This window comes from Nerophis ophidion, linkage group LG03 (genome assembly GCF_033978795.1).
Source record: "Nerophis ophidion isolate RoL-2023_Sa linkage group LG03, RoL_Noph_v1.0, whole genome shotgun sequence".
Lineage (NCBI taxonomy): Eukaryota > Metazoa > Chordata > Actinopteri > Syngnathiformes > Syngnathidae > Nerophis > Nerophis ophidion.
Window position 1 is genome coordinate 31,063,162 of NC_084613.1, and position 59,818 is coordinate 31,122,979.

At 39.9% G+C, this 59,818-nt stretch overlaps 3 protein-coding genes across 3 annotated transcripts in view; 2 read left to right on the forward strand and 1 right to left on the reverse strand.

Moving 5' to 3' along the window:
* The first annotated feature begins 3,462 nt into the window (after window positions 1–3,462).
* Window positions 3,463–18,492, forward strand: LOC133549482 (NADH-cytochrome b5 reductase 2). Its single transcript, XM_061894937.1, has 9 exons — window positions 3,463–3,581; window positions 3,658–3,789; window positions 3,858–3,930; window positions 3,997–4,103; window positions 9,512–9,641; window positions 9,722–9,805; window positions 9,899–9,984; window positions 10,067–10,166; window positions 18,240–18,492. The coding sequence occupies exons 1-9, from the start codon at window positions 3,567–3,569 to the stop codon at window positions 18,410–18,412; spliced, it is 900 nt and encodes a 299-aa protein (XP_061750921.1). The 5' UTR covers window positions 3,463–3,566; the 3' UTR covers window positions 18,413–18,492.
* A 7,055-nt stretch (window positions 18,493–25,547) lies between these two features.
* rep15 (RAB15 effector protein) lies at window positions 25,548–33,992 on the reverse strand. The gene is made up of 3 exons (XM_061894941.1): window positions 33,855–33,992; window positions 28,711–29,026; window positions 25,548–28,631 (listed from the first exon to the last, which is right to left on the reverse strand). Exons 2-3 carry the CDS (start codon window positions 28,981–28,983, stop codon window positions 28,086–28,088), a joined length of 819 nt encoding a protein of 272 aa, XP_061750925.1. The 5' UTR covers window positions 28,984–29,026; window positions 33,855–33,992; the 3' UTR covers window positions 25,548–28,085.
* A 24,176-nt stretch (window positions 33,993–58,168) lies between these two features.
* Window positions 58,169–59,818, forward strand: part of LOC133549474 (neutral cholesterol ester hydrolase 1-like) — a 12,173-nt gene continuing 10,523 nt past the window's right edge. The window contains exon 1 of the mRNA XM_061894921.1: window positions 58,169–58,323. Coding sequence (XP_061750905.1) covers window positions 58,174–58,323 — 150 coding nt within the window. The 5' untranslated portion in view covers window positions 58,169–58,173. The remainder of the gene's footprint in view (window positions 58,324–59,818) is intronic.

The window sequence follows — 59,818 nt, forward strand, 5'->3', positions numbered from 1 at the left end:
TCGCCACACGCCCGACCACGCCACCCACCCCACGCCACTCTTCCAAAAGCGCATTGGTGAGTTCAAACACTCATGTTGGTTGAGAAGGCTTGGCTCTCAGTCTCCTTTCTAATTCATCCCAAATGTGTTCTATGGGGTTCAGGTCAGGACTCTGTGCAGGCCAGTCAAGTTCATCCACACCAGACTCTGTCATCCATGTCTTTATGGACCTTGCTTTGTGCAGTGGTGCACAGTCATGTTGGAAGAGGAAGGGGTCCGCTCCAAACTGTTCACACAAAGTTGGGAGCATGGAATTGTCCAAAATGTTTTGGTATCCTGGAGCATTCAAAGTTTCTTTCACTGGAACTAAGCCCAAAGCCCAACTCCTGAAAAACAACCCCACACCATAATCCTTCCTCCACCAAATTTTCACACAATGCAGTTCGAAATGTAGCGTTCTCCTGGCAACCTCCAAACCCAGACTCATCCATTAGATTGCCAGATGGAAAAGCGTGATTCATCACTCCAGAGAACGCGTCTCCACTGCTCGAGAGTCCAGTGGCGACGTGCTTTACACCACTGCATCCGACGCTTTGCATCGGACTTGGTGATGTATGGCTTAGATAAACTGCTCGGCCATGGAAACCAATTCTATGAAGCTCTCTGCGTACTGTACGTGGGCTAATTGTAAGGTCACATGAAGTTAGGAGCTCTGTAGCAACTGACTGTGCAGAAAGTCTGCACTATGCGCTTCAGCATCCGCTGACCTCTCTCTGTCAGTTTACGTGGTTTTCCGCTTCGTGGCTGAGTTGCTGTTGTTCCCAAACTCTTCCATTTTCTTATAATAAAGCCAACGCTTGACTTTAGAATATTTAGGAGTGAGGACATTTCACGACTGGATTTGTTGCACAGGTGGCATCCTTTGACAGTTCATCGCTGGAAATCACTGAGCTCATTCTTTTACAAACGCTTGTAGAACATTTCTCCATGCCTAAGTCCTTTATTTTATACACCTGTGGCCAAGTGATTAGGACACCTGATTCTGATCATTTGGATGGGTGGTCAAACACTTTTGACAGTATAGTGTATGCTGCAGCTGTATTTTTAGATTTTAAAAAAGCTTTCGACACCGTAAATCCGCTGCCCGGATCATGTCGTGTTTGTTTTTTGGATTCCCTCAGTTCCTGTTTTTGTGCACTCCTGGGTTTGTTTTCTGTTTCCATGGGTGCTTATTGTTTCCACCTGTCTCCGATTGGTGTTCGGGACACTCACCTGTTTCCTGAGCACTAATCTGAGCACTATTTATTCAAGCCTTTTCTGGTCAGTCAGTCTGGCTTCCTAATTTGCTACCCGCAACAGTTGCCGACTTTTGATTCCTGTTTGCGTATGGTTCCTCCCACGCTAGCCTCCTTAGCTTTCCCTCCGGTGCTATGAGCCCACCTTTATTTTTTTCCTTGTGTGATTTATCCTAATAAATCATTTCCTACCTGCACCGCTGTGTCCGGAGTCCGTCTCCATCCTGGGAGACGGGTCAATCAAAAATCCAAAAATCACCCTTAAGAGTGTATTTGGTGGGTTTGTAGGACCCAGTTTGGTGGGTCCCCGAGTTTTAAAGGGGAACATTATCACCAGACCTATGTAATCGTCAATATATACCTTGATGTTGCAAAAAAAGACCATATATTTTTTTAACCGATTTCCGAAATCTAAATGGGTGAATTTTGGCGAATTAAACACCTTTCTCTTTATCGCTCTCGGAGCGATGACGTCAGAAGGTGACGTCACCTAGGTAATAAAGCCGCCATTTTCTCAAACACATTACAAACACCGCGTCTCAGCTCTGTTATTTTCCATTTTTTCGACTATTTTCTGGAACCTTGGAGACATCATGCCTCGTCGGTGTGTTGTCGGAGGGTGTAACAACACTAACAGGGAGGGATTCAAGTTGCACCAATGGCTCAAAGATGAGAAAGTGGCAAGAAATTGGACGAAATGTGTTCAAAATACGAGGGTGTGAGGAAAGTTGACGAAATGGTCAGTCGTTTGTTCCACACACTTTACCGACGAAAGCTATGCTACTACAGAGATGGCAAGATTGTGTGGATATCCTGCGACACTCAAAGCAGATGCATTTCCAACGATAAAGTCAAAGAAATCTGCCGCCAGACCCACATCGAATGTGCCGGAGTGTCTGCACATTTTAGGCAGACATGGCACAGAGAAGTATGGATAACCTGCAGATGCATTTCCAACGATAAAATCAACTAAATCACAAAGGTGAGTTTTGTTGATGTTTTTGACTTAAGTGCTAATCAGACATATTTGGTCGGGGCATGACTGCCAGCTAATCGATGCTAACATGCCATTTAGGTTAGCTGTATGTACACTTGAAATTATATTTACATCCAGCGTTTCCCTCCACCCACATTTAATGCCAAACAAACACTTACCAATTGATGGATTTAAGTTGATCCAGTGTCACAAGATGCGAAACTTCCGATCGTTGGTCTGCACATTTTACCGGCGATGCTAAAGCAAACATGGCCGCTATTCGGCTCAATAGCTTCAGTTTCTGCTTCAATTTAATTTTCGCTATCTGCCTCCATACTCCAACCATCCGTTTCAATACATGCGTAATCTGTTGAATCGCTCAAGCCGCTGAAATCCGAGTCTGAATCCGAGCTAGTGTCGCTATATCTTGCTGTGCTATCCGTATTGGCATCACTGGATGACGTCACAGGAAAATGGACGATGGCTTCACAGATAGCGAAAATCAGGCACTTTAAAGCTTTTTTTAAGGGATATTCCGGGATGGGTAAAATTTGGAAAAAAAAATTCAAAAAATAAAATAAGCCACTGGGAACTGATTTTTATTGGTTTTAACCCTTCTGAAATTGTGATAATGTTCCCCTTTAATGACAAAGTTAAGACAATCTAATGTATCAAAACAAACTATAAATTGGTTTAAATCATATCTTTAATTGCGATCACAATGTCTTCAAATAAATGGTGTAAAATCAGACATAATAAATTGTTATTTGGGTGTGCCTCAAGGATTTATTTTGGGCCCGCTGCTTTTCGGTACATATATAAATGACCTCATCACTGCCATATTACCTGAAAATATAACATGATGAGTTTTGGTAATTTCATACATTTCTCATTTTTAAAAGTTATTTTTAAGTGTCCTAATGGATTAGCCCCTGATGTGATTTGTCAAGAAATGCAAAAATACAGTAGTGGTGAAGGGATACCAGATTTAGTACATGAAATATTGTGTTGTACCAATTCTGTTTTATAAGCCACGCCCTTTCTCTTGCTGAGGTGCCATGTCCTAATATGTCACGCTGTCTTGCTATTGGTGCTCTCAACAGGATCATGACATTACGTATCAGGGTCTGTGCGTGTGTGTGCGTGCGTGTGTGCGTGTGTGCGTGTGTGTGTGTGTGTGTGTGTGTGTGTGTGTGTGTGTGTGCGTGTGTGTGTGTGTGTGTGTGTGTGTGTGTGTGTGTGTGTGGACTCTGATCTTCCGGACTGTATGAAGAGCAGGACAAAGTGTGCTGTGCTGAATAGTACTTGTCAGAAGTATGGAACCAAGTGTGGTGAGAATGAGCTTTTTGTAGTGTGTGTACTGTGAAATGAATATGAATTCTACAGCATTTGAACTTGATGTTGCAGCTCGTTTCTGTGCTGGTCGCCATGTGCGTGGTGATTGGCAGTGTAGTCTACTTCCTCTTGTCTCCAAAGAAAAAACAAGTGACCTTGAAGGACCCGATGGTCAAGTACGCTCTGAAACTAGTGTCCAAACAGGTTGGTTGAATGCAAGAAAATAAATCATTTCTTTTCTACGTCATTTATTGTCCTCGCATTGTGCTCAGGAAACCAGTCATGACACCAAAATATTTCGCTTTGGTCTTCCATCATCGGATCATATCCTTGGACTGCCGGTTGGTACGGAGACGATTTCCCTTTGACTGCGTCTTACGTTTTCTAGTCTTTAATGAGGTGTTTCTGCAGGCCAGCACGTGTACCTGTCAGCCAAGATTGATGGCAAGCTGGTGGTTAGAGCTTACACGCCCGTCTCCAGCGAAAACCAACAACGATTTGTGGATCTTCTTGTCAAGGTAGTGTTGCATGCTTCAAAAGAAGGATTATATCATAATGTTGTTGCGTTGACAGAAGTGTCAGACCACAATAGCGTTGTCCCTTGTTTATCACAGCCATTTAGTTCCAGGCCTGACTGCAATAAATTAATTTCCTCAAAAGTAGAATTATTGTTGATAGAGCAAATATTTTCAGTTTTGTTGACTGATTGATTGAGAAGTATATTGACATCTTAAATAATTGAATGCATGTAATGCTTTAAAAAGGCAAATGGATGGCACAAAAAGCCAAAAGTATTGTTTGCATTGTGATCCATTAAATATTCATCACATTTGATACATTCAATAATAAAAGATATTTAACCTGTAACATGTATATAAAAAATTATGTTAAAAATTTGATAAATTATGTACATATACACAGTATACATATCAGGTGATTTAAAAAACAAGGTATACAACAAAATGTGTGGGGGGGGCAGGTATATACACTATGTACATAACACTACATACCGTATTTTTCTGACTATAAGTCGCAGTTTTTTTTCATAGTTTGGCCAGGGGTGCGACTTATACTCAGGAGCGATTTATGTGTGAAATTATTAACACATTACCGTAAAATATCAAATAATATTATTTAGTTCATTCACGTAAGAGACTAGACGTATAAGATTTCATGGGATTTAGCGATTAGGAGTGACAGATTGTTTGGTAAACGTATAGCATGTTCTATATGTTATAGCAGGGGTCACCAACTTTTTAGAAAACAAGAGCTACTTCTTGGGTATTGATTAATGCGAAGGGCTACCAGTTTGATACAGACTTAAATAAATGGCCAGAAACAGACAATTTGCTCAATTTACCTTTAACTCTATGTTATTATTAATAATTAATGATATTTATCTTTGTGGAAACACTGATCATCTTAATGATTTCTCACAATAAATATATATAGAAAAAGATAAATATACAAAAAAAAAAAAAAGGGTATTTCTGTCCGTCATTCCGTCGTATATTTTTTTCCTTCTACGGAAGGTTTTTTTGTAGAGAATAAATGATGAAAAAATACTTAATTGAACAGTTTAAAAGAGGAGAAAACATGAAAAAAATGAAAATTAAATTTTGAAACATAGTTTATATTCAATTTTGACTCTTTAAAATTCAAAATTCAACCGAAAAAAAGAAGAGAAAAACTAGCTAATTCGAATCTTTTTGAAATTTTTTTAAAAATAATTCATGGAACATCATTAGTCATTTTTCCTGATTAAGATCAATTTTAGAATTTTGATGACAAGTTTTAAATAGGTTAAAATCCAATCTGCACTTTGTTAGAATATATAACAAATTGGACCAAGCTATATTTCTAACAAAGACTAATCATTATTTATTTTAGATTTTCTGGAACAAAAACTTTAAAAGAAATTTAAAAGACTTTGAAATAAGATTTAAATTTGATTCTACAGATTTTCTAGATTGGCCAGAATATTTTTTCCATTTATTTTAATCACAATAAGTTTCACAAATATTCTTCGTCGAAAAAACAGAAGCTAAAATGAAGAATTTAATTAAAATTGATTTATTATTCTTTACAATAAAAAAAACGAATTTACTTGAACATTGATTTAAATTGTCAGTAAAGAAGAGGAAGGAATTTAAAAGGTAAAAAGGTATATGTTTTTAAAAATCCTAAAATCATTTTTAAGGTTGTATTTTTTCTCTAAAATTGTCTTTCTGAATATTATAAGAAGCAAAGTAAAATAATTAATGATTTCATTTAAACAAGTGAAGACCAAGTCTTTAAAATATTTTCTTGGATTTTCAAATTCTCTTTGAGTATTGTCTCTCCTACAATTAAAAAGGTTGAGCAAAGCGAGACCAGCTTGCTAGTAAATAAATAATATTTTAAATAATAGAGGCAGCTCACTGGTAAGTGCTGCTATTTGAGCTATTTTTAGAACAGGCCAGCGGGCGACTCATCTGTTCCTTACGGGCGACCTGGTGCCCGCGAGCACCGCGTTGGTGACCCCTGTGTTATAGTTATTTGAATGACTCTTACCGTAATATCTTACGTTAACATACAAGGCACCTTCTCAGTTGGTTATTTATACTTATACTTATTCAGCCTGTTGTTCGCTATTCTTTATTTCTTTTAAATTGCCTTTCAACTGTCTATTCTAGGTGTTGGGTTTTATCAAATAAATTTCCCCCAAAAATGCGACTTATACTCCATTGCGAATTATTTATGTTTTTTTTTCCTTTTTTATTATGCATTTTTGGCAGGTGCGACTTATACTCCGGAGCGACTTATACTCCGAAAACTACGGTATATGACTATGCACATGTTGACTCCAAGATTGGGCAAAACAAAATGAGAAAATATATATACACTACAACCACACACCAACCTGTTTGATGCTTCGAAGAGTTGCTGGGGATCAATTTTGGTTCAGGTCAGAATTGATCCCCAGCAACTCTTCGAAGCATCATATCATTAAAAAAAACTGTTAATATTTATGCCTATTTGCCGACCCTCCCGATTTTTCCGGGAGACTCCTGAATTTCAGAGCCCCTCCCAAAAATCTCCCGGGGCAACCATTCTCCCGAATTTCTCCTGATTTCCGGCCAGACGACAATAATGGGGGCCTTAAAGGCACTGCCTTTAGCGTCCTCTACAACCTGTCGTTGCATCCACTTTTCCTCCATACAAACAGCACGTCGGCACAGACACACATTATATGCAGCTTCAACATACACAAATGAGTGAATGCAAGGCATACTTGGTCAACAGCCATACAGGTCACACTGAGGGTGGCCGTATAAACAACTTTAACACTGTTAGAAATAGGCACCACACTGTGAACCCCCACCAAACAAGAATGACAAACACATTTCGGGAGAACATCCGCACCGTAACACAAAATAAACACAACAGAACTAATACCCTGAACCCCTTGCAACACTAACTCTTCCGGGACGCTACAATATACACCCCCGCGACCACCAAACCCAGCCCCCCAAAACCCGCCAACCTCAACCCCGCCCGAGGTGGTGTCCTTTTTTTTTTTTTTTCTTTTCTTCTTTGTCATGAAAAAGGGACGTTTTTGTCATGAGAAAGGGAGGTGTTTGTGGTTGGTGCACTAATTGTAAGTGTATATTGTGTTTTTTATGTTGATTTTAAAAAAAAAACAACTTTTTTTTTTTTTTTTTTTTTTTAATAAAAAATTATTCCGCGGCCCGTTGGTTGGGGACCACTGTTGAAGAAGACACATTTTATTTTGGATGCTATATGATGCCATCAACAGGCAAGCCATCGATCTGGACATCTGCAGACTATAAATTGAAGCTGTGTGTATTTGCTGCTTCGGGTGTTTTGTCGAAATGTATTCCTGTTCAATCAGTGATGAAAACAAATATGTTGGCTACTATTATTTGCGTCAATGTGAACGTCCTCATGCGGCAAGTGTTAACATGCTCGCTGCTCAAGAACACAATGAAATGAATAGAACTTAAAGGCCTACTGAAATGAGATTTTCTTATTTAAACGGGTATAGCAGGTCCATTCTATATGTCATACTTGATCATTTCGCGATATTGCCATATTTTTGCTGAACAATTTAGTAGAGAACATCGACGATAAAGTTCGCAACCTTTGGTCGCTAACAGAAAAGCCTTGCCTTTACCGGAAGTCGCAGACGATGACGTCACAAGGGTGAGGGCTCCTCACATCCTCACATTGTTTTTAATGGGAGCCTCCAACAAAAAGAGCTACTTGGACCGAGAAAACGACAATTTGCCCATTAATTTGAGCGAGGATGAAAGATTCGTGTTTGAGGACAAGAAAAAATAAATAAAAAAAAAATAAAGTTAAAAAAAAAAAGGTGATTGCATTGTGAGCGATTCAGATGTTTTTAAACACATTTACTAGGATAATTCGGGGAAATCCCTTATCTTTCTATTGTGTTGCAAAGTGTTTTAGTGAGTTTAATAGTACATGATAGTCGGAAGGGTGTATCCATGGGTGTCTTGAGCCCAGTGTCTGATGGAAGTTGACGGGAGCTGTCTGGACGGCACAAGCTCAGCTGATCTCCAGTAAGTGGCGACTTTTTACCACAATTTTCTCACCGAAAACTGCTGGTTGACAAGTGGTCGGGATCCATGTTCGCTTGACCGCTCTGATCCATAGTAAAGCTTCACCTCCGGGAATTTTAAACAACGAATCACCGTGTGTTTGTGTGGCTAAAGGCTAAAGCTTCCTAACTCCATCTTTCTACTTTGACTTCTGCATTATTAATTGAACAAATTGCAAAAGATTCAGCAACACAGATGTCCAAAATACTGTGTAATTATGCCGTTAAGCAGACGACTTTTAGCTGTGTGTGTGCGCAGCGCTAATATTTCCTCACAGTCCATGAAGTCACGCGTACACGTCATCATTACGCGACGTTTTCAACAGGACATTTCGCGGGAAATTTAAAATTGCAATTTAGTAAACTAAAAAGGCCGTATTGGCATGTGTTGCAATGTTAATATTTCATCATTGATATATAAACTATCAGACTGCGTGGTCGGTAGTAGTGGGTTTCAGTTGGCCTTTAAAGGAACAGGAGGAACTTTTGACTCCTGTTTAGTTGGTACTAGGGTTGTACGGTATACCGGCATTAGTATAGTAACACGACACTAATGAATCATATTGGGTACTGTACCGCCTCTAAACAGTACTGGTCCATATTTACACCTAACATCAACTGTAATAATACCAAGTACAGTAGCGTTACGACGATCTTGTTTAGTTTTTTTTTGTTTTTTTTTAAATTATGTTTTTAAACTCAGGAAATAGGTCCCTGGACAAATGAATACTTTGAATATGACTGTGGAGAGGCGGAGCCGGCGGTCCGACAGGGAAGCAGGGCACACTGAGTTCCGCTTTAAGATGGCGGCGAGGAGGCGTGGCCAGCGGGCAAGCAGCGAGGCGGGGCGTGCCGGGATCGACGCCATAAGCAAGATCAGGGGTGTGGATCGCGCACCTGGGCACGATCGTCTAATCTCCTCGCAAAGGGTAAAAGGGAAGCAGCAGAGGACGACGGGGCAGAAGGAAACCAGCACATGCGGAGCGAGAGTGAACGAGAGACAGACGAAGACGACGTGGTGCTTAAATGCAGACGGCAGAGCGAGGCGGAGCTGAAAAGCGACCCGACACCAGACGAAGCCTTATTGAAATAATAAAGCCAAGTCACAATCTGCTCACCGTCATGTCAATCTTTGGTGGTCAGTGGCTCCCGGACAGAGGAAGTCTGTCACATTGATCAATGTATGATCCTGTAATGACTTGGTATCGGTTTGATACCCACATCCAAAACTAATGTAAAGTATAAAACAACAGAAGAATAAGTGATTATTACAAGGTATGATTATGTGTTGTACTTTGTCAGGTGTACTATAAGAACACACACCCAACCTTCCCAGAAGGAGGAAAGATGTCTCAGTACTTGGACAACATGGCCATTGGAGACACCATGGACTTCAGAGGACCCAATGGCCTGCTGGTGTATCATGGCAGAGGTGCTGTGTGGAAACAAGAAGAGCATTCTGCTCAATGTAGTCCTCGTGCTGCAAAGTATTTACTACGATCTTCTGATCAGGTCGGTTTTCCATCCAAGCGGACAAGAAGTCGGCCGCCAGCAGGTTGACGTTCAAGCACGTCGGCATGATCTGTGGAGGAACAGGTGACATTTATGCTAATCATTTGATAGTCTACGCCACGGACGCCAATAAATTGATCAGCATGCACCAATATGAAACATATTTTATCGTCAAAGGTATCACTCCAATGTTGCAGCTGATTCGAAGGATTACAGCGGATCGCAGTGACGACACAAAGTGTTATCTCATTTTTGCCAACCAGGTGTATTTCTAGCTTATTTGTTTATTATCTGCTGCTTGCAAATAATTCCACAGAATAGACGTGTTTGTGTCCCCTCACTCAGTCTGAGAAAGATATTCTAGTGAGGGAGGAGCTCATGGAGGCACAGAAGAATTATCCCGACAAGCTGAGGCTCTGGTTTACACTGGACAAACCTTCCCCAGGTAAGACAGTATCTTTGTAAATACAAACCCCGTTTCCATATGAGTTGGGAAATTGTGTTAGATGTAAATATAAACGGAATACAATGATTTGCAAATCATTTTCAACCCATATTCAGTTGAATATGCTACAAATACAACATATTTGATGTTCAAACTGATAAACATTTTTTTGTGTGCAAATAATCATTAACTTTAGAATTTGATGCAAGCAACACGTGACAAAGAAGTTGGGAAAGGTGGCTATAAATACTGATAAAGTTGAGGAATGCTCATCAAACACTTATTTGGTGTGCAGGCTAATTGGGAACAGGTGGGTGCCATGATTGGGTATAGAAACAGCTTCCCAAAAAAATGCTCAGTCTTTTACAAGAAAGGATGGAGCGAAGTACACCCCTTCGTCAAACAGTTTAAGAACAACGTTCCTCAAAGTGCAATTGTAAGAAATTTAGGGATTTCAACATCTAAGGTCCATAATATCATCAGAAGGTTCAGAGAATCAGGAGAAATCACTACACGAAAGCGGCATGGCCGGAAACCAACATTGAATGACCGTGACCTCCGATCCCTCAGACGGCACTGTATCAAAAACCGACATCAGTCTCTAAAGCAGGGGTAGAGAACCTCTGGCTCTAGAGCCAGATGTGGCTCTTTTGAAGTCTGCATCTGGCTCTCAGATAAATATTAGCCGACATTGCTTAACACAATAAGTAATGAATAATTCCGTTGGTAATCACAGTGTTAAAAATAATGTTCAGAATATAAAACATTCTTATGCATCTTAATCCAGCAATCCGTTTTCTTCCGCACCTGTTCATTAATGGTAAGAATTATTTTATGTATTATTAGTTAACTTCAGAATAACAATGTTATTAATAATAAAATGAGACTTATTATACTCTAAAAATGTTGGTCTTACTTAAAAGTGCACACATATAGTTGAATTCAGTGTTAAAAAAAATTGTACGGCTCTCACGGAAATACATTTTAAAATATTTGGCTTTCATGGCTCTCTCAGCCGAAAAGGTTCCTGACCCCTGCTCTAAAGGATATCACCACATGGGCTCAGGAACACTTCAGAAAACCACTGTTGCTAAATACAGACCGTCGCTACATTTTTAAGTGCAAGGTAAAGCTCTACTATGCAAAGCGAAAGCCATTTATCAACAACATCCAGAAACGCCGCCGGCTTCTCTGGGCCCGAGATCATCTAGGATGGACTGGCGCAAAGTGGAAAAGTGTTCCGTGGTCTGACGAGTCCACATTTCATATTATTTTTGAAAATATTTGACATTGTGTCATCCGGACCAAAGGGGAAGCAAACCATCCAGACTGTTATCGACGCAAAGTTCAAAAGCCAGCATCTGTGATGGTATGGGGGTGTATTAGTGCCCAAGGCATGGGTAACTTACACATCTGTGAAGGCACCATTAATGCTAAAAGGTACATACGGGTTTTGGAACAACATATGCTATGGACGCCCCTACTTATTTCGGCAAGACAATGCCAAGGCACATTCAGCACGTGTTACAACAGCGTGGCTTTGTAAAAAAAAGAGTGCGGGTACTTTCCTGGCCCGCCTGCGGTCCAGACCTGTCTCCCATCGAAAATGTGTGGCGCATTATGAAGCGGAAAATACAACAGCGGAGACCCCAGACTGTTGAACGACTGAAGTTTTACATAAAACAAGAATGGGAAAGAATTCCACTTTGAAAGCTTCAACAATTAGTTTCCTCAGTTCCCAAACGTTTATTGAGTGTTGTTAAAAGAAAAGGTGATGTAACACAGTGGTGAACGTGCCCTTTCCCAACTACTTTGGCACGTGTTGCAGCCATGAAATTCTAAGTTAATTATTATTTGCAAAAAATGAGTTTGAACATCAAATATCTGGTCTTTGTAGTACATTCAATTGAATATGGGTTGAAAAGGATTTGCAAATCATTGTATTCCGTTTATATTCACATCTAACACAATTTCCCAACTCATATGAAAACGGGGTTTATATATCATAAATATGCTACACTTTCCATTTTTTCAAACGATACGACACATTGTTAATGTCCCCATTCATGAAATTTTAATCAACATTACAATGACAGTAGCATTTTAACTTGGAGTCGCCCGATAGATCTGTTTCACTTCCAATACCGAGATTGAAACCTTGAGTATTGGCTGTTAATCGGTATTAAAGGGGAACTGCACTTTTTTTTAAAAATTCAACTATTGTTAACAATCAATATGAGAAACCCATCCATCCATCCATTTTCTACTACTTGTCCCTATCGGGGTCGCGGGGTTGGCTTGAGCCCACCTCAGCTGCATTTGGGTGGAAGGCAGCGTACACCCTGGACAAGTCGCCCAATCATCGCAAAGCCATTACGAAAAACAAGAAAACAATATCATACATTTAAAAATCGGCTCATTCTAGGTCGCTAGCAACACAGCTAATGGGAGAAATCTATTCTATTTCTAAATCAATTCAAAAATGCATTCAAAAATGGTCATGGCTGTGGTATCTAGTAGTGGATGAGGCTAAAATGAACAACAAACGATCCTGTCTCATTGTGAAATGAAGTGAATTATATTTACATACCGCGTTTCTCTAGTGACTCAAAGCGCTTTACATAGTGAAACCCAATATCTAAGTTATATTTAAACCAATGTGGGTGGCACTGGGAGCAGGTGGGTAAAGTGTCTTGCCCAAGGACACAGCGGCAGTGACTAGGATGGCAGAAGCGGGGATCGAACCGGGAACTCTCAAGTTGCTGGCACGGCCACTCTACCAATTGAGCTATACCGCCCCATTTTTTTGTGGAGAAATTCGAAGAAACTCTTTATAGCAGTGGCCTCAAACTCAATTTACCTGGGGGCGACTGGATGCAGAAACTGGGTGAGGCTGGGCCGCGAGAAAAGATTCTTAAAAAATCTAATATGCACTTTTTAATGAATTCACCTTCTATGAATGGCTTTCCCGCCTTAGCAACATACTTGCCAATCCTCACCATTTTCCCGGGGGACTCCTGAATTTCAGTGCACCTCCCGAGAATCTACCGGTGCAACCATTCTCCCGAATTTTTCCCAATTTTCACCCGGCCGACATTATTAAGGGCTGCCGTGACTGCACTGCCTTTAACGTCCTCTACAACAGTGGTTCTCAACCTTTTTTCAGTCATGTACCCCCTGTGAATTGTTTTTTAATTCAAGTACCCCCTAATCAAAGCAAAGCATTTTTGGTTAAAAAAAAGAGATAAAGAAGTAAAATACAGCACTATGTCATCAGTTTCTGATTTATTAAATTGTATAACAGAGCAAAATATTGCTCATTTGTAGTGGTCTTTCTTGAACTATTTGGAAAAAAAGATATAAAAATAAATAAAAAACTTGTTGAAAAATAAACAAGTGATTCAATTATAAATAAAGATTTCTACACATAGAAGTCATCATCAACTTAAAGTGCCCTCTTTGGGGATTTTAGTAGAGATCCATCTGGATTCATGAACTTAATTCTAAACATTTCTTCACAAAAAAAGAAATCTTTAACATCAATATTTATGGAACATGTCCACAAAAAGTCTAGCTGTCAACACTGAATGTTGGATTGTTGTATTATTTTGTAGTGTGGAATATTGGAAAATTTAATTACAGATCAGAGAACAGAACAATGGTAAAAAAAAACAACACTTAACCTAATAACTAATGTGGAATGGACTTCTGCTTTCTTTAACCCTCCTGTTATGTTCATTTGTCAAAAAAGACTATGGTGTTCCTGGGTCAGTTTGACCCACTGCATGTTTAGTTATCCAAAAGATGTCCCAAACCAAAGACATCCAAACAACCATTGTTAATATTTTATTACTAGCTCCGTTATGAACAGCAACCTAGGAATGCCACCAGCCTTTCATCCAATCTGATATTAGGGCCTGGGTTAAAGAGTGGAGGAAGATGCCCTTCCCACTTGTCCTACACTGTCCGTCTCAATTAGTCTGGAGGAAATGCGAAAAGTCTCCAGTGGCTCGAAATAAAGCTTTGCATACCAGATTGGCTGTCGATTAACACTTCCACTTAGAGACCCCAGCCAGAATGAGGTGCCCCAAATACGCACATAAATGTGTTTTGTCCAGCTCCTTCCACTTCTCCGAAAAAAATTGGCCTCCATTTTAGATAATTCATTTCCAGAAAGATGTTGTTTTGAGGGCTTCACGGTGGCAGAGGGGTTAGTGCGTCTGCCTCACAATACGAAGTTCCTGCAGTCCTGGGTTCAAATCCAGGCTCGGGATCTTTCTGTGTGGAGTTTGCATGTTCTCCCCGTGAATGCGTGGGTTCCCTCCGGGTACTCCGGCTTCCTCCCACTTCCAAAGACATGCACCTGGGGATAGGTTGATTGGCAACACTAAATTGGCCCTAGTGTGTGAATGTGAGAATGAATGTTGTCTGTCTATCTGTGTTGGCCCTGCGATGAGGTGGCGACTTGTCCAGGGTGTACCCTGCCTTCCGCCCGATTGTAGCTGAGATAGGCGCCAGCGCCCCCCGCGACCCCGAAAGGGAATAAGCGGTAGAAAATGGATGGATGGATGTTGTTTTGAATCTGGAATGACCAGCTCAAAAGTTGACTAGATGTGAGTCACACGGGTCACTGCCATCAGAGTGGGTCCTGGTACTGTCTTTAGTATGGTTTCTGCAGACAATTTTGCCTGATGCTTATTTGGGGATGAAGACCACTGTGTTTGACCTTTGTTTTTTGATAAGAATGTCTTGCATGGAGGAATAAGAATAGCAATTTCCCCCATTTGGTTCAAAATTAGAACGATTAGAATCAGAATTTAGCCTAAAATATTATTCATCTTCAGACACATCATCCTCATAACCAATGATGATTTCCACATTATCCTGGAATGACATCCGCTCCTGCTGCTCATTTTGTAAAGGTCTGCAGGATAGAGTATAATGTTGGTAGGACTATAATATTTTTTTTGTTTTGCCCCTACCCAGTTGAGTGTTTTCTGAATGTGGGAAGAGTTTTCCTGCGAGAACATAAGTGGTTCTCGCCTAAGGTCATACAATCCTTGTTTCCATAAGAGTTGGGAAATTGTGTTAGATGTAAATATAAACCGAATACAATGATTTACAAATACTTTTCAACCCATATTCAGTTGAATGCACTACAAAGACAAGATATTTGATGTTCAAACTCATAAACTTTATTCTTTTTTTGCAAATAATAATTAAGTTAGAATTTCATGGCTACAACATGTGCCAAAGTAGTTGGGAAAAGACATGTTCACCACTGTGTTACATCACATTTTCTTTTAACAACACTCAATAAACGTTTGGGAACTGAGGAAACTAATTGCTGAAGCTTTGAAAGTGTAACTCTTTCCCATTCTTGTTTTATGTAGAGCTTCAGTCGTTTAACAGTCCAGGGTCTCCGCTGTCGTATTTTACGCTTCATAATGCGCCACACATTTTCGATGGGAGACAGGTCTGAGCTGCAGGCGGGCCTGGAAAATACCCGCACTCTTTTTTTATGAAGCCATGCTGTTGTAACACGTGCTGAATGTGGCTTGGCATTGTCTTGCTGAAATAAGCAGGGGCGTCCATGAAAAAGACGGCGCTTAGATGGCAGCATATGTTGTTCCAAAACCTGTACGTAACTTTCAGCATTAATGGTGCCTTCACAGATGTGTAAGTTACCCATGCCTTGGGCACTAATGCACCCCCATACCATCACAGATGCTGGCTTTTGAACTTTGCGTCGATAACAGTCTGGATGGTTTGCTTCCCCTTTGGTCCGGATGACACGATGTTGAATATTTTCAAAAAAATTATGAAATGTGGACTCGTCAGACCACAGAACACTTTTCCACTTTGCATCAGTCCATCTCAGATGATCTCGGGCCCCGAGAAGCCAAATATGTTTTCTTCGTAGCATATTCAACTGAATATGGGTTGAAAAGGATTTGCAAATCATTGTATTCCGTTTATATTTACATCTAACACAATTTTCCAACTCATATGGAAACAGGTTTTGTAAGACCTGCACCTGTGTTTGTGTGTGTGTGTGTGTGTGTGTGTGTGTGTGTGTGTGTGTGTGTGTGTGTGTGTGTGTGTGTGTGATAGAGATTGGGGTAAAATATATCTGACAGTTGCAAAGAAGGAAATAAGCTTTGTCTCAATTCAGGGGCTGTATCGTTCCAAGGACCCAGCCCTTACTGTCGACAAGGTGTGGGTCCTGGCGATATGAATTGGGACCGTCTAGACCAGGAGTGTTTAAACTTTTTGACTCGGGGGCCGAATTGGCTTTAAACAATTTGGTCAGGGGCCGGGCTGTGTATATATATATATATATATATATATATATATACATATATATATATATATATATATATATATATATGTATATATATATATATATACATATATATATATATATATATATATATATATATATGTATATATATACATATATACACATATATATATATACATATATATATATATATATACATATATATATATATATATATATATATATATATATGTATATATATATATATATACTTTATATTATACTCCTCTCGCACTAATTGCCTGAAAGAGTGCCCACTTGATGTCACGTTATCGATGGAAAAATGCATTTTTTGACAAAATCCTTTGCCTGAGCCGCTAGGAGACACACCGAGAGTAACAAGTGGTAGAAAATGGATTAGAAAAAACAGATTTAAAAAAATAATAAAACAAAAAAATTGTTTGTTGTTTTTTTACCTTGGGACTTCCCGCGGGCCAGATTTTAGATGCTGGCGTACTAGCAGAAGAAGTTTTATACTGAAAAAAAAAACTATTTTTCATAGATCACCAAACTTTAGAACGGGTCAATTTGTTGAAGTGGAGTGGTAACAGCTTTTGTGGTGACACCTTGTGGCTGCAATTATTCATGAAGTTAAGCTCATGATGCAGTAAGTTGAATGATGTGGACACACTTGTTACTTTCCAATACACTTTTTACCTTGGAGATTTTGAATGTGTAAGTAAAATGCAACCATCCAAGAAACCACTGCCCAATATCGACTTGTCCAGGGTGTACGCCGCCTTCCGCCCGATTGTAGCTAGGATAGACACCAGCGCCCCCCGCGACCCCAAAGGGAATAAGGGGCAGAAAATGGATGGATGGATGGGACTGCCCAATACGCAACTATAATTGTAACAATTATTGTCAATATTAACAAATATCAAATAATTTAATTATATTATACGTGTTTATATTGACAAATGTGCTCATTTAGACTCATATATTGTTCAATTAAATACACTTATTATGTATGTCTAGATCAGGTGTCTCCAAACTACGGCGGGATGTGATCCGCCGGCATCCAAAATCCGGCCTGCGCGAAGTTCCAAGTAAAAAAAAAAAAAAAAAAAAAAATATATATATATGTACATATATTTTTTTTATTGTTATTATTTTAGATCTGTCCTTTCTAATCCATTTTCTACCACTTGTTCCTCTCGGTGTCTCCTGGCCACTCAGGCAAATCATTTTGTCTAAAAATGCATTTTTCTATCGATAACGTGAACTCTCTGCGCTCGAAATATGTAGCCCGGCTCCCGGCCAAATTTCTTTAACCCAATGGGGCCCCGAAGTCAAAAAGTTTGCGGACCCCTGGTCTAGATTGTGTGTTGTGCTCTTGTGTAGCTGCTGCTTTTAGTTACAATGCAGAAAAAAATCCTACCTAAAGGAAATGTGAAGCTGTCATTGAACCATCTGGAACATGCTTGATAGCCAATAATAGCCAATAAGTTCCAGAAGAAGTATTCCAGACTGTGTATTGTCAGAATGAATACAGATAATACTGCATGGATATTTCAGAGGAAGGTAAAAAAGTTATTCCTGTTTTCTGAAGAGCTAAGAAAAATAAAAACTACTTGATTTTATTGGAGAAGACATAAAACTTTTGTAAGCTTAAGAGTTGTGTTAAGTATCCATGGTAGAACCCTCCAAGAGCCGAGTGCCTTCGAAATAATTTTGTCATTTTTTTTCCTCATACACTCATTTGTTTTTCTTCTCTCGACGTTGTCCAGGCTGGAAGTACGGTTCGGGGTTTGTGACGTCCACTATGATAGAGGCTCATCTCCCTGCTCCGTCTTCTGATGTCCTTGTTGTCCTGTGTGGTCCTCCTACAATGATCCAGAATGCATGTCTGCCAAACCTTGAGCAGCTTGGATTTAAAAAACAAAACATATTCACGTATTAAACAAAACACCTTGACTACTACTTGCTATGTAATATGAAATAAACTAACCCTTGTGCTTGTCTATGAATGTCTCAGGGCGTTCAATCGATCGTAACTGGACTGTTTGGTTTGTCTTAGAAGAATTTTAGCCTCCCATTGATTGATTGAAACTTTTATTAGTAGATTGCACAGTTCAGTACATATTCCGTACAATTGACCACTAAATGGTAACACCCGAATACGTTTTTCAACTTGTTTAAGTCGGGGGCTACGTTAATCAATTCATTCATCCGAGTAGGTTTAATCAGTTTGTCTTACATTGGTCAGCCCTAGTCTAGCGGTTGGTGCAAAATAAACACTGTTTTGATACAAACAAACAATCCTACTGTCAAAGCCAACAACAGTGGTTGAAGTGTAATTTCCCCTCGTTAGCAATGAGATATTGTGTGGCAGAACCATCACTGTGGATCGAGTACTACCAGTCCAAAATAACCGGAATCACCCACGTAAACATTCCATTCAGTTGTAAACAAATAGCACAAATGGCATTCAGGTCACAGAAGGTGACCTGTTTGTTTGTAACTCCTGTTATTTCTTGAAGGCTAAATTGCAGAGTCTTTTAGGAATGGTTGAAAGGAGTGTTGTGTCGCAGACCACCTCCTCTGTTCAGGGATGATTTTTCAATTTTTACATAGACGTCTTCCATCACTCCTCATCACTCTTTTGTACCATCTGTCTTTCATACCATCCAGGTCTATTTTTTTCACAATCAGAGGGGGAAAACCATCCTTGCCCAGGCACCCCTTATTGGTTTTGGTGTATAGATATTTGTTTTGGCACCAGTCACAAGACGAGATCTGACCGATCTAAGTCTAAGGCTAGATGTGACCAACCTAAGTCTAAGACGAGAGTGTGCAATTGCTGAGAGGGAACTTTGGCAGTAATATTGTTGTCTCGGTGGAAATCGGGAGAAATTTGTCACAATGGTGGCCTGGGAGATTTTTGGGAGGAGCACTGAAATTCTGGACTCTCCCAGGAAACTTGGGAGGGTGTGCATACAGAACAGTTCAGATATTAAATGGAAAGTTGATCCATGAAGTCCTTGTTTTGTTTGTTGAATATACAGTACTTTATAGGCTTCCAGTACCCCCCGCGACCCCGTAAGGGACAAACGGTAGGAAATGGATGGATAGCAATTCATATTGTGATCAAAATGTACAAAGCTTCACTAAAATATGAAGTTAAAGTTAAAGTACCAATGATTGTCACACACATACTAGATGTGGCACAATTATTCTCTGCTATTGACCCATCACCCTAGATCACTCCCCGGGAGGTGAGGGGAGCAGTGGGCAGCAGCGTTGCCACGCCCGGGAATCATTTATGGTGATTTAACCCCCAATTCCAACCCTTAATGGTGAGTGCCAAGCAGGGAGGTAATGGGTCCCATTTTTATAGTCTTTGGTATGACTCGGCCGGGATTTGAACTCACGACCTACCGATCTCAGGGCGGACACTCCAACCACTAGGCCACTGAGTAGGTAGACTGTTCCTTTGGGTCTGGTGGTGGGAGGACTCTCAACAGATCCTGAGACTCTGGTGAGAAGTCCAAAATATCAAAACAGGTGAAAAATGTGTTCAGGTCTATAGAGAGGGTTTTTGAATCACTGACAGTGATTCAAAAAACGTTGTTGGTTTGCATCCTGATTTTCACCTTCTGAAAAGCCTGCTTGGTGTTCATGCTGCTGAATTCGGTTTCCAGTTTGTTGTTGTACTTCAGTTTTGCTTTAAGTACCTCATTTTTTAAATGTGTTGCCTTGAGGCTGGCCCAGTCCTGTTGCCTGAAGGATTTATGTTTTTCCCTAAGGCTCTGTTTTAATTGTGGGGTAATCCATGGTTTGGAGTTGGGATAGATATTTATTGTTTTTGTTGGTATTGTGGAGCTGATGCAGAATTTAATGTAGTCTATAATGACAGAGACCCTGTCATTCAGACTATCATCAAAAATGGCTCAGTCGGTACAAGCTAGGGAGCCTTGGAGTTGAGTGGTGGCATCCTCCGTCTGCTGGGGGAAACTGCCGCATTTGGGTTTGTGGTGCTTTAGTTCCTGTTTGTATGACAGAAGTAAACAGATGACGTTGTGGTCAGCAGCTCCGAGGGGAGGGTGGGAATGGGCACGGAAGGCATCGGTGATGTTCCCGTAGCATGAGTCCAATATGATTTCCTTTCTTTTTGGAATGTCCAGGTACTGTTGGAAAAATGGTAATACATTGTCCAGTCTGCATCCGATAAAGTTACCCAAATAAAGAAGCGGAGCACCAGGATATTTAGCTAACATGACATTAGTATCCTCAGCTATCAACTCTACTGCTTTGTTGATGTTAGCACTGGGGTATACATAGATACAGCTGACCACAACAGTGGGGAATTTCCAGGGGAGATAGAAGGATGCGGGCAGGGTCAACAACTTCAGGTTGGGTGTGCACACTTTATGGTGTACTTTCATGTTGTTACACCAACTGTCGTTGATGTAAAGGCAGACCCTACCACTTTGCGTCTTCCCTGTTGGACCTGAATGGTGAAATTGTCCAGGCTCAACTCAGAGTCGGTTACTGACTCGTCCAGCCAGGTCTCACTGAGAGCGATCATATAGAAGTCTCTGAAGGCCCTTTCAAAACGGCACCTTGCATGTAGTAGATCCAGCTTGTTACGGAGTGATCGTACGTTGGACATGACGATGGTGGAACTCTGTTTCACCGTACAAACGTTTTGATGAAAGAACCATTCTCAAGAATCAATTAAGTTCGCAAATAGAGGTTCCACTGTATAGGCATAACAGCATTCTGGTATTTACTTTTGAAATTAACATGCTAATATACTAATACATACATTATATATTCTTCTACACATTTCCTAAAAAAAACCAGTATTTAAATACATTTCAATTTGGGGAGAAATTGCATGGGGAATATAAAAAAGACTACCGAGGGTACTTCAAAAAAGTAGCTCTGACGTACAGTATACCCTCCAGTTACAGTCACATGTTTGTTGTCTTTATTTCAGACCCCCTGTAGGAAAACAAAAGCGATAAGATCATGATAGCAGAGAGGAGCGTCTCAAGCTAGTGTCTCTGTCCAAAAAGCACCCTGAGCTACTGGATGCTGGAATTACCGGCTGGTTCTTTTTCTGAGACATCAAAAATTTGGGGACCAAGCACCGCTTCTTTGACTTCTTCAAGGTGAGAAATCGTGTCAAAGGTGAACGTACAACACCTTCTGATTTACTGCTTTCAATCCCTCAGTACAAACAAGAACCAGGTCGACATGGATGGCACAGTGGCAGCGTATCATTTTCCTTACCTCATGCTGGGGAGCAGCCTGGTTCTGAAGCGCTGCTACGAACACTACTACAGTTGTCTCCAAGCGGGAACCCACTACTTCCCCTTACACAGGAACCTGTCGGACCTGGTGGAGAAAATCCAATGGGAAAAAAGAGAACCAGAGAACCAGAGAACGTGACAAAGGTAATGCTAAAGATGATGTCACGTTGGTGACGCATTGTGATGCGTGTGGAGTCACCCCAAGATGCACGAGGACCAGAAAGGCAGTAATAGCAGGTAAGACTTGACTTAAAGGCAAAGAAAAGGCGTGCCTAACGCACGGTAAGCTAAGGTAAACGTAGCAATGAGTCAAGAGTCCAAAATCAGCATGCCGAGCGCACGAGAAGCTAAGGCGTAAGGCACAAGTCTAAACATCGAAGAAATACAAACGTGATTGTTTCATGAGGCAAACAACGGACCAAGACCGAACAAAGGGAAAAGGCAGGCTTAAACACAGAAACAACAATCAGAACACAGGTGCGCCTAACAAACAAGAGCAGGTGGGACAAATGAGAAACCATAGAAACAAGATATAACAGGAAGTGCAAAAACTAAGAACAAGAAGAGTCCAAAACGATCGACAAAACACCAAAGGACTCAAAAACCAAAACCATGTATGATCCGGGCGGCGGATCACAACAGTCGAACTACGATGGATTTCCATCAGTCTTCCAAAATGTTTGTGGTATTATTAGTATTCTTTTATGTAGTATTAGAGAGGATGGCGTCTTAGTCATTTCATAAAGAAAATGTAAATTTCGCAGGTAGAAAAGGTCATTTGAAAGATCATGTTACTTTATTACTGCTTAATTTATTTTCTTACATTTTAAAGCATTAACTTTCAAATATAGATTACAAATTTTCGGAAATACAAGCATTCTCTCTGCTAATTGTAATTCTTTAAGTCAGGAATGTCAAGTTTTATAAGACCACAACGTCTTGTTGAAATAAAAAAAAAACACAAAAAGTACAAATGACAAAAAACATATTGCAACAAGATTTAATGCAATAAGAAAAAGCAGAAATGTTGACACTAATAAGTAATAATCACATGCTTGGTCACCTACAACATAAAGCTAACCTACTGTAATAGTAAGGACAAAGTGCCAGGAGGGTTTTCTATTGTTGTAGACGAAAACAACAATTTCGGCACATTATTTTGCATACGCTTGAAAACACGGTGTATGGTTGAAACAAGCCAACTACAAATAATCTTTCATAGGTAAGATTTATATAAGTCTTACCTAAGTCTTAGTCTAACTTTTTTGTGAAAAATATTTTTCACAAAAAAGTAACATGTATTTTTATCACTTGTTTTTATGTGGTCAATAAAGTAAACAGCATGAAAATAGGTTGATGAATGAGCAAGTTATGATTTATAATTAATATACAACGCATAATATTGCTTTGCCTTGAATGGGAAAGTGGCCCCTGCTAAAATGGTTCCCACATAGCAAGGCGGCTACAGCTTTCTGTTGGATCGATTTATATCTACAGTCACTGTTCTGCGTTGTGTCTTTTGTTGTGAGGCACACATAGGAGTTGAGTTGTGGAGGATTTATTCACTTTTTTTTTCATAGGAACAAAAAGAACAGGGCGTCACACGCAGTCCACGTTATCTATCTCCACAGCTCCAAGAGTCAGTGCTCACTCAAACTCAATTTATGCTTACATGTGGAAACTATAATAATAATAGTAAAATAATAACAATAATAAAAAGGCAAACAAAGCATAAAATAGTCTCAAACAAATTAATTGAATAAAAAACAGTATATAAAGTATGTACATCAGCTGACAACATTATACGTAGGGAAAAACGGTCCTTAATATGTGCAGCAATTTACCTAATTTTTTTTTCCACTCAACTCATTTTATATTTTTTGTACAATAAACTATGCCAAAAAATCATTAACAGACATACCTTTTTTTCCCATAGGAACAAAAAGAACAGGGTGTCACACTCAGTCCACAGTATCTCTCTCCCCTACAGAATAAAGAAAGAAAAAAATACACACTCACATACTGTAAATACCACAGCGGCACACAAGATGTCCGCACAGACACGCAGCAGAGTTTTTGACCCGTGCGCAAACTCACGAGACCAGGAAACCCGTAGTAACTGCCGCTAGCATTAAGCTAATCCACACATCCTTTAGGACAGGGGTCGGGAACCTTTTTGGCTGAGAGAGCCATTTAAGCCAAATATTTTAAAATGTATTTCCGTGAGAGCCATATAATGAAATGTCTGCATTATTAAGTAAGACCAACATTTATAGGGTATAATATGTCACAAACTTGCATAGCAGCAGTAGTAGCGACAATAGTCAATCTTCCAGTCCTGAGGAACGCGCAAGGCAAGCATAAACAGAAACATGCTGATTGGCAGCCGGTGTGGACCGGCTGCCAATCAACAGCAGGTGCGGGGGAAAAAAACACAGCGCTCAGCGGTACAAGCAGGAAATGGAAACAAAATAAGAGCACTGATGGGAAGTAAATACAAACAGAAATTAAGTGACAGGTCTTCACATAACAAATCTCTTATTCTTTTTAATAACATTTTAACAAAGACATGCACCTGGGGATAGGTTGATTGGCAACACTAAATTGGCCCTAGTGTGTGAATGTGAGTGTGAATGTTGTCTGTCTATCTGTGTTGGCCCTGCGATGAGGTGGCGACTTGTCCAGGGTGTACCCCGCCTTCTGCCCGATTGTAGCTGAGATAGGCGCCAGCGCCCCCCGCGACCCCGAAAGGGAATAAGCGGTAGAAAATGGATGGATGGATGGAACATTTTAATTCGGAAGCTCACCGATGATACATAAAATGCTTCTTACCATTAATGCGACTTCTTGAACAGGGGCCGTAGAAAACAGATGGATGGATTGAAATGTATGAGAATGTTTTATATTTTGAACGTTATTTTTAACACTGTGATTACCAGCGGAATTATTCATTACTTATCATGTTAAGCAATGTCAGCTATGATTTATCTGAGAGCCGGATGCAGTCATCAAAAAAGCCACATCTGGCTCGAGAGCCATAGGTTCCCTACCCCTGCTTTAGGATATAAAAGTCCGGTTTTTACAACAATTTAATAAAACGAAAGTTCGGGAATTTAACCCGCATGCTTAACAGCACGCCACAAAACAGTGTGCATTCTTATAAAACACTTTAAGAGTGACACCCAAAAAGTTTATAAAAAAATAAAGGGAGCGAGATATAACCTGACTTACCAGCTCCAGGAGTCAGTGGTCACTGAAGCTGGTCACACAGGTGCAACGCCAAATCACCCCCCAGGGAAACAAAAAGGTATGTAATAGAAAATAATAGAGTTGAACCTATTTACAATGAGATACACTTTTGGGGAAGTTCACAACAAAAGATGTGAATAAATGTCCAGAATTAAAATAAAACAAAATAAAACGTAGCTCAGCTACATATGCTTTAGGTTACCAGTAACAATGGGGTAACGAGCGTCCCCAGAACTAGTTGGCGGAGCGAATGACGCAATAAACCGCCGTAAGTTCCGACCAACACACGCAGCAATATTTGCTAGCATTAACTTAAAACTAGCATTAGCTTATAGATAGCATTTGCTTTTTTTTTTTTTTTTTTTTTAACATTTATTTAGTTTATTAAGGATCCCCATTAGTCTACACCGCAGTGGAGACTATTCTTCCTGGGGTCCAGGAAGAATGTTAAAGCCAACAATAGTTTCCAGCTAGAGATGGATATTATTTAGTTTTTCTAAGCATGGGAAGGAAGACAGTAGGTGTCAGTTCTGAGAAGAAGTGGATGACATTTATTGAAATAACATAGTAAATCATCATAAACATGACCGAGTATGTCGCTCGCGAGCTTGTTAAAACAATTGGAGCTAGACTAGCACTAACACTGCAAGTCTGCACCATAACAAAACAGAAGGATTGGATAACGCCAGCAAATGGTGTGAAAATACTATCTAAAAAACATCTATCTATGAAAATGTGGAGAAGCTGCTGTTGGTGTGTTTGACGGAGATGCAACGAGAAGGAGATACGGTAGATGTCCACTCTCCAAGTTAAATGATGTACATTAATATCACATTGCTTCATAAAACTACTGGAGTTGTTTGTACTACATTCTATTGTATGGTTTTTCATACAATATTTACTATCTAAAAGTTTTTTTTCTTTTTAAAAGATGTGTTACATGTTACGATTGTGCTGTGCAAAATGGGCATTGTCTCAAAACATGTACTGCAGCCTTCAAAATAAAAGCACAGCTGTCAATTAACAGAGTGGTTCATTACAAAGTACAACAGACCATCACAATAATACTAATAATTATAATAATAAATTAAATTTATACAGCAATTTTTTACACACTCAAAATGCTTCACAGAGAACATTCATTCACTCCACATTCATGTACACAATGTCCTGTGTAAGGACACAGAAATTACCGTAGTACTGTTTTCTTTCTTATGTCTACTCTACCAACTGACTCACTGAGATGGGAATGCCCCCTGGTGGTTAAATGGGAACACCGACATTTATTCAATAACGTATAAAGGCTCTTAAATTGATGACATACACAGCAATGTGACAGAGACGTCCTATCCTGGATGAAAGAAAACCAACGCTTCCCATCCAACCACAAGGAGCTGGAGAGGTGCTGCAAAGAGAAATGAAGTGAATTGCCCAAATATGGGTGTGCCAAGCTGATGGTTGTGTATTCAAAAAGACTGGAAGCTGTAATTGCTGCCAAAGGCACATCAACAATGTATTGAGAAAAAGCTGTAAATACTTATGTACAAGTGATCTCTTATTTATTTATTTATTTATTTTAACATATTTGCAACACACACAAAAAAAAATGTTCATAGGGTCATTATAGGTATTTTATGTAGAATTTTGAGGACAGATATTAATTTATTTAATTTCGTAATAAAGTTCAAGTTAAAGTACCACTGATAGTCACACACACACTAGATCAGTGGTTCTTAACCTTGTTGGAGGTACTGAACGCCATCAGTTGCATATGCGCATTCACCGAACCCTTCTCAGTGAAAAATAAAACGTCTTTTTTTTAAATTCAAGACAAAGTTATGGGTTTTTGGTAACACTTAAGTATGGAGAACATATTCTAAGTAACAAAGACTTAATTTAGAGTTTTTTGGACACTAGGAGAACATATTCTAAGTAACAAAGACTTAATTTGGAGTTATTTGGTTAGGGTTAGGGTTAGAGGGTTAGGGTTATAATGAGGCCATGCCAAATTAGGCATTAATAAGTACTTAATAATGACTAGTTTGGAGCCAATATGTTACTAATTTGCATGTTAATAAGCAACTATTTAATGGTGAATATGTCCCCCATACTAAAGTGTTACAATGTTTTTTTACTGGTGCACAAAATGAACCGTGCATGAACATCACCTTGTTCAAAGAACAAAACCGACACTAAACTCACACTACACTGCATAAACTCACAACAAATTACACACCTGCAAGTTTTTATTGAGACGATGACTCGGGTGTGTTTTGACCTCTGCCGAACTCCTGAGGCCGACTCACCGAACCCCTAGGGTTCAATCGAACCCAGGTTAAGAACCGCTGCACTAGATGTTGTGAAATTACCCTCTGCATTTGACCCATTCCCTTGTTCCATCCCCTTGGAGGTGAGGGGAGCAGGAAGCAGCAGCGTTAGTCGTGCTCGGGAATCATTTTGTTGATTTAAGCACCAATTCCAACCCTTGATGCTGAGTGCCAAGCAGGGAGGTAATAGGTCCCATTTTTATAGTTTTTGGTATGACTCGGCCGGGGTTTGAAGTCACGACCTTCCAGTCTCAGGGCATGTCAGGCTGAAATATAACACAATATGAAAAAACTGAAGCGTCGGGAGAATTTTCCGGATGCACCGTATACTGTACTTCATGCCTGTAACTCGTGTTAAAAGTTGTATTTTAATGTAAATGCCTTTTTTTTTTATTGTGAAAATTTGTTTGAATTGGGAATCGATTCTGAATCGAATCGTAACCCCAAAAGTCAGAATGTAATTGACTGTTGAGTTGTAAGGATCACATCCTTAATGCTCAGTACAATATTGCTAATAATAATTAAATAATAAAATGACGGTACACCAGACAGTCAAATCTTTAAAATGACCTTATTGCTCAATGAAAAGTCTGACGTGTATTTGAAACAATAGCAAAAAGTACAAAATGACTCGTTTGAGGGCGACGTTTGGACGTACGATAAAACCGCGATGTTGTAGTTAATCTGTTTTTCTAAAAGCGAATTACTAATTTGATGCGTGATTTCTTATCGGTGTGGACTAGCTGAACTTAATCATGAGAGTGAGAGGGTCTCCCTCCTTCTTGGTGACGATGGCCTGCATCATTCCAGAAGGTGTGTGCAGGTAACGCGAGCCCTTGAAGAAGTTCTCAAGAAGAGCTCGATCGATCTTGTCGCACTTCTCGATGGCCGCCTCAAAGTTGTTGCTGAGAAGGCCGTAGATGTTTCCCTTGTCGTGTTTCTTCCCCAAGAACAAGAAGAGGGCGTAGCAGTCCTTGCCGATGGAGGTGCAGAAGTCCACCATTCGCTCATACATGTTCCTGTCGTTGGACTCCCTCTGAGCCATCTGGACGGATTCGTTGCAGCTCTCCGGGAGATGGTCTTCCTCTTTGTCGCCCTCCTTGTCGGGCGGGTGAAGCACCTGCACGGCGATCTGAATGCGAGGGTTCTTTGTGGGCTTCTCCAACACGGCCCACACCCAGTCGGCCCCCAGCAGGATGCGCTGCCCGGGCGTCATGGCTGTGCAGTTGAAGACGTCCGTCATGTTGAGGTGGACACTCTGGGAGATGTAGGTCATGAGGAAGATCTGTGGGGCGGGGGAGGGAGGCGGGTGTCACAAAGCGTCCAAAACCTCTTCTGACAGAAACAATGGAAGTTCATACTACCTGAGTCAGCGCCTCGGGACTGGGTTGGAACTTGTCCTCGGGGTCCTTGAAAAGCAGGTACTCTTGAGTCCTGGAAGCGGCGGCAGCGATGCAGTCACTGAACAGAGGTATGAAATCGTTAGGTTTGGCGACAGGAAGTCGTCTCAGCGTGGAGAAGATGCTCGGGCGAGGCGGGGCCCTGTTGGCGCCGGATGGGGCGTTGACGTGTTTGGTAGGCAGGAAGGAGGAGGACTTCTGCAAGGGCATGGATGATTTACTCATGCTGTCCCCCATGGCCGACTTATGATGGAGATCACGGGCTGCTCTTGCCAATGCACTGTGGACAACAGGAGGGTTTTTAATATTATAAACCGGTAAATCCTTTAAAAAAAACTGTTAAATGTATGTTAATAACTTATTCTACTACACTTGACTGTTAAGTAACTGTTAAATTGTTAAAAATGTAAAAACAGTTAAAAAACTATGTAACTTATGAATGTCAATATGTAATTGAAAACTGTTCAACAACTTTCAACCCATTTAATTACTGTTTAATGGTGAATAATAACAATTTATCCATCCATTCAACATAAGTGTTCACTATAACTGTTCAATAAATTCATATTTGTTTGATAACAAAATAACTGCCTATAACTGTTTAATGTGACTGTTAAACAAACAATATTACTTGTCAGAAATGTTTAATGACTTCAAATACAAGTTCAAAGTTCAGGGTTCAAAGTTTCTTTAATGGTACCCAGAGGTCAAATAATTGTGCAGACATTTGTATTTCAGCGTCAGGACATAATGCAGCAAGCAAACACAAATCATATAAAACATTTAAAAATCCACAATCGATCACCAGTATACAGGCACAATGTAGAACAAGAAAATATGATACCTAATAAACCAATAAAAACATTGTGATTAAAGTGCTATGACATAATAAATACATTAAAAAACTAAATCATAATATAATGGCATGTGATGGCAGCAGGTATAAAAGCATTTTTATATTGTTTAGTCCTACAAAGAGGAAAAATGAACCTCCGATCAGAGCGAAGGAGCTGGAATTCACTGTGTAAAGGATGATGGGTGCATTGGTGAATAATAGAGCTCGCATTGCACTGCAGCTGTGTGGCATGGATGTCAGATAGGTTTTAGTTGCGACACACCTATAATCTAACTAGCGCGCTTTTTCAATTTGATATAGTACAGACTTCTTTCTCAAGGACAAACTACCAAACAATGACAGCAGGCAGAAAGACAGAATCGAGTCAATATATGCCCGATAAATGAGCGACAACATGGTTCTATCTATGTGGATATGTTGTAATGGCCATAGGGGTCCATCGGTGTATACTGTATTTTTCGGAGTATAAGTCGCTCCGGAGTATAAGTCGCACCCGGCAAAAATGCATATGTGCGGTATAAACTTTGGAGAGGTGAACTTCACTTTGGACTGTGGGATTGTGTGTGTTTTGCAGAGGTTTGATTTATATTGGCAGGTAATATGGACGGGAGGGGGAGGTGTTTGTTATGCGGGATTAATTTGTGGCATATTAAATATAAGCCGGGTTGTGTCGTGGCTAATAGTAAACATATGTCTTGTGTTTATTTATTGTTTTACTCATTCCCGGCTGAATATCAGGTCCCACCCGTGACTCCTTAAATTGCGTAGTGGCAGCGACCCCTCGGAGAACTTGGATGCGTTTGTTACAACATGACAGTTTCCTCAGGCAATGAAGATGTTGGTGTCCCTTTTTACACACTGCTTCACAGTTCATCTCGAAGGTCAGCTTTGAGTCTATAACCGTGCCGAAGTACTTGTAGCTGTCCACACAGTCTGCAGACTGACCTTCTGATAAATGTGGTAGGTTTGGCATTGGTGTGGGTTCTAAAATCCATAATCATGTCCTTTGTTTTAAATATGTGGAGCTGTAGGATCCCTCACACCAGCTGACAAAATAAGTAACTACGGGACCATGGCTGGACTCATTTCCAATGAGAAGACTGACAATGACTGTGTCATCCGCAAATTTCACTAGCGTCCTGTTAGCATGCTTTCTCTGGCACATGTTTGTGTACAGGATAAAAATAAGGCCTGAAAGCACACATCCTTCAGGTGAGCCAGTTGAGGAGTGTGATCACTCAGATAAAATACCATTCACCTTGACTTCTTGGGATCTATCAGTTAAACAATCTAAAATCCAACCAGTCAGATTAAAACTCAGATTACAGTCCCCGATCAGCCTTTAGGCTAGGATATAAGGTTGGATAGTGTTAAAAGCAGATGAAAAATCAACAAATAAAAGTCTAGGGTGGGTTTTATTTCCCTCTTGATGTTTAAATAGAATGTTAAGAAGGGTGGTTGAGGCATCCAACACACCTCTGTGTGCCCTATAGGCAAACTGCATAGGGTTGAGTACATGCTTGATTTCTGTTGCAAGATGAAACTTTAAAATCATTTCCAAATATTTCATCACAAGTGAAGTAAGAGCAACAGGCCTTAAGTCATTCAAAGCGGTAAGTCTGTTTCTTTCAGGGAGATGGATAATCATGGCACGCTTAGACACACTTGGAACACGCCGTAAGATTAAAGATAGATTAAAGATATTACAAACTATAAAATTGAGTTGCTTTGAGCATGACGTAAGTAAAATACCACTGATTCTATCAGGGCACGGACATTCATTAGTCTTCAGTGAAAGTACAAACGTAAACACCTTTCCAGTTAATACCTATTAAACATGTTTACAACTGTTGATAACTGCTAAAGTTGTATATTCTTTAAATTAGATAATATCAGGGTTTTTTTTTAGGGGTTTTTTAGGTTCCAGCAGCCCCGAGGGACAAGCGGTAGAAAAATGGATGGATGTTTTTTTTTTTTTTTAAACAGTTATCAACTGTAATAAAATGGTTAACTTACTGTTTAATAACTGTTTTTGAATTGTTTACTGGTAAATTACTGGTTTGTAACTGTTAATAACATTTCAGATTTTTAATAACTGACGACTGTTAGATTATGGAAAATGACGGTTAAATAACTTCATTTACCGTATTCTTTTAACTGTTAACTGATAAATTACTGTATAACACCTATTTAATAACTATTAATTGTTAACTTTTTTATCTTATATTTGTAATAACCTTTACATAACTGATTAGTGACTATTTAATTAAGGTTAACTGTTTAATAACTAATTGTCAATAACATCTATTGTTTTGTAACTGTAAATTACAGATTACTAGCTGTTTATCATCTGTAATAACTGTTAAACTATTAACTTCCAACTATGTTTCATATTTTAATAACTGTTAAAACACGTTAAATTATGGAAAATGTCTTAAATAATTGTTGAATAACTATTGTTGAATTTAATGTATTTGCTAACTGTTAATGAATGTTAAATTATTGATGTTTAATTACGGTTAATACCTGTTTAAAAACGTAATCATTAATAAAGTTAAATTTTCTTAATATGGAGTAATCCATCCATCCATCCATCCATCCATTAACTACCGCTTGTCCCTTTTGGGATCGTGGGGGAGTGCTGATGCCTATCTCAGCTGCATTCAGGCGGAAGGCGGTGTACACCCTGGAAAAGTCGCCACCTCATCGCAGGGCCAACACAGATAGACAGACAACATTCACACTCACATTCACACACTAGGGACCATTTAGTGTTGCCAATCAACCTATCCCCAGGTGCATGTCTTTGGAGGTCGGAGGAAGCCGGACTACACGGAGGGAACCCGCACAGTCACGGGGAGGATATGCAAACTCCACACAGAAAGATCCCGAGCCCGGGTTTGAACTCAGGACTACTCAGGACCTTTGTATTGTGAGGCACATGCACTAACCCCTGTTCCAGCGTGCTGCCCGTATAATGGGCAATAATTGTCAATTTACTGTTTAACTGTTGTTAAGTAACTGTTTAATATTGCTAATAACATTTAAATAATGATGTGTGAATATACATGACAGGAAGTTCTCCTATATCCCTGTTTCCAAGGTCCAACCATCCATTTTCTTCCGCTTGTCCTTCTCGGGGTCGCGGGGGTGATGGAGCCTATCCGAGCTGCATTCAAGCAGAAGGTTGTGTACACCGTGGACAAGTTTGCACCTCACAGATAGACAACATTCACACACAAAGGCCATTTTAGTGTTGATGAACATGGACCCCGACGTAAACAAGTTGAAAAACTTATTGGGGTGTTGCATTCAGTGGTCAATTGTACGGAATATGTACTGTACTGTGCAATCTACTAATAAAAGTCTCAATCAGTCAATCAAAAAAAGCACTTTATATGTAGAAAGGTTTTGTTAAGAAACTATTCTGAGCCTTATCTTTTTTAGTTTATACTTTATATATGTTGACCACATTAACCTTAGCAATGGCCCTTGTGTGTATTTGTTTGTTATGCCATTTGTTTACAAATTTGGTAAATAAATAACCAAAACATTTATATTTTGTTGTTTTCTTGCTGTACCGAAAATGAACCGAAGCGTGACCTCTAAACCGAGGTACGTACCGAACCAAAATTTTTGTGTACCGTTACACACCTAGTAGAATGTTATGATTTAATAAATGTTCTATTATTCACGATAAATGTAGTTCTTATTAAACACGTTTTAGTGTGGTACGGATGTACTTTACCACAAATTGAAGTATTTATAAAAATTTATGTAAAACACAATGAGACCAACATTTATCAAATGTTTTATTAGCCTTTTTGCTTTTATTAAAATCTTAATGGTTAAAGCTAGCTGGCATCCGTAGCATGTTTTTTGTGAAATGAATTAATAAATATAGTAAGATCCGTAGAATTCTATATATTGTATAGTAAGCAATATGTGACACATTATTTTAGCATTACAATTGTTACATGGATTTAAAATGTTTTTTTTGATGGTAAAGAAAAATAAGCTTTGGAAAAGGAGCTAGCTTCCCTAACACATAATTGCTCTTTTGGGGTATATCCCAGGATAGTCACATGACTGTCACATGATAACCATTACTAAATTGATCATTAGTGTTGTGGTTTGTAAGAGATTATTAGGGCCACATAAGGGGGACAATGCTGTTCCGAAGTTATTTAGAAAATACAACTTAAGTGTTACACTAGAACGTAAAACTTAGGTAATAATTGCAAGAACTTACCAGGATCCTTGGAGACGTATCTACAGTTTCAATTCCTAACCCTCTGCTCCTCTTCTTTGGCTTGTCACATACACAGTGTGTGTGTGTGTACGTGTAAGTGTGTCACCAGCCTTGACTCGTAAAACATCTTCAACAAATGGTTGAAATGAGAGTATTAGCATGGGTGGAGTTTGTGCAAGTTGGAGCATTTTGGTTAAGTCAACAAAATAGTTATCTTTCCAGTTATCTCCAACAAAACTTTGTTTGGCCCAGAGGCTTCGACTGCCTAATTATTTGCTTTCTGTTTATCAAGGGTGGATCAAATGAGGAAGTGTTGATATTAAAAAGTGAAAAAACGAGATCTGTATTTGCTCGCTGTTTGCAAATAATATATGATGGCCGAGTGCAGCTGGGATCGGCTCCAGATCCCCACACAACCCCGAAAGGGACAAGTGGTGGAAAATGATTGGATGGATAATAATCATTACCACGAGATTCTACAGTCCTTCAGTGAGATGTCAACTTTTTATTTTGACTTCAAAGTGAGCTGATATGGCTGCTTTATCCTGGGAGGCGCGGAAAGTAGACAGTCCGTGCCAGTAACTTCTGGATTCCAGTTTCGATTTGAGCATCTTTTTTTTTTTATTAATCAGTCCAACAAAATAATAAACACTAATACCATAATAATACAATTCCAATTCCAAAACCAAACCCGGCCCAGCAAGACTCAGAATACTAATCAACAGTACAATTGAGAGGACACATAAACATGACACACAACAATCCAAAAGTAGTCAAACAAAAATTAATATTATCAACAGTATCAATATTAGTAAGAATTCCAACATAGCAGTTATTAGAAATACCTAATTTACATTATCATCACAGCCATTAAAAAAAAAAAAAAAAAAAAAAAAATTAACCAAGGTGTCACATTGTCTTACACTTGCATCGCATCTCATAATCTTGACAACACATTGTGTCCAATATTTTCTACAAAGATAAAATAAGTCATATTTTAGTTTCATTTAATAGTTAAAAAAAACATTTGAATAGTAGATCCCAAATTCCAATGTATGACTCATTATCTCAACTAAATGCATTTTTTTTACTGATATAATCTCCGTAGCTTGGGTATACCAATCAGCATTTATTATGTGCCTATACCAGGCAGTATTATGTGTGTATACCAGTCAGTATGTGTTATGTGTGTAGACCAGTCACTATTATGTGTGTATACCAATCAGTATGTATTATGTTGTGTTTAACAGTCAGTATTTAAGTGTATATACCAATCAGTATTGATTATGTGTCTGTTTTACTCACTTTCTATTAAAGAAATATTTATTTTTCATTGTTTGAATTGAAAAGCAACTGGTGGAAAGCTCACATCGATATGAATTGGACTGCGATCAGAAATAATTATTGAGAGGATTTTAGCATGCATGTATTCTACAATTGCCTTAGGAACAAAGAACATATCAATCTTGAAAATGACTGATGTTTGTTGGAAAAACAAAAAAGTTTTAATTTTCTTGAGGGTACTCTCCTGAAGGAATCAATAAAGTACTATCTATCTATCTATCTATCTATCTATCTATCTATCTATCTATCTATCTATCTATCCATCCATCCATCCATCCATCCATCCATCCATCCATCCATCCATCTATCTATCTATCTATCTATCTATCTATCTATCTATCTATCTATCTATCTATCTATCTATCTATCTATCTATCGCACCGCAAGCTTCTTCTTCTTCAGGGGTAAATGAAGTCGGCGGCTGCTTACCGTAGTTGCGAGATCTCTTGTGGCGTGTTTAATTCGAACACTGAAGAAGAAGAATTTGAGGGATTCGTAGATGAGGAATAACTTAATAAAGTGAGCTTTCCATGTTTATTTTGTGTGTTGTATTGTGTGACATTAACGTTTGAGCAACGTTGAATTATTGATATATTGTTATTACTTTGCACTATTTCGATTGTTACTATATTGTGATTTCACAAACGTTTGATTTACCGTAACAGTATCAGACTGTTTTGTACGTGTTTATTGAATCAAGGAATAGTTCCTCTCCACTATGTGATATAAATGTTGCACTACAAGTTATACCTTGCTGTTGTTAAATGATAAACGAAATGGAATTGGAATTGGGGGTTAAATCACCAAAATTATTTCTGGGTGTGGCCACCGCTGCTGCTCACTGCTCCCCTCACCTCCCAGGGGTTTGGAACAAGGAGATGGGTCAAATACAGAGGACAAATTTCACCACACCTAGTGTGTGTGACAATCATTGGTACTTTAACTTTAACTTAATCCCCCTACCTCCCTCTCCCATTGCCCTTAACCACAAAATGTAATAATTTAAATGGCAAAACAAGCATTCTTAAAGAGAATAAAATAAATTAAAAGAAAAAAAATAAGGGAAAGCTATAAAGGGGAAAGCTAAAAAGTAAAACAGTAGAAGGGAGAGAAAAAAAGAGATAACAAAAAAAAACAAGCAAATATCACCAATCAATCAAGTAGTTGTATAAAAGAAAAGAAAACCAGAACCTGGCCAGTAATATATTCTAAAAAAAACAGTTTGTACAGAAATAAAGAAAAATGCAAGACCTTTTACATTGTACCAGACTAAAAGTCGTTATTGTACCTGAAATGACTACATCAAGGTTTCTGGCGGTGTTAAACGTTTCCATGACTACCCGTGCATGCATGACGTCATCATTACGTGCCATTGTTTTGGTGCGGTTGCAATATATCCTTTTCAGTCCGTTTGGATTATGTCAACGCCGCCACTCAGCCAGTGTGTACTTCTGGCATTTCTGAAAAGAGTTCCTTCGATGTAGTTTGTCCACAAATAGACAGGTTCGTTTGTTGTTCTTTTTAGCTTCATTCATTATTGGATACAACAGCCATCTTCTCTTGAATATCTTGGCTGGAAACTGGTCACTGATGGAGAAGGTCGTTCCATTGAGTTCTTTTCCACGTTGCATTACCATGAATTTACTGTTTGGGTCAACAAACTGTGCAACAATTGGACGACATACCTTCTCTCTCTTAGAATGTTTTTTTTTTTTCCCAATACGATGAACTCGTCCAAAGCCAATGTTCCTCGCTGCTGCGCCTTCCATCTTAGGGAGGGATTTGAGAAAATTCCAGCTTCCAGCTTCTGCCATCGAAGTCACTGTCCATGGGCAAGACACTTCATCCTTGATACCTGAGCCGTTAACACTTTTTATGAAAGTGAATAAATGTTTGGTGGTGATCAGACAGAATGCAGGCGCAAATTGGCAGACTCATTTCCTTCAGTCTACCCCAGGTCAGCTGTGGCTAAAAATGTAGCTCACCACCATTGGATGAATCCGGAGTGAATGCATGATGGATTCTCAGTTCTCTGTGAAGCGCTTTGAATTTCTTGAAAAGCGCTACATAAATCTAATCCATTATTATCCAGTATTCATTTTTGTATGAAAATGATAAGATTTCAATGGCTTGATGCATATTAGGAGTGAAAAATTACTAACAAAAGGACTGATGACCCACCATCTGCAGGGGTATACATATGTTTACAATTGCTACCTAACACAAGTGTTAGGCGGCAATTGGAATGGAAGCCTGGGTAACCAGTTCTTCGTCAGCCAAATGTGGTTGTTTGTACATGGAATGTCAACTTTCTAAGAGGAAAGAGCTAGTATGTTCTTGCAACAAATGCTTAAGAGCGAAGCACCATCACTGCTTAGCATGCTAGCCCAGTCAACGACACATGGATATACAGGCTAATGGGGGAAATATGTGACCTTTGGCCTGTATGTCCATGTGTCATCCAACTGACAGGGCAACATATACACTATATTGCCAAAAGTACGTTTGTATTTGGCCACTTGCCTTGACTCACATATTAACTTGAAGTGCCACCCGATTCCACATGTTTGGGAGCATGGAATTGTCCCAAATTTTCTGGTATTCTGAAGTATTCAAAGTCCCCTTCGCTGGAAGTAAAGGGCCAAGACCAACTACTGAAAAACAACCCCAGACCATAATTCCTTCTCCACCAAAATTCTGCAGTCCAAAATGTAGCGTTCTCTTGGCCACCTCCAAACCCAGACTGGTCCATCAGATTGCCAGATGGAAAAGCGTGGTTCATCAATCCGGAGAACGCGTATCCACTGCTCTAGAGTCCACTGGCAACATGCTTTACACCACTGCATCAGACGCTTTGCATTGGACTTTGTGATGTATGGCTTAGATGCAGCTGCTCGGCAATGGAAACCCATTCCATGAAGCTCTCTGCGTATTGTAAGTGGGATAATTGTAAGGTCACATGAAGTTTGGAGCTTTGTTGCAACTGACTGTGCAGAAAGTCTTTGAACCATGCACTTCAGCATGCGCGGACCCCTCTCTGTCAGTTTACGTGGCCTACCACTTTGTGACTGAGTTGCTGTTGTTCCCAAACTCTTCCATTTTCTTATAATAAAGCCGACAGTTGACGTTGGAATATTTAGGTCAGGTTCAAACACTGATGACATCTATTAAACAAGACAAAAGGCAAAGAATCAAACAGAGACAGAATTAAATTTGGACTCAGATCTGAGGAGAGACATGGCCACTGTACAATCTTTTTACAGTCCTGCACCAAGCTCTGACAAAAAAGTTTTACGTCTCCTCTTTTATTTAGATATTCAATGTTTAGGCAACAACACATGCCACAACAGAAATGGGGAGTATGTAAAAAGTCATTGTTTTCGGTCACATTGAAGACAAAAGAAGAAGATGCCTCAGGCTTGGGCTTGTCCTGGATTCAGCTTCGTCAGGTGTTTGAGGACAATAGTTAACCCCTCCCGTCTCATTCCAAAGTACACAGCGGAATCTTCCAAGACCTTGCTTGGTTCAACAAGGACAGCTCTCATCTGTTCAATGGAAACTAAGAGAGCTGAAAGTTTTTTGATAATTAACACACAATTTTTCTAAGAATTTAGGAGCGAGAACATTTCCCGACTGGATTTGTTGCACAGGTGGCATCCTATGACAGTTCCACGCTGGAAATCACTGTGCTCCTGAGAGCGGCCCATTCTTTCACAAATGTTTGTAGAAACAGTTTCCATGCCTAAGTGCTTGATTTTATACACCTGTGGCCGGGCCAAGTGATTAGGACGTATGATTCTGATCATTTGGATGGGTGGCCAAATACTTTTGGCAATATAGTGTATTTCGGACAAATAAAACCTAGGTGGATATGGGTTGTGTCGTTGCCTTTTTCCTTCTCAATATACTGGTTCGCTGAGGAAATGTGTTCCAACATTAGTACGGCTAATTGCAGTTTCTGGTACCGTATGCGCATCAAACACATATGAGGTGGTATTTGCTTGGCACAATATAATGCATTACATGTAATGATTTGTGTTTGATTCCCGGGCACGGCCACTGCTGCTGCCCACTGCCCCCCTCACCTACCCAGGGGTGAACAAGGGGATGGGTAAAATCGCAGAGGACGGAGGACTTAGTGTGGGTGTGACAATCATCATTGGTACTTTAACAATTAAGTTAAGTTAACTTAACTTAACTTCATTGACATGGTAGTAGGCTATATGATTTATGGGCACCGTGGGTTTTGCGTAACGTGGGTTGGCTCATAGAATTGCACTCTGCACTAAAAGATGGCGATGTGCGCACATGGTAGAGAATGCAGTGAGTCCGGTTGGATGCAACATGGTGTTATGCTGAACGAAGCGTGGCCTTGGCTTGCCATCAAAGTAGGCCTATGCCATATAAGATGGCGGCGCCCGGACGGGCTGCGACACTGCGGTGCTCTTGCTAAAGATGGAACATTTGGTGGAAATGCCGGAAAGTTCTGCAGACTTCATGGCTGGCTCGCATCGTGGTCACTCCATGATCACGTACGACCGCCAGACACTTCTGGATATGGACATATTGGGCCGTTTTGGACTGATAGACGCGGGCGTGCTAAACATGCTAACTAGCATGGGGATACATCGGCGGCTACATCCAGCGGCCTGTGAAGCAGCGGAGTCTAGTAGCAGCGGGGGCCGTCTACGGAGCAGACGCCAGCGGTGTGATCGGAAACGCGGATGTCGAGCGGGGCTAAAAACAAAGCAGAAGGCTAATCCCCACAGAACACCACTTTCCTCCATCCCGAAGACGGATTTAGATGGAAAATGCGAGACTACTGGTCTGGTTAAGGAGTCAGTTAAATTAGAACAAGTTTTTTCTGCTTTGAGTGTTTCAGAGTTGGACATGTGTTTTACTGAGGTGGCTAACTATGATGCGTGCAGTTTATCAAAGCAACAAACAAACAATCGGAAAATCCCCGTTACTGAGGTGGCTAACCATGATGCGTGCAGTTTATCAAAGCAACAATCAAACAATCGGAACATTCCCGTCGTATCAATTCCTAGATATGGTCGTAATTATACTGAATGCACTGGGCATAATAAACACAACATTATTAATATTGCTACTACGGATAATTTGATCAAAAATTCCCTAAAACAGCCCACTACCTATAATATAGGTTTTTTAAACATAAGATCATTGTCTCCCAAAACGTTGTTAGTTAATGATATCATCAGAGACAACAATCTTAACGTCATCGGTCTCAGTGAAACCTGGCTTAAACCAAACGACTTTTTTGCGCTAAATGAGGCATGTCCTCCTAACTTTACACATGCGCATATTGCCCGTCCGCTTAAAAGGGGTGGGGGGGTCGCACTAATATACAACGAAAACTTTAACCTTAGTCCTAACATAAATAATAAATATAAATCGTTTGAGGTGCTTACTATGAGGTCTGTCACACCGCTGCCTCTACACCTGGCTGTTATCTACCGCCCCCCAGGGCCCTGTTCGGACTTTATCAATGAATTCTCAGAGTTCGTTGCTGATCTAGTGACACACGCCGATAATATAATCATAATGGGGGACTTTAATATCCATATGAATACCCCATCGGACCCACCGTGCGTAGCGCTCCAGACTATAATTGATAGCTGTGGTCTCACACAAATATTAAATGAACCCACGCATCGCAACGGTAATACGATAGACCTAGTGCTTGTCAGGGGTATCACCGCTTCCAAAGTTACGATACTCCCGTATACTAAAGTATTGTCCGATCATTACCTTATAAAATTCGAGGTTCAGACGCATGTTCGTCAAACTAATAATAATAATAACTGCTATAGCAGCCGCAACATTAATACGGCCACAACGACAACTCTTGCTGACCTACTGCCCTCGGTAATGGCACCATTCCCAAAGTATGTGGGCTCTATTGATAACCTCACTAACAACTTTAACGACGCCCTGCGCGAAACCATTGATAACATAGCACCGCTAAAGTTAAAAAAGGCTCCAAAAAAGCGCACCCCGTGGTTTACAGAAGAAACTAGAGCTCAGAAATTATTATGCAGAAAGCTGGAACGCAAATGGCGCACGACTAAACTTGAGGTGCACCATCAAGCATTTAGTGATGGTTTAATAACTTATAAACGCATGCTTACCTTAGCTAAAGCTAATTATTACTCAAATCTCATCCACCGTAATAAAAACGATCCTAAATTTTTGTTTAGTGCGGTAGCATCGCTAACCCAACAAGGGACTCCTTCCAGTAGCTCCACCCACTCAGCTGATAACTTTATGCAATTCTTTAGTAAGAAAATTGAAGTCATTAGAAAGGAGATTAAAGACAATGCGTCCCAGCTACAACGGGGTTCTATAAACACTGACACGATTGTATATACGGCGGATACTGCCCTCCAAAATAGTTTCTCTCGTTTTGAGGAAATAACATTAGAGGAATTGTTACAACGTGTAAATGGAATAAAACAAACAACATGTTTACTTGACCCTCTTCCTGGGAAACTGATCAAGGAGCTCTTTGTATTATTAGGTCCATCAGTGCTAAATATTATAAACTTATCACTTTCCTCGGGCACTGTTCCCCTAGCATTCTTAAAAGACCTAACCTCGATCCTGACCTCATGGTAAACTACCGACCGGTGTCTCACCTTCCCTTTATTTCAAAAATCCTCGAAAAAATTGTTGCGGAGCAGTTAAATGAACACTTAGCGTCTAACAATCTATGCGAAACCTTTCAATCCGGTTTCAGGGCAAATCACTCGACAGAGACAGCCCTCGCAAAAATGACTAATGATCTATTGCTAACGATGGATTCTGATGCGTCATCTATGTTGCTGCTCCTCGATCTTAGCGCTGCTTTCGATACCGTCGATCATAATATTTTATTAGAACGTATCAAAACACGAATTGGTATGTCAGACTTAGCCCTGTCTTGGTTTAACTCTTATCTTACTGATAGGATGCAGTGTGTCTCCCATAACAATGTGACCTCGGACTACGTTAAGGTAACGTGTGGAGTTCCCCAGGGTTCGGTCCTTGGCCCTGCACTCTTCAGCATCTACATGCTGCCGCTAGGTGACATCATACGCAAATACGGTGTTAGCTTTCACTGTTATGCTGATGACACCCAACTCTACATGCCCCTAAAGCTGACCAACACGCCGGATTGTAGTCAGCTGGAGGCGTGTCTTAATGAAATTAAACAATGGATGTCCGCTAACTTTTTGCAACTCAACGCCAAAAAAACGGAAATGCTGATTATCGGTCCTGCTAGACACCGAACTCTATTTAATAATACAACTCTAACATTTGACAACCAAACAATTAAACAAGGCGACACGGTAAAGAATCTGGGTATTATCTTCGACCCAACTCTCTCCTTTGAGGCACACATTAAAAGCGTTACTAAAACGGCCTTCTTTCATCTCCGTAATATCGCTAAAATTCGCTCCATTCTGTCCACTAAAGACGCTGAGATCATTATCCATGCGTTTGTTACGTCTCGCCTCGACTACTGTAACGTATTATTTTCGGGTCTCCCCATGTCTAGCATTAAAAGATTACAGTTGGTACAAAATGCGGCTGCTAGACTTTTGACAAGAACAAGAAAGTTTGATCACATTACGCCTGTACTGGCTCACCTGCACTGGCTTCCTGTGCACTTAAGATGTGACTTTAAGGTTTTACTACTTACGTATAAAATACTACACGGTCTAGCTCCATCCTATCTTGCCGATTGTATTGTACCATATGTCCCGGCAAGAAATCTGCGTTCAAAGGACTCCGGCTTGTTAGTGATTCCCAAAGCCCAAAAAAAGTCTGCGGGCTATAGAGCGTTTTCCGTTCGGGCTCCAGTACTCTGGAATGCCCTCCCGGTAACAGTTCGAGATGCTACCTCAGTAGAAGCATTTAAGTCTCACCTTAAAACTCATTTGTATACTGTAGCCTTTAAATAGACTCCCTTTTTAGACCAGTTGATCTGCTGTTTCTTTTCTTTTTCTTCTATGTCCCACTCTCCCCTGTGGAGGGGGTCCGGTCCGATCCGGTGGCCATGTACTGCTTGCCTGTGTATCGGCTGGGGACATCTCTACGCTGCTGATCCGCCTCGACATCTCTGCGCTGCTGATCCGCCTCCGCTTGGGATGGTTTCCTGCTGGCTCCGCTGTGAACGGTACTCTCGCTGCTGAGTTGGACCCGCTTTGGACTGGACTCTCGCGACTGTGTTGGATCCATTGTGAATTGAACTTTCACAGTATCATGTTGGACCCGCTCGACATCCATTGCTTTCCCCCTCTCTAAGGTTCTCATAATCATTATTGTCACAGACGTCCCACTGGATCATTATTGTCACCGATTTCCTTGCCCTTATGTGGGCCTACCGAGGATGTCGTGGTGGTTTGTGCAGCCCTTTGAGACACTAGTGATTTAGGGCTATATAAGTAAACATTGATTGATTGATTGATATCATTGTATATAACTATTTTGATGGTGGTCCGTGCGGTGAAACGAAACATTTTAGCAGGTTTATGCCTACAACCTTTCCCGGCTCCTGACTAAAATATTGCTGCGTAAATTTACAAATACATTTGGCTAATCGACATCAGTAAAATGTGGCATAATTACTTAGTAAACCCATCTTGCAAGAAGCATACACAAGAGAAACCTCCAGCGTAGGACTCATCGATTGCCATTTGAAGTTACTTTGACCAGGATTTGGATTCGGCTACGGACAGATCTGAAACAAAAAATGGACAGCTATTTAATGACACTTTTTTAAAACGACAATAGCAATATCTGACTCAAATTCTAGTTTTGATGGAAAAGCCTTCAATTTCTGTTATACCATTTTCAAGTTAAATTTTTTGCACATATCAATCTGTAACAGCGCGGATTGGAGGACATGTCTGGAAAGACACGTTCCTCGGCTACCTTAATACAATTTGGTGTCGGTAAACTAACAATTCCTATCGAGTAATGGAGTCAACCAGTTATATCCTTCTTAAAGGAAACAAAAGACTAACGCTTAAGAAGGACGACATGATTGGAGATAAAATCGCTACATTATTCCAGGTGGGTAACAATTTATTTTGTTTGGTTGGAGTACGGGCTAAAAGGATACAATGCATAGTACACAAACAGCCGACTGATTGATACCTTCATGTTTTCTTCTAAAGATATATGCTCCTATCCTTTACATAACTGATGATGACAACGTGGCAATATTTCCGGGCTCGTCTGGACATTTCAGCTCCTTGGACCTCAGGCCTTGTGGCCACTATGAGGTTCATAGAGATGATATTGCTCTACCAATCGCTGAGCTCACTCCTCCATTGTCAGGCCACAACCGTTTCCAGTTCCACCGTCCAGCACAGACCACTGCTGTACTAGAGTTGCTCAACCTCTACCCCAAGCAAGTATGATAAACAACAGGTACCCAACTTACATAATTTCAGATACCTGACTAATAAGATATTTAAAGAGAAGTTTCATATTCAAGACATTCGTGCAATGAACGTATTGATCCAATGCTAGCTACTTACGAATAAATCGACATTATTGTATTTGTTTTGGTTATTTTCATTCGGAATGTGGGGACTTTTTGAAAATGTTTTTAATGTGAAGCTAACTCTAAAGACTCCGCTTCTCATGAGCACCTGCTCCCCACTGTCTTGAGGACTTTAATGTCGTGTCTTGTTTTGAAAATGAATGGAGATCGGATCTTCTATTGAACAATATTCTTTGCTCGGGACAAGTTTTTATTGGATCAAAAGCAAGATAGTAATGTATTGTTTGTTTGCAACGTGACAACATGCACACTTGGTACACTCGGTTTGTAGAATAATTAGGTAGCCGGCTTTTTTAGTACTACTCTCGCCAAGTGTTCTAAAACGTGTATGTAACCTCGCTCTGTACTGCCTAATCTTACAGTTAACTCAGCAAGCAGTTAAACATAATCACAAATAGCTCCCCACTCTCCTGTTTTAGATTTTTTCCTGCTCCTCTGTCCAGAGTCCCCAATTACTACAAAATTAACCCAAGAAAAAAATAAGCAGAGAATAACACTGTGGAGAGGCGGGGCTGGCAGTCTGACGGCGAGGCAGGACCCCGGCCCAAGATGGAGGCGGAGACAGCGAGCGGCGAGGCGGGGCGTGCCGGCAGTGACACCGCAATAGAGATCAGGTGCGTGGATCGCGCACCTGGACACAATTAACAAATCTCCTCTCGCTCTATAAAAGGGCAGCAGCAGAGGAGGGTGGTGGAAGGAATTTAAAAGACAACAACGGAGCAAGCAGCAACGCAAGCAGCAACGCATGCAGCGCGAAAGAGAGCGAGAGCGAGAGCCAGAAGACGCGGACGGCTGAAAAGCGGAACCGAGGAGCGAGCACTGAGAGCGACAGAGCTGAAAAGCAACCCGCAAAAGACTTTTCTTATTGAAAAATAATTAAGTCTACACCTACTTGCTCGGTGGTCCTGGAAACCCACGCGACGGTGTGAGACCGTCACAAACACATATCTCTCTTCACATTATTAAACTGGGTTTGATGATGCGGTGTTGTCATAGAGACTTTGAAGTGCTATTAATCAATCTGGTTCCATCCAACAAGACCAGGAAGATGACAAATAGTATTTAAAAATAAGCAATAACCTATTTTGGTACTGGTAATCTCACTTTACATTGTGGATTACAATCAGGCATATACAGTTTCTAGAAGGGAGACTTTTACAATATGAAGAAAATGATAAAACTCACTGTGACGGTCTTAAGCCGTCGTCGCTTGGGTTATGCAGATCACCATGGAAGGACATGCTTTTGAGCAGGTTTGACTCTTTTATTCTTTCAATAATTGTGTCTTTTGCCGGATTGCTTTTCAGCCTATCCGTCCGCTGCTCGCTCCTCGCTCTCCTTCAGTCGGCCGCGTCGTTGTTGTGCGCTTCGTCTCTCCTTTCTGTCTTTTTCCAATCGCTCTTCATCCGCTCCTGCAGGCTCTCCAACTCCTCTCTTGATCTCTCCTCCTTCTCCCCTTTTATACAGCAGGAGGAGATGAGTTAACTGTGTGCAGGTGTGTGTGCCACGCACCTGATTCAAATTGTGGCGGCGTCGCTCGCAGAAAGCCCCGCCTCTCTGCTCCGTCCCAACCTCCGCCTTCTTGCCGTCATCTTGGGCAGGTCAGCATACCCTGCCCTGCCCCGCCGTCGGCCCGTTGGCTCTGCCTCTCCACAGTCCTCCATCGCCAAACTAAAGCCGGGCTTCAGTCCGGCTGAGCTTACTCCCACCCCCCTTTTATTGAGGGAGCGGGGGAAAAAAACTGCCGTGGCCACCTGTCTTTATTTCTGTCGCTTCTTCCTCTTCGACTTTTTCTTTGTCTTCTTCTTTTTTCTCTTTGACCTTTTCTTTGTCTTCTTTTTCTTGTTCCTTTTTGTCCTTTTCTTCGTCCTCTTCTTTGTCTTTGTCTTCCTTGTCCTTGTCATCCTTGTCATCATCAGGCTCCGGTTCGTCCTCAATTTTTCCAGCTGCCCACCCTACTGGTAGTGGTGCAGGCACTGGAACCTCTCGGCGTGGAGCATGTACTTTACCTTCTTCCTGCTCCTTGTCTACGGCGTCATCTTCATCATCACCATGGTCTTCCTCATCATCATCCTCACCATGGTCTTCCTCATCATCGTCATGCTCCTTTTCTTCTTCTTCTTCATCATGCTCTTTTTCTTCTCCTACTTCCGTGACTCTTTTCTTCTCAGTTCTTAGCAGCTCTTCTTCCTCTTCCTCATCTTCTTTCACTTCTTCTGCTGCACGCTCCACCCACTGTGCATCTGTCGCCTCAGCATGAGGCGCCTCTTCTGCAATGCAGTCTGCCTTTTCACCTTTGGGGGCCCCCGTCTAGTCCGCCAATGCTTGCAGGAGCCGGCAATTCTGATGGCTGCTTTCTGCGAGCTGTGTGAGCGCGCCGATCAGGGCCCACAGGGGATCGTCCTCCCCCGCCTTCGGTGATCTGGCCAAGTTGGGTGCCAGTTGTGACGGTCTTAAGCTGTCGTCGCTTGGGTTATGCAGATCTCCATGGAAGGACATGCTTTCGAGCAGGTTTGACTCTTTTATTCTTTCAATAATTGCGTGTTCTGCCGGGTTGCTTTTCAGCCTTTCCGTCCGCTGCTCGCTCCTCGCTCTCCTTCAGTCGGCCGCATCGTTGTTGTGCGCTTCGTCTCTCCTTTCTGTCTTTTTCCGATCGTTCTTCATCCGCTCCCGCAGGCTCTCCAACTCCTCTCTTGATCTCTCCTCCTTCTCCCCTTTTATACAGCAGGAGGAGATGAGTTAACTGTGTGCAGGTGTGTGTACCACGCACCTGATTCAAATTGTGGCGGCGTCGCTCGCAGAAAGCCCCGCCTCTCTGCTCCGTCGCATCCTCCGCCTTCTTGCCGTCATCTTGGGCAGGGCAGCGTGCCCTGTCCTGCCCCGCCGTCGGCCCGTTGGCTCCACCTCTCCACACTCACCTTTTTAGTAATGTAGTTAGTGTTAGAGATCAAATTAATAACTTTGACTTGATATATACCAATCTTTCAATCATCATTCTAGGTCCGTTGTCATTGCTGAGGTCAGTCAGGTGTAACTGAAGCCTTCCTGTATTGTAATGCGCATATGTATTTATTTATTTGAATTAGGACAATGCATATTCATCAACATAGACCAACAATGTAAATATGCCATTGTCCTTGGGCAGGTTAATACAATAAACATTCAATAGGTCATGATACAAAACAAAAAAATACATGAATTACAAGATATTACACATTACAAGCATACCATAAAAAAAGAAAAAAAAATAATTGTGCGTGCATGTCTGATTAGTTTTCAACCACTGTTTCATTTCAGTTTTAAATGTTAAATAGGTGTCACAGTTTCTGACATAGGCGGGCAGCCTGTTCCATGACTGTATGCTTCTAAAAGACCCCACCATTTGGCCAAATTTAGTCCTGCGCATTTGTACGTTGCAGTCCCCTCTGGTCACTGCTCTGGTAATTAATTGACTGCTATTTTTTTTATTAATAAAGTCTATCAAGGAAAGGGAACAAGTTTATTTAGAACTCTAAAGATGAGGCAAGCCTCCATGAATCAATCATCCATGATCATTATCTAAATCCAAAATAATATATTTATTTAAAATGTTACAATAATAATACGTTAGAGGCTTTTCGTCTATAATTTTTTGTGTTCTCTCTCTTTAGATTGTATGAGTTTGAAGCCACAACCCCAGGTATCCTTGCAAAAATACATGATGCAATGCAGAGTGATGGTCCTCTCATCCTGACTGATGCCCAGGGAAATGAGATTGTGGACTCTGAAGGGACAAGAGGTACCAATTTGAAAAAATTATAATTCCATAGTAACAAAAGAAAATGTTTTGTTTGATTAACTTCATGCCTCATCTACTTCATTACTTTGCTCTCTTTGTATTGATTTATTTGTGGACCTACGAAGTTTAGCTGTAAATGTGTTTACATTATCCATCCATCCATCCATTTTCTACCGCTTATTCCTTTTCGGGGTCGCGGGGGGCGCTAGCGCCTATCTCAGCTACAATCGGGCGGAAGGCGTTATACACAATTACATGATTGGCTTCCTCTCTTGCTACGAGCCAAGTATTGAAAGCAAAATACAAAAACTTTTCTTGCTATGAATTGTGAAATTGTGTTAGCTGTAAATATAAACGGAATACAATAATTTGCAAATCAGTTTCAACCCATATTCAGTTGAATATGCAACAAAGACAACATATTTGATGTTCAAACTGATAAACATTTTTTTTTGCAAATAATCATTAACTTTAGAATTTGATGCCAGCAACACATGACAAAGAATTTGGGAAAGGTGGCAATAAAAACTGATAAAGTTGAGGAATGCTCATCAAACACTTATTTGGAAAATCCCACAGGTGTGCAGGCTAATTGGGAACAGGTGGGTGCCAAGATTGGGTATTAAAAACAGCTTCCCAAAAAATGCTCAGTCTTTCACAACAAAGGATGGGGCGAGGTACACCACTTTGTCCACAACTTCGTGAGTGAATAGTCAAACAGTTTAAGAACAACTTTTTTCAAAGTGCAATTGCAAGAAATTTAGGGATTTCAACTTCTATAATATAATCCAAAAGTTGAGAGAATCTGGAGAAATCACTCCACGTAAACGGCATGGCCGGAAACCAACATTGAATGACCGTGACATGCGATTCCTCAGACGGCACTGTATCAAAAACCAACATCAATCTCTAAAGGATATCACCACATGGGCTCAGGAACACTTCAGAAAACCACTGTCACTAAATACAGTTTGTCGCTACATCTGTAAGTTGAAGTTAAAGCTTTACTATGCAAAGCAAAAGCCATTTATCAACAACATCCACAAACGCCGCCGGCTTCTCTGGGCCCGAGACCATCTAAGATGGACTGATGCAAAGTGGAAAAGTGTTCTGTGGTCTGACGAGTCCCACAATTCAAATTGTTTTTTTTAAATATTCGACATCGTGTCACCCGGAACAAAGAGGAAGCGAACCATCCAGACTGTTATCGACGCAAAGTTCAAAAGCCAGCATCTGTGATGGTATGGGGGTGCATTACTGCCCAAGGCATGGGAAAATTACGCTTGTGTGAAGGCACCATTAATGCTGAAAGGTACTTACAGGTTTTGGAACAACATATGCTGCCATCTAAGTGCCGTCTTTTTCATGGACGCCCCCGCTTATTTCAGCAAGACAATGCCAAGCCAAATTCAGCACGTGTTACAACAGCATGGTTTTGTAAAAAAAGAGTGCAGGTACTTTCCTGGCCCGCCTGCAGTCCAGACCTGTCTCCCATCGAAAATGTGTGGCGCATTATGAAGCGTAAAATACGACAGTGGAGACCCTGGACTCTTGAACGACCGAAGCTCTACATAAACCAAGAATTGGAAAGAATTCCACTTTCAAAGCTTCAACAATTAGTTTCCTCAGTTCCCAAACGTTTATTGAGTGTTGTTAAAAGAAAAGGTGATGTAACACAGTGGTGAACATGGCCTTTCCCAACTACTTTGGCACATGTTGCAGCTATGAAATTCTAACTTAATTATTATTTGCAAAAAAAAAAAGTTTGAGTTTGAACATCAAATATGTTTGTCTTTGTAGTGCATTCAATTGAATATGGGTTGAAAAGGATTTGCAAATCATTGTATTACGTTTATATTTACATTTAACACAATTTCCCAACTCATATGGAAACGGGGTTTGTAGTTGCAGCATGGAAGCAAGGGAAATAAACTGAGGTGAACACTTCAGTTACTGCCGACCAATGTCTTTTATTTTGTTTTAAATAACACCTGCATTAGTAAAAAAAAACATCTGAATGGAACTAGTGTCGAAATGTATTGCAAATTAGTTTTTTGTTTTTTCTAACCCTTTCCTTTAGTCACAAAGATATAGACTTTGTGTGTTCATGAAAAAATAGAAGCCGTGATCTTGGCTGCTCAAGGACTGAGTGAACTCACCACAGTCATAAACAAGCGGTCATCACATGCCAGCAACACCAGAGGCACAGTGACGTGCGGTGAACTAAACACCAGGTGAGGCATGCATATTTTTTTTTCTTCTTTTTTTTTTTTTTTTTACTTAAATTTATATGTGCAGCTCTAGTCATTGTTGATTTAGGTTGCACATTAGAGTAACAGGAAAAAAAGGGAGTTATTCGCTTTCATAAAACGTTATCATATTATGATATGATGATGTCCTGGTTATGACGTTAAACTACATCCAGGCATGAGATGGGAGGTTGTGTGTGGGGTTAGTGAGTTCCAACTAACGTCTATAAAATGGACACAAAGAACCGTTTGCACCTTCTCTTGTGACTGGCGGGCGGTCAGCGCCATAAAGTTGAGCGGGTCCCTGGGTAATTGGGGCATGGACAACCAACAGGACATACTAAGTTCAACCGCCCAGTAAGGCAATTAGTCTAGGAGAAGGATCTCTGATATAAAATACCCCTTCCAACCCGCACCCAGCCAGCGTGGAAGGTGTAGGCTAATAACCAGCATGAAAAGTACGCCAAGAAGATCGTTCTCTATGGGAGAAACATGCTGAGGCTTTCGTCCATCAGTGGACTGACAACGGCTGACGGTGAGGATATGATAAATGGGTCCAAAAACTATTTGATAAAGTTGTTATTAAATACTTTTTGGTCCCATTTGCTTTTAACAAAATAAATCAAGTATTGTGAGTGTATCTTACCTTTCTGCGTTTGTATCTAAAGCAGCAATAGCTATCCTCCATGAAAACATACTTTGTATGACCACATTCATTTTGTCTTAAAGTCCAGTTTAGAGAAGTATTTCATCTTGGATACAGTATATAATCCTCCATATTGGCAGAAACATTAATTTAATTCAATTTCATTCCAAGAAATTAAACAATATTTTTGCATCTCACAAAAAACACCCACAAACCCTGGCTTACTCTAATAAAAATGCCATGTTTGTTATAAATACAGTTTAAAAAAAAAAGAAAAGAAAAAAGGCCGGCTTTTGCTGGAGAGAACTGTGTCTGTTAGCTTGAGCGCCCCCACTTCTCCCAGTGTGGCGAGTCAGAGTACTGCTGAGACATTGAACTGCAAGTTGACAATATATCGCCACCAACCTTGCGGCAGAGGTACATGCTGCCTCATGGCCTGTCTTTTCCACGTGGCAACAAGCATGCGCCCCCTTGCACGCACATGCCCAATACACACTGTGTGTAGCCGTGGAGGCACCGCCTGTGTCTGCCTCACTTCTCGTATGCTGCGTTGTTTTGATCAGGAAACAGGGAATTTCCGCGATTTTGACCATGACAATTATCAAAATATACAGGAACCACACCAAAATCACATGGAAAGCATAAACCAAAAGAGAAATATTAAAACATATTTTATTTTATTACTTTGTTTTGAAACATCTCATGGTTAAGCCACCTGGTGGTAGGTGAGGCACTGCCTCACTTGCCTCCCCTGACAGCATGTCACTGAAGACGCGCCATACTGGTGTTTGACAATACTATAATAACACACATGAAGGTTGCCTTTGGTTGTATTGTTTGCAAAGGTCTGTACCATAATTTTTTTGGGGGTCAATATTAAAGTAAACTTATTAAGCAGGATCTAATTCAATATTTAAGTGAATTAAGCATTATTTTTTGCAAGGTTCTACACATAGTTAGATTAGAGTAAATGAACAGTTCGCCCAAAAATGAAAATTCTGTCATCTACTCCAGTGGTTCTCAACCTTTTTTCAGTGATGTACCCCCTGTGAACATTTTTTTTAATTCAAGTACCCCCTAATCAGAGCAAAGCATTTTTGTTAAAAAAAAAAGAGATAAAGAAGTAAAATACAGCACTATGTCATCAGTTTCTGATTTATTAAATTGTATAACAGTGCAAAATATTGCTCATTTGTAGTGGTCTTTCTTGAACTGTTTGGGAAAAAAAGATATAAAAATAACAAAAAACTTGTTGAAAAATAAACAAGTGATTCAATTATAAATAAAGATTTCTACACATAGAATATTTATGGAACATGTCCACAAACAACAATCTAGCAGTCAACACTGAATATTGCATTGTTGCATTTCTTTTCACAGTTTATGAACTTACATTCATATTTTTTTTGGAAGTATTATTCAAGAAATATATTTATAAAGGATTTTTAAATTGTTACTATTTTTAGAATATTTTTTTTTTAAATCTCACGTACCCCTTGGCATACCTTCAAGTACCCCCAGGGGTACATGTACCGCCATTTGAGAACCACTAATATACTCAGTTAAAACACAAGTAGCAAGTGGTCTTCATTGATTGTATATGTGCTGTTTTGAACTCACTGGAGAACCATTTGCTCTCCAGTAGCGCTGCAACCGCTTTGTGTTATTTTGTATTGGCAAGCTCAACCTGTGTTTTAACTGACTTGAGGATGAGTGCATTCATTTTTGGGTGAACTTTTCCTTTAATTAGAGACCAAATATTACATTGAACTCTAATTTTGCATGTGTATTGCGTTGTCCCCTTTAGTATTTGTCATCAATCAGGTATGATGGAGGAGAACCTCAAATGCAAGGCACATGGTTTCTCCGTCAATGTACACAGGCTGACCAGTCTTGACAATATGATCTGTTTACTGGCCGGTGGAATTAAAATGGATTAACGCTTTCAACGTGATAGCCTGTTACTTCTGCCTCATTGGCTTGTTCTACAGTCAGTTGGAATTTTGCCCAGCTGTAAATGATAGATTTATTTTTACACATTTTTTTTGTACTTTGTCTTGCACTTCAAACACATATTGTGTAATGTTTAACATTGCTATTTTAGTAAGCAAGTGTTTATGAATACTTTTGTAAAAAGAAAGTAACAATATATTCAGAACCAAGTTGTCTTTGTCATGTTGCGTAATGTTCATCAGATAGAGCAGTGCATCTTGAAAAGGTACAAAGTTATAATTTACCATGTTATCTAATAAAACTGAAATATCAGGGAAAACTTATTCTGTTAATATTTTTGTACATGCTGCTGGTACATGTCTGCTGCTTGGGGGGCATGTGGCAACAATTCCTCCCCCAGTTTTTTGGAGACCCACCTGCTGACAAAATAATGCCTATTCCTTTTCCTGTGAAGCAAAGCATAAATAACTAATTACAAGTATTAAAATTTACAAAAAGACTAGATATTTTTTTTAAATTATTATACTCACCTGGGATTCTGTGTGCGTTCCATGCATGTACAACTCTTGTCATGCCATTCTTGCGGAGTGCAACCATGAGGTTAGATGTACAGTATCTAGTAACGTTGTCACCCATTTTGAGGACTTTTTGATCCTGCAGCTGCATGAGAGCCTCTTTCACTGGGTAATTTACCCGGTTATTTATCTATACCCACATTCGCTCTACCGTATGATTCTGTAGACAAAACAGCAAATGTTTTGAACTAAAAAGATAGATAATGTGAAACTAATACTATATAAAAACTAATCCCTCAATTTACCATGCAAACATGGTGAAAGTAAACAGGATTATTATCAGTGGAAAATATATGCAGACAGTACTACAGTTGTGATCAAAATTATTCAATCCCCACACAATTTTGGTGTTTTAGCAAGTTGGACATGTATTCCGTATTTTGGACATTTTTCTTAATATCTCATTGACAAAATTATTCAACCCCCTAGTTACTTGCATCTTTAGTACTTAGTAGAACACCCTTTGGCAGTAATTACATCCTTCAAACGTGATACATAACCAGACACAAGCTTCTTACAACGATCTACAGGTATTTTAGCCCATTCCTCTTGGGCAAAGGCCTCCAGTTCATTCATATTCTTGGGTTTGCGTGCTGCAACTGCCTTCTTCAAGTCCCAACTACAGGTTTCCTATAGGATTTAGGTCTGGCGACTGTGAAGGCCACTCCAGAGTCTTCCAGCCCTTCTTCTGCAACCACTCTGGTGTTGATTTGGAGGTATGCTTGGGATCGTTGTCCTGTTGGAAGGTCCAACGTCTCCCAAGCCTCAGCTTCGTCACTGACTTTAATGACATTTGCAGCTAATATATCCTGGTAGGAAATAAAATTCATAATGCCTTGAACGCGCTGTAGATTCCTGGTACCTGAGGCAGAGAAACAGCCCCAGAGCATGATTGACCCCCCACCATGCCTAACAGTAGGCAAGGTGTTCTTCTCTTTGTAAGCTTCATTTTTTTCTCCTCCAGACATAACGTTGATTCATAGGCCCAAAGAGTTCCAGTTTTGTCTCATCACTCTATAGAACAGTGTCCCAAAACCTTTGGGGTTTGTCCAGATTATTTTTGGCATACTGGAGTCTATTTTACTTGTGCCTGGTAGTCAGAAGTGGGGTGCGCCTGGGAGTTCTGGCATGGAGGCCTTCATCTCGTAGTGCGCGCCTTATTGTCTGGGACGAAACCTGCGTTCCCCCCTCTGCAATGTCCTGTTGTAGGTCCTCAGCTGTTACCCGGGGGGTTTTCACCACTGTATACACACAGCATCCTCTTTCTACCACGCCCAGGTAGTGTTTCCACTGTGCCTTTAGCTTTAAACTTGCGAATTATGCTCCCAACTGTGTCTCTTGGAATGTGTAATGTCTTTGCTATTTTCTTACATCCATATCCTTTCTTATGAATAGAAATTACCTCCTCTCTTGACTTTTTTGACCACTCCCTGGACTTCACCATGTTGCAAATACACCATTGACCATCTACAAGAAGCTGAGCGTCACAGTCTTTTTTGATCAGTTTAATTGTTGCTCGTTATGGTTCTAATCACATCTACAGGTGTTTTCAACACCTAATTGAAAATACCTTATTCAAATTCTGTTCTTAAGAGTTATGATCTTCAAGGGGTTGAAGAATTTTGTCAATGAGATATTAAGAAAAATTTCCTTTTTTGGTATTTTGTAAAATACAGTGTTACAATTTAAGTTGCATTTGTCTATTTGACACATCTTTATTTGATATGAATATAAACAAAATACGGAATAAATGTCCAACTTGCTAAAACACCAAAATTGTGTGGGGGTTGAATAATTTTGATCACAACTGTAGGTCTGATTAGGAGTCTAAGGTGAAAAATAATTGAAACGTATGGGTACCTATAAGCACCCCAACCCAAGGGTGCATGTGGTTAAAGTGATATTTTTGTTAGTGATATTAGGTTTGTCCAATCGGATGATATGCTGTAGATATTCAACTCACCAGTGATCGAACGTTATAGTCGTGCAAAGGTTGGAAGAGAAATATAGGCAAATGAATTGGAGGTTTTCAGAAAAAGTAACATGTTGACAATTCTCTAGATAGTGTGTGAATGAATGCATACTACTGCATTGTTTCGGTGGGGGTTTGTTTATATGGCTAATTCAGGTTCGGGTTTTTGCCCCTGTGTCTTAGAATTGAGAAGCACAAAAGCTGCTGGACTTGTTTTTGTTGTTCTGTACGCCAAAGTTTAGTCTAACTTCTGGACGCACATATAGTATCTCATGGAGACCGTTTCCTCACCTTTGTTGACTGAGTTTGGCAATATGGTTGTCTCTGCACATTGTGTTTATGGTTAGACAGCATCTCCTGCATGTAGAGGAACAAGTAAAATTTCCGCCCGTGGTCTTCCCTGACATGGTCCCACATCATGTATTCAAGAACTGCTGATCCATAAAATATTGACTATTAATTACCATCTTCGTTTCTTGTCCAAGTCGGGGGTCGGCAACCCGCGGCCCCAGAGCTGCATGCAGCTCTTTAGCCCCGCCCTAGTGGCTCTCTGGAGCTTTTTCAACAATGTATGAAAAATTGAAAAAAGATGAAGGGAAAAAAAATATTTTTGGACACCTTTTTGACACAAACCTCCCTAATTGTTATAAAGCACACTGTTTGTATTAAACATGCTTCACTGATTCAAGTATTTGGCGAGCACCGTTTTGTCCTACTAATGTCAGCGATCATTAAACTCACCGTGGTTTGTTTACATGTACAACAACAACTTTCTAGGACGTGTTTTATGCCACTTCTTTTTGTGTCTCATTTTGTTAACCAAACTTTTAATGTTTGCGTGAATGCACAAAGGTGAGTTTTATTGATGTTATTGACTTGTGTGGAGTGCTAATCGGGCCTATTTGGTCCCTGCATGACTGCAAGCTAATCGATGCTAACATGCTATTCAGGCTAGCTATATGTACTAGAGTTCTATTTTGGTTTCATCTGACCACATGACATTCTCCCAATCCTCTGCTGTATCATCCATGTATCCATTTTGGTATAAACTCAACTCGTCGTGTTTGGAGGAAGAAGAATACTGAGTTGCATCCCAAGAACACCACACCTACTGTGAAGCATGGGGGTGGAAACATCATGCCTTGGTGCTGTTTTTCTGCTAACGGGACAGGACGATTGATCCGTGTTAAGGAAAGAATGAATGGGGCCAGGTATTGTGAGATTTTGAGCCAAAACCATCAGTGAGAGCTTTGTATGGTTGACCAAATACTTATTTTCCACCATAATTTACAAATAAATTCTTTAAAATTCCTACAATCTGAATTCCTGGATTTTTTTTTCACATTCTGTCTCTCATAGTTGAAGTGTACTTATGATGAAAATTACAGACCTCTGTCATCATTTTAAGTGGGAGAACTTGCACAATCGGTGGCTGACTAAATACTTTTTTGCCCCACTGTACATTTGAGTACTTAAATTCAATATAACAAATAAAATGAATAAAACAATAAAATTAAATATAATAAATTACAGCATAAGAAACACACATTTTCAAATGTGATTGGTGAAACAGAGTTACGTAAGTGGTAGACTGCAGGGGTGTCCAAACTTTTTCCTCTGAGGGCCGCACACTGAAAAATAAAAGCAAGCGGGGGCCATTTTGATATGTTTTATTTTGAAAACCAATACAATATATGTATAAAAAATATACATTTAGGCCTCCACTCAGGCTTTGGGACCCCAAAGGGTTTTGGTTAAAAAAATATTATTATTCAGTATTATTATTTTTATTATTATTCACGTTTAAACCTCCAGATTAATATTTGGTCTATCCGTCAATATAACGTTTTTAAAGATTTAAGTTGTATGTGGGGACCATCTCTTCGCAAAGAAACATGCCCAGGGCTCCCACTACTTTAGCGTTAGAGTGAGTTGATTTTTCATGCTCATCTTTTTGCTGTTTTCATTTGCCACGCTTGGAAAGCTGGTCTGTGAAAATAATGCATACATTTAACTGGTGCCTGGTGGAAAAAAGGTTGGGGAACCCTGCGGTAGACCATCACCTGAAACCTGACGTGCCTCTGGGTCACATGACTGCAACCTAACAAGAAGTACTTGTCCTCATTTGGAGGTGTGTCGTTTGCAGGTACTTTTGGCCCCGCCCCCAGGGACTTTCAACTGTGTGTTTTAGTATCATTTCAGACTCCAGAGTTGCATTCCAGATGTTTCTGCTAATGCTGCTCCTCTTCATGCTTCTAGTCCCGCTTCTGGTTCTAGTTGCTCACGTCTACTGGACTCCAGTACCTGTTGGCATCAAGGAGTCTTGGAAGCTGAGGCTGCTACAACTTCTCTGCTTTCTCGTTTTCAGCGGGGTAATGTAACAACTTGTATGAACTTTTCTCCTTTCCCACTCAAATACAGCAATAGATTGTCTACTTTGTCTTCTTAGGATGATTTTGCAGCTACAATAATTACAGCAACACTAATTACAGCAACATTAATTACAGTATTAATTTATTACAGCAACATTAATTACAGCAACATTATTACAGTATTCATTTATTACAGACACATTAATTACAGGTACACTAATTACAGCTACACTAATTACAGCAACACTAATTACAGCAACATGAATTACAGTGTTAATTTATTACAGCAACATTAATTACAGCAACATTATTACAGTATTTTTTTATTACAGACACATTAATTACAGGTACACTAATTACAGCAACATTAATTACAGCAACACTAATTACAGCAACATGAATTACAGTATTCATTTATTACAGCAACATGTATTACAACCACATTAATTACAGGTACACTAATTACAGCAACACTAATTGCAGCGACATTAATTGCAGCAACATTAATTACAGCAACATTAATTACAGCAACACTAATTACAGCAACATTAATTACAGCAACACTAATTACAGCGACATTAATTACATCAACATTTATTACACACACATTAATTACAACGACATTAATTACAGCGACACTAATTACAGCAACATTACAGCCACATTAATTAGAGCAACATTAATTACAGAAACTTTAATTACAACAACTTTAATTACAACAACTTTAATTACTGCAACAATGATTACCGCAACATTTATTACAGCAAAATTAACTACAGCAACATTTATAACAGCAAAATTATTTACAGCAACATTTTTTACAGTAACATTTATTACAGCAACATTAATTACAGCTACATTAATTATAGCAACATTTATTACACTAACATTTATTACAGCAACGTTAATTACAGCAACATTAATTACATCAACATTTATTACACACATTAATTACAACGACATTAATTACAGTGACACTAATTACAGCAACCTTACAGCTACATTAATTAGAGCAACATTAATTACAGCAACTTTAATTACTGCACCATTAATTACAGCAACATTAATTAGAGCAACATTTATTACAGCAACATTTATTACAGCAACAATAATTACAGCAACATTTATTACAGCAACATTTATTACAGTAACATTTATTACAGCAACATTAATTACAGCTACATTTATTACAGCAACATTAATTACATCAACATTTATGAAACACACATTAATTACAACGACACTAATTACAGCAACATTACAGCTACATCAATTAGAGCAACATTAATTACAGCAACTTTAATTACTGCACCATTAATTACAGCAACATTAATTAGAGCAACATTTATTACAGCAACATTTATTACAGCAACAATAATTACAGCAACATTTATTACAGCAACATTTATTACAGTAACATTTATTACAGCAACATTAATTACAGCTACATTTATTACAGCAACATTAATTACATCAACATTTATTAAACACACAT

What these genes read in the sequence shown, in the direction of transcription:
- rep15 (XM_061894941.1), bottom strand. Translation starts at nt 28,983, where the DNA reads ATGGGGGACAGCATGAGTAAATCATCCATGCCCTTGCAGAAGTCCTCC. An exon ending in GTCCCGAGGCGCTGACTCAG is followed by an intron (nt 28,632 to 28,710) that starts GTAGTATGAACT and finishes CCCGCCCCACAG; the next exon opens with ATCTTCCTCATGACCTACAT.
- LOC133549482 (XM_061894937.1), top strand. An exon ending in TATCCTTGGACTGCCGGTTG is followed by an intron (nt 3,931 to 3,996) that starts GTACGGAGACGA and finishes GTGTTTCTGCAG; the next exon opens with GCCAGCACGTGTACCTGTCA. An exon ending in TTGTGGATCTTCTTGTCAAG is followed by an intron (nt 4,104 to 9,511) that starts GTAGTGTTGCAT and finishes GTACTTTGTCAG; the next exon opens with GTGTACTATAAGAACACACA.